A 72,089-nucleotide genomic window follows, 5' to 3' on the forward strand; every position below is an offset into this window, starting at 1 on the left:
CATTGTTGACTAGACACGCTGAATGAAAAAAAAAAAAATCACACAAAAAGCAACCAGTCGTTATAATTAAATTACCACATATAAAACATTACTTTAAACTTTTCGACGATTATTTTAATTTATAAAACAACGTTGAAAAGTTATTCGGCAATTACATTCCTAGTTTTCGATCCTTTAAATCGTAACGCGAGATTTATAGAAGAATCATTATTTAGCACCATACAACTATTATCATGATATTTTACAACTAATTTAACCTTCACTGATCATACCTAGGCACTGCGCTTTCCTCTGTTATCCATCGATTGATGTAGACTACCTGATTTGGATTGATTAGCTACCGAATTCCTCTCACGAATATAACATTAATGTTTTGCAACTGCAGGATTCTGATTACTTGGCAACAATTAACAAATTGTAGTCCTAATGAAATCTAACAAATTGTAATTTTTAAACCATACAATTTGGTAAAATATTTGTATTCGTTGGTTTGCATCCTAACGATGATTTTTATCATAAGACTTGACAGATTACTTGATATAGGCTTTGAACAACCACCCACCTGGGTAGATACCATCGACGCATCATATATTCTACCGACAAACAGCAATACTTAGTATTATTACATAGCGATTTGAAGAGCGAATGAGCCAGATCAGCTACAGGCACAAGCCATACCATCTCATTCAAAAAATCGGCGGCCCATTGACGGTGTAAGCAATGGATCATATTTCTTACAGAACCAATATTTATGGGCGGTGGTGACCACTTCCCATCAAGTAACCCATTTGCCGGTCCATGTATCAATAACAAAAAATTTCCTATTTTCGCGATGTGCATTTTTTTATTCGATCACTGACTGTAGATAATACATCGATAAACAACATAATCTAACCGAAGTAACTTAAATCACGTGAGTTATGAATATCTAAGAAGTTATTTACTAGAAAAATACTTTATTCTAAAAATTAATATTGTACCATCCATAGGATTTCCAGTTAATAATAATTAAGTAAACGGGATCAAGTTCATAAACTTTATTTGAATTGTTAACGTAACAAAACATAAGAAATATGTTTGTTCGTCCTAATACTGCTGAAAACCCCATTTTTATAAAGAATAACAAATTCCTAGTCATTTATAACAATATCGCATTACGATTCAATCTGACACTAATTAAAAATATGTCACAAAAGTCTATTTACATAGGATGAGCTTAAATCCTTGGTTTATGTACTGACTGGTGTTTCTTCAGCAATTTTTTCCTTTTCAAGATCACCAGGTTCTTTGATTGATTCAGTATTCGTAACTGCGACTCCTTTTGGTTCAACGTCAGTTGTAACAACTATATTTTCGCTTTTTGTTTCGTTTTCACTTGAAACAACTTTATTACTCAGCTCATTGTTTTGTAGTTCGATTATTTCTTCTATTAATACTGCCTTTGCTTCATTAATGTCACCGATTGGTTTATCAATATCATCAGTAACAACTTCTAAATCGCAAATATTTATATTAGCCATGTTAATTGCTTGTATGAGACTTTCCATTGTTTTACTATCTATTTTCTCGTCTGTTTCTTGTTCGTTTTCAACTTTAGTTTCCTCAACACTGGGTGAGATTTCCTTTGGCGTATCTTTAACACTTGATTCACTGTCCGCTTCTTTCGCTTTACTACTTTCTTGACTCGCTTTTTGTGCTTGTTTATCCGACTTATTCTTTTTCGATTTTGACTTTTTCGGTTTCTCTGGTATCGGAGATTCTTCTTTAGTGTTATTTTTATTAGTTAGTACGTTCAATTGAGTTTGTAGATGTGCAAGACTCTGTCTTAATTGTGCACAATTCGCTGCCATTGCATCAACCTGGTAGAGCAATAAATTTTATTATTTGATGATGATTTGTGTCCCTACATTGTTTTAACAGAATAGTTAGTTGAGGTTATGACTGTTAAAAGAATGATATTTGGCCATTCTTTTAATAATTCAGAATAAATAACAGTTACTTAATTTTAATTACAAATAATAAACACGGAAATGAGAAATAAAAAATGAATATGAAATTGACTCTCAGTTTGGCTGTAGACGTGGATAGATAATTTCCCACTAACCACTTCATCAGTTTTTGTTTGATACATATTTTCTACATTTTATTACAATAACCTAACCGAGAAACAAATTGCCATCTTGTAACTGGTTGCGAAAAAAAAAACACCTCAGACCTGACAAGACTGTAAAATACTAAAGATAAATCAACATACTATTTAGAGTGAGCATTGTTCACATTATTATATTTTATATAACGAATTTATAATTTAAAAATTCAAATGAAAAATCTTTACTATATCAAGTTTTTTACCTACTAGATAAGGTAAGTCAGTTATATAATCGAGAAAGGGAAATGGACCAAGAATATATCCCTGAAATGCCTCGCATTAAATGGATTCTGGGAATCTCCTTTTGTATTAACACTTTGATTTTGAATCATGCTTATATACAAAATCAGAAGACTTAGAGCGTTATATTAAATGTCTGTTTTTTTGACCAACATTCGTATTGTATACAATCGAAGGCCTTAGATATGTCACAAAATCAAAAATCTAAATATTATATTCTTAAATATAATATTCTTTATTCAAGTAGGCTCATAAAAGCACTTTTGAATCGTCACACTACAATGTTAATATAAATGAAAATCTACTACCGATTCGGAAAGTAGATTTCATAAAAACAAAAGAAATAATTCCTACAAGTCTCTATAATGGACTAAGATTTGATATACTACAAGTTTATGTTTTCGCTAAGAACTCTCCTGACATTCTAACGTCAGATCGCAGTAGAGGAGGGCGGGCAGACCTTGGCGTCGCTGGAGGGCGCGGCGGGCGCGGCGGGCGCGGGGGGCGCGGGCGGCGCGGGCGGCGGCGCGGGCAGCGCGGGCCGCTCGATGTTGTGCTCCTTCAGCGTGCTCAGCAGCACCGTGCGCTCCGCCTGCGGACAGTGTGTCGTATAAGAGGAATCCACATTTAATCTTTTACATAATACTGCATTATTTTCAGTCTGGAAATGGATATGATGTCAATAATGAGGACTTAAAACTTGAGCCAAAATAATTTATCTGTTGTTGCATATTACCTGTAGAGTTCGACACAGACTCTGCATCTGCAAGAGATGTTTTGCTGAGGCGGCGGCTCGCTCCTCGCTAGCCTGCCTCTCTCCACACATGTCCAAGAGAGCAGTTTGTGAGGTCTCCCAACGTTTTTTCCATGAAAGTGATTCTTTTTCTAACTTTTGAATTTTTTTTGACATCTGAAATTGTAACAAATGGGGTGTTTTTGAGTTCTACACTAAAGGCTAGATAAGCATAAGAAAGAATATATGTCACGATCTCTGGTGCTGAAGAAAATAGATGTGATCACTATAGTGTACAATTTTTTATTTAAAGACAACTTCACTAGAAAATAAGAATAACTACAATTTCCAAAAAATACTAAACTAAAATACTTCTTACCTTTTCCATTTGTTCTTTAAAACCACCAAATACTTGATTACTCTTCACCAAAGCATTCTGGAACTCATCATACTTCTCCATGTAAATTGCCAGCTGACCCTTCAACGATGACTCTGTGCCCTGTAGTTCGATGATCTTCGCCCTGTACTGTGCAAGGGTCACCTTCATCTGTTCCATCTCGGCTAGAATACGTTCTCTTTCTGCTTGATGCTCTAGAGAGGCTTTTTGCAATTTCGCATCAGATAATTGAGTTTCTAAGGTCATTTGTTTAGCCATTTTGTCCACCTAAAATATTACAATAATTAAGATACTGTAACTACCTTTACTATATTTATATTTTTACAAGTTTTAGGGAATTGCTGTGTTGGGAAACAGAAAAATTTTGACGGCTCAGATATTTGTAACAGAATGACAAAATTACTTGCCCGGAACACAGGATGCTTGCTAAATAGTGGCCCTAATAATTAGTGTATTATTTACTTTATTTTAATGGTGCATACTGCTGCTAACTGCATATTTAGCCGTATGTAAAAAGATTTAGTTTTAAAGTGTTCCCATTTTTTTCAAATTCAATTTTAATTTATTTTTCTTGACTATTTGTCCAACTTATTAAATTATAGTACAAGGAAGATTTTAATGTTTCTGCAAATCCTCGTAAAAGTTTTGCAAAAATAGCTGATCTGATAGACGCTGTCGGGTCTTATTTATGAAAATTAACTAAAACGTGTTTTTTGTTTAAGTCGATAAGTATTTGGCTTACAGTCCCTATTAGAAAACCCTTATTAACTGCTAATATGGCACAAACGCTTACTGCGCACTTTTACTGAATTTTCTACATGAACTGTCTACAAAGTATGAGATATCTTTAAAAAGTTCTCAAGTCGTTCTCAAGTTTTGGTGTGTCAAAGAGAAATAAGAATTCATCTTTATATATGAAAGTCTTGATTTAATACTTAAATCAAAGAATTCAATAGGTGACTTAATGGAATAGTCTTCTGGATCTGTATATATATCATTCTTAGGGCACTTTCAACTTGGTCTATTAAAAATTATAAAGCTTATGTCAAAAAAACATTGATTAACAAGGCAAATTATTCAATACAAAATTATATTAATTATAAAAAAAATGTAAACTTCATGTTTACACAAACCCTTAATAAAAATGAATGAATCTGTTTTAAATTGAATTGAATAAATATTTTAATAAATATTTAGCTTAATGCACAGGTATAGTTTATTAAAAAAGGAAATTAAATGATATAAATATAATTCATACCCTATAGCACTCAGGAATCATATTGCTTTCTACCAGCTAACATATTAAAATTTGAACTTTAGTACCAGATATTACTCCCCATACATATAATTCAATTTTAACCATTTCTATATTAGTATAGATTCTAGCCACAAGAGGCATATTGCCGAATAAACAACATTTGATATTAAATTGAAGAAAATCTATAACATTAATTGTGCATTTGTGAAAAGTGGCACTTGAATGTCATATCCTAAAATATTGGACTTTTTTTAAATCTAAGTTACCTCGAAATTGTAAGGAAGTTCATTTATTTAAGGAAGAGAAATAGACCAAAAAATTCTTCAATGTGGAGAACATATATAAAAGATCATTTTTATTAACAGTATAACCTCTTAATGAGATAAAGTTTTTTGACTAATGATTCATGTTGCATACAATCAAAGGCCTTAGATAAGTCACAAAATACACCTAAAGCATTCTTCATTCTTTGTCTTATTGGACTTTTCAATTACATATTTAATATCCAATTAGCTGAGTCAATAAAATGCATGTCACCTATAATTATAGAAACACATGCAGTTAATGTTCTAAATCACCCTACTGACATATTTGGTTGGAGTCATGAAATTAATAAAACTGATTACCTGTTGCTCCCTCAACTGATACTGTTGTACAACACTTTTAAACTTCTCCGTCATACTAATATTGTCATCCCTCAATTTAGCATTTTTTTCATTGTTTTGTTGCAATAATGTTGTTATTTCAGAGAGGGTGTTCTGAAACTTGGTTTGTGTTTCCTTACGTCTCTCTTCTTCCTCTCGAATTTTGAGAAGAGATTCTTCCTGCAAGAATTATTAGAAGTATTTATGAAATCCTGTTATTTTGTAATTTTGTTAATTTTTATGGTATATAAATTATACAATAAAATTTTAAATATTTAAAATATTACAATCAATTGCTCAAAATAGTAATGTAAACATTTTAAATTAACCAATAATTATACAAAAAAATATTATTAGTGTTATTAGATATGGAAATAATTCCATAAAAGAAGCCTTTGTTCAGTAAGTACACACTTGTGCTGATGTTTTAGTTGTATAAAGAGTGGATATTTCTATTAAATTTAAAAATATACCTTAATAGCTTTATTCTGTTTCTGCAACTCTCGACACAGATTTTCCAACTTAGATTTAACTAATATTGTTTTATTGTATTCAAGTTGCAATTGCTCCTTCTCTTTGGATAGCAATGCATAGCGTTTATCTGACTGTTTGATGTAGAATTGTAATTTTTTATTGTCTTCGGTCGCTTGTACATATTTTTTACACACCAATGACAGTTTTTCATCAACATTTGGTACTGAGTTAAGTGATTTCATAAATTGTTCAACGTTTTTGTCATCTTTTTTGGAACGATCATCTTTTTTTGATTTCTTTGGTGGATCTTGAATGGCTGGTTTTTGTGTGGGTGGTTTTTCCTGTAAGATTATTAAAAATAATATTGAATTAACTGATTTTTTTTTAAACATTTGTTACATATGAAAGGTATTTAAAAACTAATAAGATTCTACCACAAGAGTTGTAAAGTGTTAATTTCATATATGTTAAGTAAAGACAATTGTGTATTATGAAAATTATATAGTTGTTTACAAAACCATAGCAACAATTTGTATCAAAAAGTGTTATTATTATCACACAAAGTATTCAATAATATGCGGCATCAGGTTCTCGTTAACCATAAAAGAATAAAACGTGCTTCAGAACGAAAATATCGTAAACATTTTAAATTTGGCATAACGCCAATACCTTACAGGTTACCTATCGGTAAATTAATTCAAATATATGAACTCAACACGTATAAAGCGCCCTAGCAACGAATCCTATATACATATAAAACCGCATAAACTATATAAGGAGAGAGAAATACTATTTTCACTGTAGATTTTTTAAAAATCCACCGTCACCTGATATTGTTTTATTTCTATTTATAAAACAAGGTGAATATAACTTAATACTTACTTCTTTATTACTTTCCGGCGAAACACTATCTGAACTTTCTTTTAGTACTTCATTTTGTGTCGCTTCCATTATTAAAAATTATTCTTAAGAATTTTAGCTAGCCAAACAAAACTAAAATAGACGAATGCCAAATGCCAGTCTAAAATATTAGTAGCACTAATAATCACTAGTGCGGGCTGTAAGCTGTTGTTCATAAACTCTATGGTAGCAAAGCACTTGTGTCAATTGTCATAAAAGAAGGTCCACGTTATTGCTTGAGAATAAATATTGTCGAATGTCGATATCGTTTTTACGTAAAGTGATAATATTACAATTACTACTATCATTATTTTAGATATTGTACGATATATAAATAAAAAGAAAGTAAAATTTTAAATGTTAAACAATTATATTCAGGCATATTTAAAAGTTTCGCCAATTACTTAATATAATATTTTATTGCAACTATGACAGGTGCAATTCTTTCTGAGATATATTTTAGCGAAATTAGCCAGCTAATATAAAAAAAGTTTTTTGAAAGTTCGCAATACTATCACATCAACTTGATGGTAAATGTTGTTTGTTTATTTTAATTTGACTTTAACCATAACTTTATTACTCAGTATTACAATGATCGATTACGTCAACGCACAACACTATTTTTTTAAATATAAATAGCGTTAAAAATATTTTACATTTTTTATTAAAGTTTTTGTAATTATAAAATTTATCATTCTGTATATTACAATTAATTTTAGCAAAAAACTTAAAAAAAAGGTTGTTATCAAACAAGGAGTTTAATATTATCTAGACATAATATGTAAATCTTAAAAACTGCTGAAAACTAGTTTTATGTGGAATTAATTTTTAATGTTGCCTAATAAACTCATATCCTACTGTTGAGGAAATTTTATTTCATATTTTATAATTTATTTAAAGTTTTAATTTCTATCTATGTTATTTATTTATCGTTAATTTATGTATTTTTATTTTTCTAAATGCTTATGTATACTTGGAAAACTATAATTTTATTAATTTAAGATTTCAATATAAAGGCAAGTCAATTATATATAAAATAATTTCAGTATAGACAATCGTTATAATAATAATAAAAAATACTAATGAAATAATTTCTAAAAGTATGATGTTTGACTTTTTATTTTGGTACAATCTGTATGAATAAATTTGCAACACAGGAATGTCAAATATATCGCTATCTCTATCTCACACGAATTTAACTTCATTCTATCCAAAAGGAGGAAACCCATTGGAGGTGAGTAATCTTTTTGACTTTAATAAATATATTTAAAATTTTAGTCTTTGAAAAAAACATAAATAAAAAAAAATTGGCGTTATTTTGGTCTCAAGTATAAATAAATAGATCACGAAATATTATATCATTGTTTCTAATTTTCGCCGGCTGCGCTTAGTTCAGTGAGCCGTTATTTTTCAAGATTATAAGGTCAATGTGCTCTGTCTGTCTGAGCCTTGGGATGGGCAGATATTTTTCATATTTGCGTATAAACAGCTAATATGCGGATTCTTGATCGCCTTTAATATTAAAGCCGTTAGATCTGCCGCTTGTCACACGCCGATTCGACCGTTCCTCGACGTATTGAAAGTACAGTTAGTCATATCATAATTGCAGGCTTTCAACCGTTCTTTGTTATGCTTTTTCTGCTTATTGACCAGGATCGAGATATATTTTAATCTTATTTATTTTGGTTTATTGGAATTTGTGTCAACATTATTGTGTATACGTTTTTTTTATTGAAGTATAATTAAATTAAAAACTTTTTAGTTGGTTTGATCTTAGATTTTAATCATAACAAAAAATATCAATTAAAATGATAACTAATAATACCTGTGAAATAAAAATCGAATTGCCTAATGATAAGTAAATCGTGATAAAGTTTGTTTTATTTACCACTAAAAGGGAAATAATGTTATTTTTATATCTTATCTTAAATATTTTTATTGGTATAGAAAAATGACTAATTAAAAATTTAAATATTTAATTAAAGTTACTTTGATTAATATTCCTATAAATTTGCACAAGAAATTATCTTATAATATGCTACAACTAAACAACTTATACAAGCACAAATAAAAATATACTAAAAAAACGACATCAAATTACTATGTTAATTTTGTCAGTGGCATCGAAAGGTGTGCAGTATTTCTGTTCCAACAATTCTGATTAAGTTTGCACTGTTACCAGTGATATTACATAAAAGTTAATTTGCCTTCATATGTATTTATCATCGTTTATAAATCTTCTGTTATGTGTGTTTAACTGAACTTGTACACATATGGGCAGTCTTTGATGGAACTTGTGTGTAGTTGTGTGGTATCCTGGATCTGATAGGTGGTGCTGTGATTGAGATGTAAATTTTTTTTTCTATGATTTTCAGGTAGTTTTGTTTTATTTTATTCTTATTCAATAGGTAACCGGGCAGGCAAATAGGCCATCTGATGGTAAGCGGTCACCAATGACCATAGACATTTTTGCTATATGAAATATTAAACATTCCGTACATCACACCAATACACCACCAACCTCAGGACCTGAGGTTACTTATCTTAGTTTTTAGTAACTATTTTATCATGATTATCTATTTAAATCATACTGTATAGGATTTTATATTTACCTCGGCAACAGGTTGATATCATTTAGTATGCATACTGGTATAATTGCTAGCTTAGATACAATTAGATTCTTGTCCTGCAATATGGGTAATATTCATACGAAGCTAAACCTCGCATGTCTTCAACTTAAATAAAATTTCAAAAAAAAAAAATCTTATTGGATGCATATGTTATAGAAAATAAACTTATGCTCCAAGTTTCATATTTCTCGATTGTTTTGACTGTGTTGATAGTCAATTCAAACTATTATAACTATAAGTATGGGATCAGTAAGTTTCAGTAAAATAAATAAAATTTATGATATGTTCATTATTAGTTTGTGAAGTGTATTTTTAGTTGATATGTATATATAAGTTGCTTTAATTTCTTAACATATTGCTAAATTAACATTTTGTTTATCAGCAATAAGTATTTTTACATTAAAAATAATTTGAATGTTGTAGAAATAAAAATTATATATATGTCTATCGACACATCTACTAATACTAAATCAAAATATAATCAATTCAAGTAGGCTCATACAAGCACTTTTGAATTATCATTTTATAATATTATATTAATTTTAAAGTTACCAGCAATTCGGAATGTAGATTAGATACTAGCAAGTAAATTTAGTAGTTATTCTTTTAAATCAAGTTATATATATATGTAAAGAAAAAATGTATTATTCTTTAATTTGAATTCCGCGCATCAACCGTCATCGAACGCGCAGTGACATGACAACTAAATTATAAAAAATATAATTATGAAAAATATTATCAATCTCGTAATTGTATAAAGTAAAGTATAAAGTATCTTGTGATTTAGGAACAGACATTGTTAATAAATAAACATTAAATGTCGTTTCTCTTTTTACAGAGAAACTCAATTGTGTTTCATTAACTGTGTCGTCCTAATAAAAAGAATACAAGAAAAAATCTTATAAAACGACATTTATTGTAAAAAAATGGAGTCGTTGAAGTTTACATTTGAAATTAAACCATCAATAGACGGAAAGTCAAACTATATCGCCATAACCGCAATTGCCACAAAAGATGGAAAAGTTTTCGTTATGCCTGAAGAATATCAAGCAGTATCACTTCACAAACATATCCAAACCTCGAAAACCTTCTTTACCGTGAAAAATACATTAAAGAAAAGATATCAAACTAGAAGTGTTTGGATAAAAACAACACAGGATATACTACAAACATATTTTGATGAGGATGGAAACATGATGTTTCAGGATCAATTTTTAGAGGAAACTACCCAAGAACAAATGACTATTGGTAGTAAAAGGTGTTCAGAAGATCCCATAGTGAAAATTTTGGAAACATTTGTTAAAAGTCAACAAGACAAAGAAAAACAAAGTATTAAAAATTTAGCTGACAAGTTTGTAATTGGAAAATTTGATGGTAAAAGTTCGAATGCACACCAGTGGATGGAAGTATTTGAAAAAGAATGTACAAGGTTTAGTATCGTAAAAGAAGAAGAAATAATTGAAATCTTCAGATTATTTCTTGAAAAATCATGCACTGATTGGTATTCTTCCATGATGATGAAACTTAGCTTACATTCCGAGTGGTCAAAATGGAAATCATGTTTTTTGGAAACATATGCTAATAGAGGTTGGACTGCTAGTAAGTATGCTTTATCTTACAAGTACCAATCAGGATCTTTACTAGAATATGCAGTAAAGAAAGAAAAACTTTTACTAGAGGTAAGAAAAACAATAGATGAAGGGACTCTTATTGATATCATTGCTGCCGGCTTACCAGATTTTATAACAGACAAAATCAACAAAGACCAAATCGTAGAAACAAAAAATTTGTTTAGTGAACTTGGAAAATTAGAACATTTAGTTTCAAGAAGAAAATTTATCAAGAAGAAAGAAGATACTAAGCCAGAGAAAAAAAAATGTAGCATTTGTGAAAAATTAAATAAAGGCGTACGCTATCATTCAGAAGATTCTTGCTGGTTTAAAACAAATTCAAATACTGAAAAAGATAAAAAGCAAGTAAAGCTCGTTAATAATTCAGAATTGGAATGTGAATTGCAGTGTGAAGATCCAAAAAACTAATAGTACCGCCATTGATCAAAGTGAAATTAGTACTGAATAAAAATGTTGAAGTGTCTGGAATCTATGACTCTGGGTCTAACGTTTCGTTAATAAATTCTAAATTGTTAAAAATAAAAAATAAGGAAACCAGTCATTGCAACAATACTAATTTAAAAACGATTAATGGCGTTAAAAAGGCAAATGGAGTAATAACACTTGATATAGCCATCTTTGAAAGGAAAAAAAAATGAATGTTTTCGTAATAGACAAGGAAAATTTCGATTATGATTTTTTAGTGGGTCTTGATTGTATAAAAGAATTTTACCTAGTTCAAAACGAAAACTTAAAAATTACGCAGAAATTACCTATAAAAAGAAGTGAAATAGTTTCCAAGGAAACAGACAAAATAGATATAGTCTCTAAAGAGATTAAATATGATAATTTAATAAACTTCAATGAAGACATACTTGAAGAAAAGTTCAAAATTTGCATAAATCATTTAGACTTTCAAAAACAGGCCATGATTGATAAATTAATTTCGAAATATAAGTCTGTGTTTGCAAAGGACAAATATGACATAGGACAGGTAACAGGTTATGAAGCACACATTGATCTACTTATAGAAAAATATTGCTCCAAAAGACCATATCGTTGCACAATAGAAGATAAGAAGGAGATTGAAGATCAAATTGCAAAATTATTGGAAAGAAATATAATAGAAGAATCATATAGCCCATTCGCAGCACCAGTCACATTAGCTTATAAAAGAGATGAAAACAAAAGATCAAGATTGTGCATCGACTTTCGAGACTTAAATAAAATTGTTGTGCCTCAATCACAACCATTCCCTCTTATTGACGACCTAATACTAAAGACGAGAGATTGCAAGTTTTTCTCAACGCTGGACCTAAACTCAGCGTTTTGGTCAATTCCTTTACGTATCACAGATAGACACAAAACTGCGTTTGTGACGCAGGAGGGACACTATCAATGGACCTGTTTGCCATTTGGTTTGAAAACCTCCCCAGCTATATTTCAGAGAATAATGTGTAATATAATACGGAAACACAAGCTTGGAGATTTCGCAGTATGTTTCATAGATGATATTTTAATTTTCTCAGAAACTTTCTCGGATCATATCAGATATTTGGAAAAACTCTTTGAAGCAATAAAATGCGAAGGCTTAAAACTAAAATTCTCTAAATGCACATTTGCAGCTGATACAGTTAAATACTTGGGTCACATAATACAAAATAATTCAGTCAGACCACTGAAAGATAACTTAATATCAATAAAAAACTTCCCGACTCCTAAAACTCAAAAGAATGTGAGGCAATTTTTGGGAAAAATAAATTTTTATCATAAATATGTGCCAAATATAGCCATTAAGTTGGAACCATTGCATAACCTTTTGAGAAAAGGACAAACCTTTGACTGGACTGATGCATGTCAGGAGTCATTTAATGAAATGAAACAAATATTATGTTCTCAACCGATATTAACAATCTTTGACCCAAACCTACCTATTCATATATACACAGATGCTAGTATATTAGGAGTAGGAGCAGTACTAAAACAACCACAAAATAACAATGAAGAAAAACCAGTAGCGTACTTTTCGAAAAAATTGACTGAAGTACAGAAAAGGAAGAAAGCCATCTATCTGGAATGTCTAGCAATTAAGGAATGTGTAAAGTATTGGCAACATCTATTGATAGGTCGGAAATTCACTGTATTTTCTGATCACAAACCATTGGAAAATATGAACATAAGATCTAGAACAGACGAAGAATTAGGAGATCTAACATACTACTTATCACAATATGATTTCGAAATTAAATATTCGCCAGGAAGATACAACATTGAAGCTGATTGTCTAAGCAGAAACCCGGTACTTGGGCCAAATGAAAACTCAGAGGAACAGTTAAAAGTAGTTAATATAATAACACTAGAAGATATTCTAAAAGACCAGGTTAATAATGAATATATACGATGCAGAAAAAACAAGTTAATGAAAAAACAAAATGTTTACTACAAAAAAGTAAGGAAGAAAGAAAAAATTATTATATCAGAGGAATTTAGCATAGATTTCATGAAAAGTGTACATACAGATCTGGGGCATATAGGAATTAAACAAATGCAGAGAATGATTAGCTCAGTGTATACAGCAGAAAATATGACTAAAAACATAAAAAAAATCTGTGAAAGTTGTACAGTATGCTTAAAGAATAAATCAAGAGGACAAATTAAATATGGGTTGATGTCCCACTTGGGTCCCGCCACAAAACCTTTTCAGATATGCTCTATTGATACCATTGGAGGTTTCGGAGGTTCCAGATCAACAAAGAAATATTTACATCTTTTATTAGATCATTTCACCAGGTACGCGTATATTCTAACATCAAGTACTCAAAATGCTAATGACTTCATTAAATTAATAAGAAACTGTACAGAAAGTGATGGTATTGAATTAATACTATCAGACCAATACCCAGGTATCAATTCTAAGGAATTTAAAAGATTTTTGGATGAAAAAAATATTCCCATAATTTTTACAGCAGTGAATTCTCCTTTTTCAAATGGCTTAAATGAGAGATTAAACCAGACATTGGTTAATAAAATCCGGTGCAAGATAAATGAACATGACACTAAAATGGCATGGACGACTATAGCCCACAACTGTGTGCAAAAATACAATGAAACGGAGCATACTATTACTGGATATGCTCCTAAATACCTACTTTATGGTACAGATGTTACGATTTTGCCAAATGAGCTGAAACAGAAGAAGACTGACCATGATTTAATCCAGGCTAGGGAAAAAGCTTTAGAAAATACAATCAAATCACATAATTATAACAAGAAAATTTACGATAAAAATAGAAAACATATAGAGTTCAAAGTCGGTGATATTGTTTTTATAGAAAATGGAAATAAACTGAATCGAAAGAAGCTTGATGAATTGAAACTTGGACCGTACAAAATTTTACAAAAAATTTCAAACTCAATTTACAAAATAAATATTGAACATAAGAGATCAGAGTCCACTTTTTTCCACATTTCAAAGCTAACACCAGCTCCTATCTACGATTAAAGACCGTGCATGAAAAAACATTTTCACCTGACTTTCTTTACGGAGGGGGGGAGATGTAAAGAAAAAATGTATTATTCTTTAATTTGAATTCCGCGCATCAACCGTCATCGAACGCGCAGTGACATGACAACTAAATTATAAAAAATATAATTATGAAAAATATTATCAATCTCGTAATTGTATAAAGTAAAGTATAAAGTATCTTGTGATTTAGGAACAGACATTGTTAATAAATAAACATTAAATGTCGTTTCTCTTTTTACAGAGAAACTCAATTGTGTTTCATTAACTGTGTCGTCCTAATAAAAAGAATACAAGAAAAAATCTTATATATATAGAGGTATGATATTAAAATGTATATACCTATACTGCCTGGAAGTTAACAATTACCATTAAATACTTTATAATACCTATATATAGATAATCTTAGTGAGTAATATACCTAATCTGTTATTGATTCTTATCATAGGATTTAATTATATTCATTGAAAAAAATACCAAAATTTTTATTTATATTAATTAGAGAGACTAAAATAGACCATATGATGGTAAGGGATCACACCGTCAGCCTTAGACGCCACTGTAAGAAATATTAACTCTCCCTTATATTGGAAACATGCCTCCTACCTCGGAAACTAATATTTTATATCCCTTGACAAGAATTATAATCGAGACAAGTGGTTGGTAGTGCCCCAGATGGGTTTTTAAAAACCCTACAACAATCTATACTCAGGGTTTACTCAGACATAATAAATTACAGTAATTTTTGGAGATTGCGTATACGGCTAATAGATTTTCTTTTATTGGCTCTATAAACAACAAATGTCCGAGTTTATTAAGATAATATCAAATATTGCTGTACGTGAACAGCTAATTTGATCTAAGGATAGATATTTTTTTTTTCATATTACTAAAATATAGTAAATTTGTTTTTGTATGATGCTATTTATTTATGTGATACATGTTGATTTTTTAATATTTTTGAGAGTATAGTTTAAATTGATTAGTGAACTTCATATTGGTTTATATTTCAAAAGTATTGAACAATTTAAGAATTAGTGTTTAATAATTATTTTTTTACGTTTTGAACGTGTGATTGTATAGTATATGAAAATTGTGTTGTGTTTACTGTAAATAAATGTAAATATAGAACTGTGTACATAAACAAATGTAATTATAGATTTATCTGTTTAGATTCAAGTCTCAAAATCGCAAATATAATGTCAATCATGATTGGTTGATATTATTATTTATTAAATAGCATTCGTTTTAGAAAGGTTTTCAGTGCTATTTTTAAATTAAATGATTTTAAATACGTAATTTAATATAACGTAAAAGATTATTTACGTAAACGAATCAATATATTTGGTGACCATTAATAAGATAATTCTTTTGGACCTAAAAATGCCTCCATATTAAGTATCGCAAGAAGCCAAATAACAAAGTACTTAAGTACACCCACCCACTTAACAAATACCCATAATTTACATTGCTTAAACATTTCGAATCTTATGTAGTATCGTATAATTATACGTATACGGAACACAACGTTCACATATTACCCTTGGTTGCACCATATTCGCCGGCTGGACCACGTATTCTCGCTCGCGGTTGCCTTTGCTGAAACGCGATATATCTATTATACGATTACGCTAATCAGTATCGGGTTACTGTACACACAGATTATTCTGTAGGTACCCATTACATGTTTATATGTATATATATTTCAGACAGGATATATAATTTTATTTAATTACCGTACCTATGTAGCTGTTTGCCGGTTCTCGGTTGTTGGTCCATTCCGAATTAGTTGGTTTGGTAACAAATTTAAAATAATCTTTATTTAAGTAGACCCATAAAATAAATTTTGAATCATCATGTTACAGTATTGAATTAAATGTAAACCACCGGTTCGGAAAGTAGATTCTAACGAGAAGAACCGGCAGGAAACTCAATAATTACTCTTTTCCATCATTCCAATTACAGAGTATATCAATATAGTGCTATTAGATTGATATACTTAGGTATATCTTACCTAGAATTCACCAAATATAAGTCTGCGTTTTTTTATCAATAATATGCCTTATTTATGAATGTTATTTTTGACATCACAATAGTTTTAAATAGGCTTAGTTAAAAATAGCAGCACTTAAAATTCGCTACCTGTTTAAATTATATACTGATATTGATATCAATTTGGTCACGTTCTGATCCACTTATAAAGCAAATTAATAAATATATGAGTTAAATCTTTATGTTCGATGAAATATTCAAGGGATAAGCAGTTCATAAATCCCGTAATTGGTATCTCGTTTGTTAAATTTAATTACGATCGCTTCAGTGCTTTAGACATGAAGTAATATACATACATAGTTACTTTCAAATTTATAAAATAGTTTGATATAGTGTTATATTAAAATCTGTAATTTCAGTAGTTCGGGATGGCAAAATAAAATTATGTTTTACAATGATGTTCCAATCTCTCTATATTTCTTTACAATTCACAACCATACAATTGTTTTTCTTATAACAGCTCAATCATTTTTAAAAAAAGAAGTGTGTATATGTATTTGTGCCAGTCTTAAATAGTGTGCCAAATAAAATAGTATTCATTAAAGTTTTACAAATTATTAAACAATTATAACAATAATTGTACAAGTACATAATAATGTAAAATAAATAGCTTCGATTATAATCATTATATATAATAATGTTATATAATTAATGATGACATCCTATGACGTAACACCGTATTGGAGGCTAGGGTTAGTCTCTAACATATCTTATAAACATTTCAGAGATATTATTGTATTACAGTTGCCTCTTTACAATAAATAGTTTTGAACATGGATTTCAATTGAGGGAAAAGTGGTGGTGTATTCTGTACAAATAAACAATTTGTTTTTCTGTTAAAATAAACAAAAGAAGTTTTCGGGGTCCATTTCTAATTAAAATGTATCCATACGTTCTGAATTTTTTCAGTATTTTTTATGTTTCTCTGTTCGTAGCTATGCGTCCGCGCATTATGAGTTTTATTGAGTTGAAACTACGGTTCTTGTTTGCAAATTGTAATTTCTGACGTGGTACCACTAGCGTACTTCGAGTGGCGTGAGGGTCGTATCGGTTTTAAAGAGGCATGACGACGCTATTATCTATTGATCTATAACAATGTTTCTCTCTAGTTTTATTTGGTTCACTAGTATTTTCATATATTTTATGACAAAATGCTCCGCGTGATTTCAGTTTCCGAACGTTACTGCCCCCGTAATCTTCATTAAATCCCATAAAACATTGTTCATGTAAATAGTCTCTAAATTTAAAGCGGGCGAAAGTATATAACGCATCTAATTATATGAAGATATTATATACAAAACGGGCAGTCTCAAACGTCTCAGTCTTGGTTAAGTATTTTCTACAGTTTAGTAATTTTTTCAAGTTTTTATAGTAGATGTAATCGGACAGACTAATGGACCGCCTGGTTGTAAGTGCTTACCGTCACCCATAGACATTAAAATAAAATAACCGTTCTTGTCTCGCCAATCCGCCACCAACCTTGGGAACTAAGATGTTACTTCCCTATTGTAGTTTCAAATTGGAACACAACGGTTGTTAAGTATTGCTATTTGGTGGTAGAATGTCTGATTAGGGTCTTACCTACCCAGACGGACCTGCACTAAACCCTACCTTGTACTTTTTAAGATTATATGTATCCCATAAAGTACCAACCTTATAGTAATATTTATCTATCGTAAGATTGCACGGAAGAGATTGTTGATTTGGCGACAAGCCTTTTCCATCTTCCTGAACTTTATGTGTAAGATTCAATGTTGAACCACAAAGAGCATTTGAATTATGTTGCAGGGATAGAGAATACATATTAAAATAAAATAAATATATAGTTTATTGAAGTAGGTTTTTACAAGCGATTTTGAATCGTCAGTTTACAGAGTTTTACTAAACGTAAGGTACTAATGGTTCGGAATGTAGATTATAACCGAGAAGAACCGGAAAGAATCTCAATAGTTACACTTTTCCATTTGAAATACAGAGTAAATATCTATTTGTGTTTCTCTATATACGGTCTCTTAACTGCCCGACCTTGTTGAATAATAACATGCCATAAACGTTATTCTGATTATTTTAACATTGCTACGATGTCCGTATAAGAGATGTTTCCGCTTCGCCTGACAGACGAATCGATTACTGTTGTGCAGGGATGTAATCGTATATCGATACCGTGGTTGGAAAAGTTTTAGTTGTCCGATGAGTTGTTTGATTTTATCGATATTCGATTATATTTATCGTTTGTATATTTTAGCTATCATCGTGATAGTAATAACTATGGATATAATTATTTTAAAGATACACAATAAAAAAATGACCTTATTCAAACAGACTTTAGTAGAGTTTTAAAAGTATCCGTATATTTTTTTATGCAGATCCTGCAATATATATATATTTAATTTAACTTATAACTTGTTCGTATATCCTTTGCTAAATAGGTAACATCATATAGAAAAAAAATGTAACAAATTGAATAACATATTCAAATGTCTGATGACAAGTGTATGGACGAATTTGTATTTATTTTCATGGCGGATCTTTTTAGTATTCAGTTAATTCATGTACCATAAGTCAGAACTAAATAACTACCTATAGTAAATACGTAATTACATGAACTATTTACATACACGAGGTATTTTAAAATTTAAATTAATAAACAATTATAATTAACAATGACTTCATTTATAATATATTTTTTTATAATAAAACAAACATTTTTTTCTTATATTTAGAAATTCAGTGAAATCATCACTATACAAGGTATCAAGCCAATGCACTTTGTATGCAATATTTAGCCTACTTGTAACGCAGGAGTGTTCAATTTTGCAACAAGTGAATGCCCGTTGCGGTCAACGGACAAATTTACAATTGAATTTCTATTGTTCTCGCGTTTCGTGATGGAATATCTACTTTCTATATAGTTTGATACTTATCATTATTTTATAAAAAAAAAGTTTTTTTATTTAGGTACGTAGGTCGTCAGTAGGTAGTACGTAAGTCTTGATAATTTACGACTGTTGCAAATATGCAAATGCGTTAAGTTACTGTTATGTCGTTGAACTCCACCAAACGAACTATTTTGATGATTTTTATTTGTGAGTTTGTGTGGGTCTCTGGATTATGTAGCTTGGATTGGACCCAATAGGTCGTGTTTTGATCAGATTCATAATAAAAAAATAATAATTCATATATCACATAAGTATAAGAAGTCTAGATATGCAGGTAGTTATAAAGTATATATTACTAATTTATTCTAAAAAAAAAAAAACAATAAAAGAAACTCAAAAAGGCACAAACGTCAAAATACTGTACAAAATTTAATAATTATATAGCAAAAATTTGTCTTAAATATTGTACGAAAGTCTAGCCTAGACTCGTCTCGATACGCTTATAACTGGATACCGTTTGTTTGCTAGATACTCGTAACTCCAAACGGCGATGTTTGATATTGATGTTTTCCGGTATGAAGGGTCAATGTGATCGGCGAGTCAGTAATTGCGAATGTTACAACTTCGATTTCAAAGATAAGCGTTCATTGTCAATACTAAATTAATATTTCTATTGCAACTATTCATGAGTGTGACCGTTTATTATTAGTGCTTATATCATTACAATCAATGATACCTAAAGGACATAGGGTTATGTTATCAACTTTTTATCACTTTTTATTTGGGGTCGGCGCAGTTCTCTTTTCCATTTCACCCTATCACAAGTAATAATATATCAGTTGGATATGATCGAACGGACTTTTACTCATACTGGCGGCTCGTCTGCGAAACTTGCGCATTTATTCAACAGATTTTTGAAATTTCGAAACCTATGACCTGTTTTTTTTTTTATTTAATTCCATTGTAAGCTGATGACGTCAGTTCGCACGTATTACATTTGTTTTTTTTTTTTTATACAGCTATAATGCCGCTCTCTACCCGGCGAGTAACTTTTTTCCGCTCTCTTAAATTCTCTCTCAAATCTCAAGAATCCTCTTTAATTTTCTGCACATCTACGGCTAGGGCTCTTCAAAATAAGACCATAACCAATCTTGTACGTGCAGCTATCCCATAATAACTGGGACAAAATTGACTTACGCTATTAATATATAAGCTTATCCATTACGCGAATCCTCATTTAAGGCCTTTCTTTTATCTTATTTTTCTATTATATAGATATGTTATAAGACACTAAGTTAGGGGCTATAGCCTGGAGGTAATTAAAAAAATATAAAGATTTTTAGTTCTAGTTTTGACCTGATATGTGACCATCGTTGTTGAGTTTACAATAACTGATATGTACTATTTAAGCTATAAGAAATGATAATTGTAAACTTGTTTGTGGTTCCAATAAATAAAAAAAAGTTTTTGAAACACCAACCGAAGTCAATTTCACTAATTATATTATAGCTTTAATCTATATGATGACCAATGATCTGGTCAGTGACAGCCGATGTCGCTATGAACAACCAATGAGCGTTCAGTTCAAAGTAATATTTTATATTCTATAATGTTTTGTCACCAGAACGTTGTGCAAAATTTCAGCTGAGTGAATCAGTTGAGTGGGGGTGGTTTAAAATTCAGTTGCAAAATTTGACCCACAAATATTAATCGCGGAGTTATTCTGTAAGAACTCGCTTCATATCTCACTCGTCATATAGTTGGTAGTAGGACTTAGTACCAGCCCGTCTGGGTACGTACAACCCACTCATGATATATTCAACTGCCACATAGCAAATACTTGGTATAGTTGTGTTCCGGTTCGAAGACATCTTCATCCCAAGATTAGTAGCGTATTGGTAATGTAAAGAATGGTGATTTTTCTTACAGCGCATGTTAATGGGCACTGGTCACAATTCTGTCCGCCTACCTATCTGAAAAGAAAAAATACCTTAAAACCTTCGCCGTTATAATGATTATATTCAATTTCGCATAACAATATCAGACATTTCCCGATCGTATTCTACGTTGAGTTTCCAGTGTTCCCACAGATCTCTACGGGTGATGTTGGAAGCTTGTAAAAACGTGAATTTCGTGAATTTAGAACGAAGTTAGATCGACACAGCTCAATATAAGATTACTGTACGCTTGATGTATAACGGTGATTTTGTAGATTAAATTTCGATTTCTACGAAATTAATCGACTAAAATCCAATACAGATAGAGTTACAGGAACATGATTGGTCAGACGTGATTCAGTTTTTTTTTTTTTATTATTGCTCAACCTTTATTTGTATTCTCGTCGACTTTCGCGATAACGTAATTTGGCACTTTGATAAGTTACTCTTTTCAACTTAACGCACGTAATAAACAGACGGAATTTATACGGTTTTTATTAGATTTCATATTCGCTGGATATTTTTTTTGGTTTCCCTCGTGAGGTTTTAGTTTAGCGAAAGTTATAAGTATTTATTAACTTGTTGTCGCTCGCGAATTCGCTCGCTTTTTAGAGTTTGGTCGACAGACATTAGGTATAAAAAAGTAGGCGTCTTTTCTTCGAGTTCAAGCTTGAATAATAGCAAATATCATCAAATTCGGTTCGGTGTTTTAGCCGTGAAAGAGCATCAGGCAGATAAACAGACAGATAGAGTTACTTCCGTATTTATAATATTAGTACAAATGTAAAGTCGTAAATTAAAAATAATATACATTATTCAAGTAGTGTGGAATGGTCTCCCGGCGTCTGTGTTATCTGAGCATTTATAGGTAATCAAATCATCTTCTAGGCAAGCGTTTTATCATAGGCTGCATTAGTACTTACCTACCTTCGACTGTGGTCAAGCGTAAACTTACAGTAGTAAAAATAGGGATTTTTGAATCATATTAGAGGATTAATTCCGCAGCTACCGCCTTTTCGGAAACTAGATACAACCGAAAATAAAAAGGAAGGAATGTGACGCGTGCGATTTTTCACAAAATAAATTACATCATAAGCTATATGCAATCAAGCACGGCTCGGTTTCCAGTGATCATAATCATTAATATCACATTACTTCCTCGAACCAACCGAACGCGTCCAAGAAAAAATGACGTTTCACCAAACAAAGAACCAAATAGACACTGATTCATGTTACGGAACAACCGGAAGCTGATGATCCGTGACGTTTAAACTAAGATGATTCGGTTACTTTCAAACGACATGAGTCATCATCTACAACAGGCAATCGTTATCCACAACTGGACGTAGGCCTCTCCCAAGGTGCGCCAAAGCTCCCGATTCTCCTTCTTTATTAAAACGACATGAGTCATATTCTATGCTAAAATGTATACGTGCATAGATTATCTTAATGTCGCAGTCGCAATGACTCAGTTGATAAATCAACTGGAAGAGAAGATCGCGGCTTCAAATACATGCATCAATTTGTATTTAATTTTCGTACGATATTTCTATAAATCCCAGATGATATAACTATGTTCTTATCCAAGTTCAAGGGTATAGGTCAATTTTAATACGATCGTTGCTATGGTATTATGAGCTATAGTTGTTATGAGATAAACAGACAGAATCGCTTTCGGATAACAGTCTCCACTCATTCCGTTCTCGCCGGTGAACACATCGTGAGGATACTTGCATGTGTCGATTGAAATTGTCTTATTAAAATATTCCTAAAGAAAGATATCTTATACTGCCGGATGTGACCATCAATGCGGCTAATTAATTTCTAAGAGCGAAACTGTTTTCACTGAAAGGTTATCGGCTCCGACTGTTCGATAGATAAAAACATCTGGTTACTTAAACCTTATGTTACACAACTGTTGTTTTTTTTGTTGTCTGATATATAATATGTTCCATAAACATTTCATTTGAAACATGATACATATGGTGTTACAATTTATTTTGTTATATTTTATTTTTAATTTCATAAACAACAATTAGTTGTACTTATATTCGTTTACGCTGGGTTATTTCTACACCTTTTAATTCATAAGCTAGAATTAACGCCTTACATTTACTTCTGTTGTAGGGTTTATCGTTAAAGTCGTAATACTATAATTTCGTTTCAATTTCAATTCATTGTCAATATGAATATATATGTATGATTATAAAAATGCGTTATATTTGCATATGTATAATAAAAACAAAGTATTGGTTATGAGTACTAATTTCTTAACAGGAAAACCAATGACGAATGTCTGACAGGAACGGCGACAATAAAAATTGTCGACACGCAAATACAATGAAACATCGGTTTAAAATCGTATTATATGCCTTTATTATATTACGTTATGTGAAATGCTGTGATAGTTTTATATGTTAATTTCTCAATCGAAAAATTGCATTTCAGGTGACTGACGAATTTGTGAAAACAATTTGATTTTTTTAATTCGATTTTATTTAAGTATAAATTAACTGTGCTCGATGGTAAATGTATCGATGATTCAGTGTAATCGATATTTTATTTCAAAACATCGAAATTGATAGTATTCGTTAGTGTTAACTTTGGCCAAAGTCGAATAAACGTAAGTCAGAATAATATTGATTATTCTGTTAATTGTGATTCAAAATCAAAATCTTTGAATCTACATGTAACGGATTAAACTTAGTAACGCTATGACTAATTGTATTGTAGATTCTATCATTGATGACCATCAAGAAACTCAGTACTTTTTACCATAGCGACTATGGTGCTATCAATGTATCTGTATTTTTTTTTCATAATTCCTAGAGTACTACTTGTGTAGCAGTTCTATTTTGTATGTATAATACAATAAAACAATATTATAAATTGTAAAGATTTTTGCAATATAAAATGCATTAAACATCAAGGAACTATTGCACTAATCGCGTAGGCGTGTATCTTTAAACCTCTATTGCTCAATGGTGCCTCCTTGGGGTTATCGTACTCGTTCCTTGCAAAAACTCAACACGTAGTGGGAGGGAGAACAGTACTATTAGCCTTTAAGACTAGTATTGATTTATTTCTGAAATTATACTAACGTCGCTTATAATTTTTTATTTTTTCTTGGAAACTACAAAATTTGCTCGTTGAATCGAAATACCGCTTTTCTGGACGGAAATGAAAACAGCACCTCTGACATCAGAGGAGGCAGTAAGTCGGAGTCTTTTATAGTAGACATGTTAAATATCAATTGGTATATTTTATTAGAGCTCTGTGTATTGGTACGAGTGTTGTATCCTGGTACTTATATTTATTAGTACTTGATTCTATTAAGGAATGTGTACTCGTAACAGGCATAAAATATTATGCTCTTTACAGCACTCTTCTATTCCTATAACTCAATGGGTAATTATGATTGATTATTTATAGAATGAGTCGATAAATTTCAGTGTTCTACGAGTCGTAAAATAGCCTAGACAGAATCTTATTATATTCGACGACACAGGGGTTCAAACTCAAACTCAAATTCCTTTATTCAATATAGAAGCATTATACTTACTTAGTCATATGAATCACTACCACCGTTTCGGAAAAGGAAACACCCTGACCTGAGAAGAATCGGCGAAAGAAACTCAGCGGATCTTTTTTTTTTTTGTCAATCGATATCGCTTCGACAATTTTATCGTCAATGTCGTCGATTACGTTTTTGTGGAAACTAGTAATAATCATATCGTAATATTTTTGATACTAGCTGCTCGTCCCGGTTTTGCAAGGGCAACTTCATACATCGGTGAGCCGTCTCTATAAACGGTTTTAACTTGCGTATTTGATCTAGAATCTAGATGATTGTGAAGGAGTATTAAAATGAATTACGAATTAGCGTATCTTGTTATTTTATTAGAACATAATAAATAATAGATTATGTTATCTTACACTAAGATTCGTTGCAACTTGAAATTAATTCATACTGAACAATATAAAACGCGTTATCGTCATTGTAAAGGAAATGCGCGTTTTATTGTAGCGATAATAATAATGAGCACGTCTTAATTAGAACGTTGAATGAACTATTGTTATGATAATTGTTCTGACGTATGTCCGTGTAGGTTGTCACTTTCGCCATGTGTTTGATTGTCTACTAACGAGAGTGTGGTATCGTCTGCGTTCCATATTTAGGTATGCGAATTTTGATATTCTATTTTATGTATTATTAAGTTTACGAAGATCGTGATTTAACTGATTAATTTATTAAAGCCGTTGATAAAACATTGAAAAACTTGGACTCTTAAACATAGGCCTAAATACCGATATCCATATTTCTTCACATTCACATGGCAAAAATAACGAACTTCCACATAAAATGTTATCCTAAGTTTCAGCCTGTTATGTGATGAATTATAAAAAAAATTAACTAAGCAATTGTTATTATCTTATTAATCGTGGGATAAATGCCGATTTTCATATTTCTTACATCAGAAATTAGGAAACTGCATCTAAACTTTCATCTCCCATTTTAGCATGAAACACAATGATAATGGATATTATAATGTTAAAAAAATACATTAATATATAAAGTATTTATATTATTCAACACAATATTATATAGATGATAAAAAACCGTGGCACTAATACTTGTTGACTTTCAGGCAGGATATGTTATAAATATATGTAGTTATATTTAACTGACATAATCTGTATTTCAAAGATAACCTGACTACTGAGTTTCTTGCCGGTTATTCTCGGCAGGATCTACATTCCGAACATTGTTTTACGTTTAATTCAGATTTATAAAAGGTTCATTTCGATTTTAATGGGACTGAAAATTATCCTATAATAATAATATAATTATTATGGCAAGATCCTAATTGTAGTAGGAGCTACGGGCGCAGTGACGAAGAACTTGAAGCTGTACTGCGAGAAGATACACACTTTAATATCAACATTCTTCAAACACAAGCTTCACTTCACTCATCCACAATAATCAGCAACGTTCTCGGAGACAGTATTTGTCACTCATTCATAACAAGCAAACAATACGTAATATATGTCATAACAGAAATTGACAATCTCGCTTAGATTCTTAATATTAATAGTTTCGTACATTATCATTACCTACGCACAACAATCAAATGCATCCTTTTACTTTATTCAATTAAACAAGGAAAAAAACAAAATACTATTTATGAGTTGCTATGAACTCAACATTGAAGAGTAGTCTGTAATCATTTATTTTTAATTTTGAAATACTCTTAATTATTAATTGTTATTTGGTATTAAGGAAAAAAATAACAAAAAATAAGCACATAAAAGTAAATAGTTTAAATATTATTACTAAATATAAAATAGGTGGGTAAATAAATACTCTTTTTCCTGGAGATCGGGACGGATTTATTAAAACCAACTGAAACGTCGAGAATGTACAGATGTGATGTACTAAATAATAATAATTATTATAGCATATAATAATGTAATTCGCAGAGGTTAACTTAAATGCAGTATTCAACGGCATCACGTAAAAATTCACGACAATATAAGGTACGTATATTCATGTACCTGTAGGTTACATATACTTTGTCAATTAGTAATTGAAGCTTTACAAATAACACTAATCAGTCCGTCTGTAGGGTTTTGTGGTTTGCGTGCACCTGTCGCGATGCACCGATACTAGGAAGCGGGTCCGACCCTTCGGAACGAGGTAATTAAAAATGGAACCAATATGAATCCTTTGTTCGTCATACGTATCATTTACATGCAAAACATGTAGCTATTAAAAAATAATTACCTTATAAGGGTTCGTTTTTTTTATATGTAATCAATTTTCTTTATGTTCCGTATATTTTTGCTTAAATTTAAGTAATTATAATATTTTGTTTTTTATGAATTTGCATTGATATAGAGTAAATTTTGGAATTTAATTTCATTTTTCCATCCGATCTGACATTTATAAACAAGTGTATGGAAATATAAACGAGAGTACGATAATTATGGGATCAATGTTTATTATAATTAAGAAACTTTTGTTTAACAATTTTTAAGTTCGAACAATACCATTGTTATAGAAAAACATCCAGTTATTTGATTATTATTAATAATAATAAAATGAACGGTGTAGTTCTACTTGTACTTAGGTATATGGATATTATTACTAATGCGTACAAGTCCGTCTAGGTTGTGTTGAGGTTCCGGTTTGAGGGGTGAGTGAGACAGTGTTACAGGTACCAGGGACCTCACATCTTTTTCAAGGTTAGCCTCGCATTGGCGATGTAAGGGATTGTTACTATTTCTTACAATGTCTATAGGCAGGTGTGAATACTTACCGACAGATTATTTGCTGGTTTGACTTCCTATACCAAATAAAAAAAAACCGTCCCGTCTTCACACGGGTAAGATAAAGATCTCAGGAACGCTTAGAAAAATATACATACATTTGAGCTAACCTAACCTACACCGTTGGTTGCCTGGAAGAGATCGCTATGTAGCGTGTCGCCAAAATTGTACGCCTCTCTTACTGAGGCTGGATCTATGTTGTATTATTTTTTTTTTCTCTGTGTGGTCTACAATAAAGTATAAAGTGGCGGTAGAATATCTGATGGGTGCACTACCCAGACGGGCTTGCACAATGCCCAACCACCTTAAGCTATATAAACTTAAGATTGACAACGAATAAATTTTCGTCTTGTAAATTGAACATTGCCTAGCGTGTGGTATAATTAATGGTACCGCTGAACTATTGTGGTTAGAGAACAATATGATTAATGCCCGCTGGATTACTGATTCATGAGGTCGTTACTCGAAGTTTAAACCGCAGCCTTGGTAAGCCCAAATTATAATCGATTTCTAAGTTATACGAACTAAAAATAGACGAAACGTTGTTGGAAGTGAAAGCATATTAGTTTCCTTGTTGTTTAATTTTACATTATTTTGTCTAGAAATTTCAGTAGAATTTTTAATGAATTTTACATTATATAGCGACCTGCCATGAACTAATTGACATGCTCGTTGGTCAAGTAGCTTAGAGCTGAAGATGCAGCTTCCGGGCCGATAGAATTGGGTTAATATTGTGCAATTAAATTTCCAGTTCTAGCCCGGAGTGTTACAACCCAGTGCATTGAAAAGTACATAGTCAGTTATCAGATTGCCTTTTCAGTATTAGTTTGAGGGAATAAAGTGTACATTGGTGTTTGCACACAAACACACACACACACACTTATGCAGTATAATATCTCCTGTATATCCCATTATTATTCCTATTTGTCTTGTTTATCTCTTAATACACATATTATGATTGAGGTGTCCGATATAGACCCTACTATAGAGTATTACAGTAGAAAGCTATTAGCTACTATTACTATAGACTAATAATAGACTACTGTAAAATATAGATATCTATAGCCTATTCCAATTAAGAAAGAATAAAGATAAACAAACCTTTGATTAACGTATTCCATGCGATTTGATAATAGCTCAGCTATGTACTATAAAACGTTCTTGAATACTATACACATATACATACATATCGTTTTTTTTAATATGAACGCTATTCCACTTCTACTTGTATCGATTTTGATTTTACTTTCAAAGTTCCCACAACAGCTTCTACGATATTCAAAACGATATTTTTCGCTAGTTCTGTTCTGTAGGTTCATATAAGTTATCGACTAATGATATTGCGATAATTCACTGTTTATTTGTATTTTGCCCTATTGTGGTTGGAATTTTATTTAAGCCACTTTAATTCCTTAGTAATAATAAAAACAGTGTTTTGTTCTTTTTTTTTAATGTAATTTTAAATAAGGACCTCTCGACGAGTATTGGCATCCTCCATCTCACTAAGTAATCAATGGGTCTACAATATTTTATTCTATCTACTTTTTTAAATTTTAACTAAATGAGGTTGCAACTGTTCTTACTGTTTTTTTTTTTTTTTCTATTTTAAAGTGACATTCGTATACGTCAAAAGATTATCTAATTATTAATTGGTGCTAAATTAAGAAGTGAGGAAAACGTATTGTGTATGAAAAGAATTCGTTTGTTTACTAAAATTTCGCAACGTTTAATGTACTCATATTTTAAAACTAGATCTATAACATTACCAAAAAAAGAACGGCCATAAAACCATTTTAGATTAAGTGTGGGCAGTTGATATTTTGGGCATTCTTGCTTTCACTAAATTATTATGAAAGTTGCGAGTAAAAAAAAAACAATAGGTTGTTTATTTTGAAGAGCCTTTTGCAAGCGTGGATTTTCTAAGCTGGCGATTTCACATCCGAGAAAATATCGCTGTATGAGGTTTTATTTGTGTTTATAATTTAACCGTTGCGGTGAAGATGAAGGAAAATATCGTGATGCTTTATTTATCACGACATATAAGTTTATGTTATTTGCCTTACAGACCAAAACATGATTAAGGGACAATTTACTTTTTAAAAATTAAATTTTATCAATTATAATAACGAATTTTCTATTTCAGAATACATCTAAAATGACTTCTACATCTTTTAACGTTGGCCTCGGAGACGGATCTCGTTCGTCCAGCCGAGTGCTTCGCCCCCCTGGTGGCGGTCACACGGACATCTTTGGTGGGGAGCCCGAACCCACCCGAGGCCGCCGTCCCGCTCCTGCCACCGCAGCTAGTCTAATCCAAGGTAATATTTTACATTACACTAGTAAAAACTTTTATCTGAAAGGCACTGTATATTGTACTAAAAATATTAAAAAGTAAATAAAACATGAAAAATATAATATTACATGTGCGCAATGTCCAATTGTATGTTTTCCGCTAATGTAGTTGCAATCATATGCAGTTACTTTATTGCGTAAATGACTATAAGGTTTTATGGGATAATATTGTAATAACATGCAAGTTATCGTGGGCCATAGGCCTCTCTTAAAGTATGCCAAAGCTCCGTTTAACCTTTGCATGAAATGAAATAGAATCACGAAGCCTCCATTGAAAATGTAAATGTTGTGAGGTCTAAAATGGTTCGTAAAGCATAGTGTCGCAAACCTCCTTGTTATAACAACAAAAGTTTACAGAATTAAGTATTCATTTTTCAAACATTTTTTTATCGTGAATTTCAGGTTATGGAGATGAGCCAGCGAAGCCAACAAACGGTGCAGTAACCCCTAGCCAAAACGGTCAAGCGAGCGAACCCCACGAAGCTCCAGCGCCTCCCGCCCCAGTCCCAGAGCCAGCACAAGAAGCCCCCATACCACAAGCTGCCTCGACACCTAATGCTGCCCCAACACCTAATGCTGCCCCAACACCTAATGCTGCCCCCACACCTACAACACCCCCTGAGCCCAAATCTATGAGCCCCAAAGCGGTCACACCCACGGAACCCAGGAACGAGGCACCTAAGCGCGTCCGTGTGCCTCCCGGTGGTTTTTCCTCTGGACTCTGGTAAAACCAGCTCCTGCCTATTGTTAAGAATCTTTGGGACCAGGATTTTATTTAGGGTTGATTGATTATTGGCTATGCATTAATATGTATACAGAAAGATTGGCATATCTCCTGAATACTTTTGCCTGACATTCTATATATATAAAAAAACTTATTAAGTTATTATCTCTCAATGATTTAATTATTTATCTTTTTATAGATTAAACTGTGTATTTGTAATGAGTCCGAATTATATGTCAACCTATGCAAACAAATAGAGATTAATATTTTTACAGATAATCTAGTCTTTGGAATTGATTTATTTTAGAAATGAATCACAATATGAGGCAGATATTAAATTATTTAAGCATAAGTCTTATTTTGTAATTTAAAAAAAAAACGTTCATATCTCTTTGAATTAAATTAGTCTGTAAATTATAGGTATAGATGTATTTATCTGTACACATATTAATGTAGATGAATGTTGCGAACTGGTCCCTCGCTTAGACTCTTAGCTGGGTTCGCTCGATCCAGTCAAAGATGGTACTTGTTTTAATCCCTCGCAAAGGTATTTTATTTACTCAATGTATTTCTTCAGTATATCGGATTATTTACGCATTTTTTTAAATGGAGAATTATATTTTTTAACATACCTGGTACTCTCTCTCACGGTTTGGCTTTTGTGTCAAAGTGGCAACTCTTGCTAGCCAAATATATATAGACTTAGAATCTATGGTCACAAATTGGTAGATTTTAGAATTTCACTAGATAGGCTTTGGAGATTTGATCGTGTCATTTGTGTGGTTGAAATTTTGGCATAATATTCATGACATTTGATATGTTCCTTTTAGTAGTGACGATGTCAGGGGGAGCTTGGCTTGGCTTCAGCCACAGAGCCTTGACACTTGAAATATGAATGGTTGTTTTATTGATGTGATTGTATTGTGCTATTGAATACTCTTTATTGAAAGAGTAGCCTTATTATGTTGGCACTAAAACGATTTGATCGAATATGTTTATGTTGCTAAAAGGAATACGTCTTTATTTGGCTTAAAAATTAAGTTATGTGGCATTTTTATACTGTGTTGGACTCAGACTGACATGTGCCTCAAGTTGTACTTAAAAATGATTAGTAGCAATGTCGCCGTAGCGTTTTTTATTATTAAATATAGGTTTTGTATGCCTCGCTGGCAAATGCGATTATATATATTAATAATGATAATTGTATTTTTATATGAATTAAAATGCAATAAAAATGTATGTGTTGTTTTATTGAAATACTTGACATGGAAAGGAAATTATTGGTTTTTAATAGAAGTTATCAAAAATCCGTTTGTTTTTTTAGCTCTTGGAGGTTGTCAAAAGTGTTTTTATGTACTTTAATTTTTTACTTGCGTGAATTATTGTATACTCTTTGGGCATATCCAATATCCATAGACATTGGTCAATAAAAAATATGACAGCTTAAACCATAGAGAATGGAATCATTGCGTTAATGTCTAAACCACCATAACCAATAATGCACATACGAAATAATTAAAATAAATTCAATAAAATGGTTCTAAATCTAAAATAAATTTTCGAAATCATCTTCAATATATAAGTAGGTAAGTATTTGAAAGACGTTTAAATTAATTCCGATAAGTGTTCATCAAATTTTATGAACTTCATGTACAATCCGTAATCTACATTAATAAAATTGAAGAAAACATACAATTAACATTTCTATATAGTAAATAAAGTAGCTTCACGCCTTTTAAACTACGTAACGGATTTCAATGCGGCTATTATCAATAAAGGAAGAATTTATATGCATAATACATGCATATTAGAGTCCAGAAAATTCGCGAATTTCAACTTAGCTAGTCGGAAAAAACCTTTACCTGATGGGTAAGTGGTCAATTCAGGCCATAGACATTCGCACTAAAAATATTACCTATATATATATTAATGCGCCTAAAACCTTGGGAACTATGAGTCCTTCCAAACCGGAACATAGCAACCAAGTATTACTGTTTAGCGATGGAATGGAATACAAGATGGTGGTACCCAGATCTATAAAACGTCTACTTAACTAGTAGGTACAGCTGTACAAAAGACAGTATTTAATTTAAATTAGTTAATAATATTGTAATATATTATGAATCCTTCGATTAGCTCAAGTATGGACAGCGGAAGTTCCGGCCGGCAGTCGCGCCTGTTGGGAAGGTTGCTCGGTAAACTACGCGGCGAGCATCGATACTCGACTCTCGATAAAAACTTCTCATTTACATCAACTGGGTAATTAATATTTTTGGGTATCATTTATTTATCTAGTAATTAAATTATTTTGCATTCCATACCAATGCTCCGAATTTTTGTTTAGCTCACAACAAATACTTTAATATTATGAGAAATTTAAAAATTAATTAAATAATTCTTGTATTAAATAAATACTTGTAATTAGTATTTAAAACAATATTTTTCGATTTTATAGCATGAGTGAAAGTATAGGTTGTGGGAGCAATGAAGACAATGATACTGCACAACAAGCCGACGTATCCAGCGGTACCATTGACGATGCACAGTTTGCCGCCAATATTGACCTCAGGTTTGTTAATTTATCTGTGGGGCTATTAAGGTTCTAGCACAGCAACTGTTGCTGTCAAATATTTGTTGCGGATCGATATCAAATTAAATCAAAAAAACTATGAATCAGTATTATGGACCTATGCAGTACATTAACAGCCTGTAGATTTCCCAAGCTCCTCTCCCTTTGAGGAGAAGGTTTGGAGCATATTCTACCACGTTGCTCCAATGCGGGTTGGTGGAATGCAGTAGCATAATACTCCATAATACTGGTTTATCGACTGCAACATTTATCAATCCGCAACAAATATTTGATAGCAACAGTGCTATGCTATAACCGTAATATCCCCACTACAACCTCCATATTAATAGTATTGTTACTTGGACAGCATGCAATGATAACAGCGTGTAAACGCCACACTGCTAGACAAAGATATCTCTAGATATTAGTATATATATATATATATATATATATATAGTATATAAGACATAGTTGCCTTTTTTCAGACGCTCGCATGAACACACTAGTGAAATTCGTGAAAATTTAAAATACAATTTCTTTACTCGTTAAAAAATACAAAAACAGCGACATAATTTTATTAACGTAATTATACATACATATATGTATTTAACACGAATAATACTTCAAGGTATGGCGGCCAGTATTTGACTCCAGAACAATTGCCTGAATTTTGCAACCAGCTTCACCATTTGGTTGAAGTTATTAGAAACATACAATCGTATGCTAAAGTCACCGACGAGTATCCAAGGTTGGTAGTGCTTTTTTCATGTAAACCAACTAATATACAAATTTCATTTAACAGTAAGTCTATTGACTTAGCAGTCATTTTAGTAAGTAACATTACTAGATTATTTTATATAATTTTTCCGAAACAAGCAACACAACGATTGCTTAAAAAATGATTGACATATTTTTTAAGTTTTGGGAGTGCAAATCGTTAAGGCACTGTTAATTGTTGGTTTCCTTAGCGAACTCGAGCGTCGTTTAGAGTGTGAAGCTCGCGAAGTGGTTGCGCTCGCTCGTGAAGTGCGCAACGCTCGAGATTCGGCGTCGCGGACGCGCTTGCAGCGACGCGCGTTGCGTTCTCAGCGCGCACAGATGATTGCTCATCTCGCTAAGCTGAGGGAGGCTGGTAAAGACAGTGTGTTATTTTATAGTTATTATGTTTTTTATAAACTATGCAAATTTGATTAATGTTTATAACGTTGTTTCTGTTTATTACAGTACGAAGTTACGTTAAATTAATAATTATATCGCTCTTACTGATTTTGACACGGCGGCTATTCTCAACAGCACACTATTCCTCCACTCTTAGAGTCTGCGGGAACGACAAATTTGACCCGACCGAAAATATTTCAAATGCATAACCAACGGCAGTACGTGCTTTCCGAACTTTATATTGGTATATTGACAATTCGAGTGGCAAACCGTATATCAAGCCGATTAAAAGATTGGATTTTTCTACCGAAAAATTCTTAGTAAGAGTCTGGGGTTTGGAAGTTGGAATTGTGTACACTCCCGTGCCTCGGGAAGCACGTAAGGTCTGAACTATTTCCGGTCGTGTCGGATTTGCCGTCCCATCGGATAATGAGAGTGATTCAGTGAATAGTGTTATCCTGTGTCTGTGCACACACTTGTACACTATAATATGTCCTGCGTAGTTGGCTGGACGCCGTGGCATAATCGGTCAGGACGACATCATTGGTATATTAAAATATATTAGTTATTATCTACGTACGTAATTCACGAGTACTTTTTTTGCATATCACATACTTGAATTTAAATTGAGAAGATAATCTGTATTAGAGGTACGTGAACTTGAGAACTCAATAAGGCTGTCGGATCGCAAACTCTATAAAAGCTGGGAGGCGTTACGTGACAACAATGATTCAGCTGCGTTTGAGCCCTTGCTAGAGGAGATCAAGGTATCCTAAAATCTTTTGAGACTGTATTATGTACGTTTTATTTTTAAAAGCTGATGTAGATTTTGATGATTTATGAATAGAATCTTAACCTTTTTAATACAATTTATAGGTTTATTAATTTAAAGACAAATACATTTTAATCAATATCATAGATAAAAGACTTCGAAGATAATGGACTTTATGATAGTTTGGTTTTGGTAAAATATGAAATGACTATTTATAATATCTTGTTTTAACTTATAATAGAATAAGCAAGCCGCCTTGGACTGTCTCATTCGCCTGATAGAGAATCGACGAAGAAGCATCCCAATAGCCCGCGCGCCGCATCCCCTGCCCCCTCCTCCCGGAGAAGATGAAGGTATGGTATATAGTCTTGTCAAACGGGTAAACAAGTATTACAATGGTTTTGTGGTCACACACGTAGCTTTTTCGTGCCGTGTTTTGTTTGGGTATTAATTCTGTGTACGTAATATACGTCGTAGATCTTGGTTGATTGTAAGTGTTATAAATCTCAAAGTCAAAGTCAAGTCAAAGTCAAAAATCTTTATACATTTTACAGTTGCTTATTGATAGTCAAAAACCTACCACCGGCTCGGAAATAAACATTTCAAACACTAAATAATATGAGGCGACAGAATGATTCCATCTCGATTTCCGCATTTATTATCCAAAAATAAGCCGAAGGTTCCCTTAGTATTGTGTTACTTAATATTCCAGTGCAAATAAAAAATATATCAATCTTTCAGATGTTGTCCATATAGGTGGTATTAGAAAACGGCAAGACACTCGTCGTAACAACAAGAGAAGAAGGAAGGAATCATCACGGGAGCCGAGGTCTATGCCGCTATCTGGAGAGCCTAGTCATCATAGTCCTCAGCAAGTAGGTTATGTTAAATCAGTTGCATCACTGCCCAGAGAGTTTAGGATTCTAAGAAATAATGCATCAAAAATACCATCCAATTATTTTTACTAAAGCACTATGTCATATTTCTGTATTTACACTGGCTTAGTCAGCCTGTTAATCCGTTACTATACTATATATAGAAACAGCTGCTTGTCCCGACTCTGTACGGGTAAAATTCACGTAAAGATAGCCCAATACCCATATCCCTCGTAGTTGATTTTTTAAATATCCCTTTTGAGTGGAGTGGAAGCTTACATTATAAATAAAAATATTAAATAAACCTGTGTCCTGATTTTCATATTTCTACACTCAATATTTTTGTTTTTATAAGAAGATTTATTTTATCTCTAGGTGACGTTGTATATTCAAGGACCAGGGGTAGTGTCAGAGAGCACGTCCCGGTTCCGTGCGGGCAGCGCTGGAGCCGTAACTCTGGGATCACTTGAACTGCCCACACCGGCTAGTGTGCGAGATATACTCTTTTTTACCACTGACTGATTATACCATAATGTGTAATGCGACAGATATTATGAATTTTCTTTCATAATCAGGTAGTTAATTTAGGCTTGGGTAGCTAGATTTACTAAATATTCATGTTTTATAATTAAAAAAGGGGTTCTAGATACTGAACGGAATAGTAGACTTAATATATGATGTGTAACGATAAAAATGAATATGTAAAGCACTAACGAAAAAAAATAGGATCATATTTTTACTGAAAAAATTGACTACCTGTTTAGTTATTATGGAATCATATGTAGTTCAGAATTTTATTACCGTTACTAAATACTCCAATAAATGTTTTAACGATATATTGTGTTAAATTTTCCTATATAATAAGGTAACGACTGCGTAATACCTATATATCTAAACTAAAAATGTTACTTAATTGGCTATTTGTTCTGAAATTTGGTGGACATAAGCAGCAGTATGTCCTGGGACATAAAAAAAATACAGGAGGTACATAGGTACATATTTGTTTCCTCATAAAACCCGTCTTGTCATACAACTTGTCATATTGTGTATGCCCTCTGCTAATATTCTCTTGGTTCATTTTTGTCCTTTAAGGGGTCATAATATAGAAAGTGCCAAGGCGTGTGTATTTAGAAGTAGTTTCACATTTCATTTACTTAATTTTTATAGTGACTACCCATAAATGTCTAACTGTTGTCTAAAGAATCCTCTTACCTTCAATATGTAGTCTTGAATTTGGATCTTATACACTAGGTTGCAGGTAAAGGAAACATACCTACGGTCGTTTTTTTTCTAAGAAGAGAAGACTTTAGATTCTAAATTCCGAATCGATGGTAGCTTTACATATAAACCTGACTGGCTGAATGACGGATTCTAAAGGGCTAATAAAACGTCTTTTCAGATAAAGAAAATTTTGATTTAAGATGACTAATTTTTCTCACGATGTTTTTGCAACTATGTCCTTACTAAAAAAACTACTATAAAAAAAAACATAAAACAACGTGCATTCAATAAACGACCACAGTAAGTAGGATAGTAAGGCTTTATTATTAGAAATATTACATAAAGTAAATCATAATATGTATTATATTATTTTATTAAACATATGTACTCTTGATACGTGATACGGTATTTACGCCTTCTTTTCATCTGCGTTTGCCGACGAAGCTACTGGCTCAGTAAGTTTAGCGACTGCTTCAGACTGGTCGGACTTTGCCTAAATCATAAACACATATTTATTGGGTATATATTATGTATTAAACTTATCTAACACAGGTTATACAGGTTACACAGGTGGTTCTAAGTTCTTGATTTGCGAAACAATAAAACTATTTAAATTAATATTAAGAAAAAAATAATCGGATCGTATCATAAAAATAAAACATTTTAAAAGAGAAGTTATCTTCGACAAAATGCCCATAAGAATTGTGTTCTTATTATTATTTATACCACACAATATCATACAGGGCTTTATTCCCTTACTTTAAAAAGATTGAGAGCCATTGTTTTTAAATTGTTAGAAAACCTATATAAAATGATGATGATTCAACGTAAGATCAGCACGTTAAGTCATGCACCACAACATTACAACATTAACAGCCTGTAAATTTCCCACTGCTGGGCTAAGGCCTCTCATTTTGAGGAGAAGGTTTGGAGCAAATTCCACCACGCTGCTCCAATGCGGCAGAATTTCGTTGAAATTAGACACATGCAGGTTTCCTCACGATGTTTTCCTACACCGCCGAGCACAAAATGATTTATAAATACAAATTAAACATATGAAAATTCAGTGGTGTTTGAACCCGCAATCATTGGTTAAGATGCACGCGTTCTAACCACTGGGCAATCTCGGCTCCTCGGCTGTCATGCACCACATGATTTACTAATAAAATTTCTCAATTATATGGCTTCACAATTCGATCTAAGATGATCATTGGTTATCAACAAAAAAGTTGCTTCAATTTGAACGAAGTCTGTTCAAATTACTCAAATCGCCTTCGATTTAGCCGTTCATCGATCGCGTGAACTCCATATTTGTCCAAAGTAATCTTAAATTACTTTATTTTAGTGTCCTATATATGATGTTTGTCCTTCACAGATTTGGTTATAAGGTTAGAATTTCTCACTCATATATAACGAGAAAACTTAGTTGATCATATTAATATTCCGCGAACTATATCAAATCAATTACAGACTACAATTATCCTCGCAGTTCATGTCATGTTTTAATAACGATTCAATTAAAAATCTTTATTGTACCGAATGTTGCGCAATTAATTGAATTATATTGTACACTTTGAGGCATCGATGATAACACAGACTTATATTTAATCTACTCTTTGAGATTACTGTAACCGGTACAACAAGATTTTTAATCAAAAGCCAAGCAAAAAAATATATGTAACACACAGATAGCATGTATTCTACACAGTAGCTAACGGAGTCGATTCGAGTGTGGAGTGCCAGTACCTTACTTTTTTTTATTTAATTCTTATTGTAAAACTCAATTGGTGCGAGTTTATCAGAAATATCTAGCTATTTTGAATTTTGTTTTGATACGGAGTTTAGAAATAGCATAACTATCACACTTGAAGTAGAAATTTATGACGCCTATGCTGCTCACAGAATTATTTCTCCCTAATCGGATATGGTAGTGGAATTAACCGCCTATTTTTAGATAATGCGTTAACTTGCTACTGATTCTGGACATCACTTACGCAAGAAATGCTTCACTATAATATTTTTTACAAGATTCACATGTTCATTCACACTATAAACTGATCATTATTCTGTAATGATCAGTATATAGTGTGACTAGACCAGACTAAGAACTAAATAGTGATATTTATACAATTTCATTATTACCTCTGGTACGGCATGCGATGAGGCTTCAACAGCGACCGCTGCTGGTACAACCTCGGCTTCTTTCTTCTCTTCATCCGGAACTGGGGCTGAACAGGTGAACTAGAGATTGAACATGGGTTAATATTATAATTTAAAAAAAATGGCCTGTTGTATTTGTTCCACTGTTGAAAAAAGGTCATCATCATTGATATATAAAAAACCTAATAAATATATAAAAAAAATCTTTTTTATCAATGGTCTTCATATGAGAAGTTTTGGAGATTATAAAACCGCATTGCTCTACGGCTAGGTACCTATGTAACAGTTTTCAACCGATGTTTAATGATACAAGCAGTTTTAAATCATAATTATCTAAAGTTACCTAGATAATTAAAATGAAATCTGCAACCAATTCGAAATAAAGATTAACCACAGAAGATCCAGCCAGAAACTTGGTAAACACTTTTAGACCATTTATTAACTCTTGAGTCATTATTAAGTACATAATTAAATTTTGATGAATCTGTCTAACACTCAAAGAGTTATAATTACTTGCATTTTATCAAATACATAAACATTTTATTAGATACGAATGCACAAATTTATCACATTAGTATTTTTTTTTTCTTATATTATAGATGGCAAACGAGCAAAACTAATAATTGAAACAAATATTAAAGGCTCCTTTACCTGTAGCGCCACAAACGCGAACATCGCAACAATCACTAATAGCTTCATGTTTCTCGTAAAAATAATGTATGAATGAAAGACAAAGAACTAGCAAGCCTTATATAAACGCGCAAAGAGGTCCGACTGAATCAAAATAACGGCTGCGTTTTAATCAATAAGCCTCGTGTTTATAAAACAACGTCGAAACAATTAAAATCGTTATCGATCTTTCATTTCATATGCCAATTTAGCCGTATTATATACATGGAAGTTTTAAGTATCAAGACGGATCAAATTTAATTAAGAGATACGAGACTATTAAACGGGATATTGTTTATAGGCATTTATAGGCATTTATAGGCATTAAGTAATCGCCGCCGAGATTAAAAGCAAAACAAAATTTAAAAAATAAATTTAATCATGAATCATTACTATAGAGATATAAGTTTTAAATTTTCAAGCCATGATTAAAGACATCATTATTTCTAATCGAAGTTATGTAATAGGTATCTAGTTTTAGGAATATTTATTTAATAAATATGTATAAAATAACAACAATGTCAAAGCAAAGAGTTATAACTTATTATATTAACAGAAAGTTATCTAAACATAATAAGCTATAATATAATATAATAAAACGTAAGATGTGCGGGGACAATTTCTAACGGCAACATTAACAATTTAATTTCTAGATTATAGTTCTTCGACTTATTATATGTTACGAGAACATAAGTGTTTGATTTTATGTTTTATCAAATTTACTCGCAAGAATGATGTATGTACTGAAAATGTTATTAATTATAATACGCCTGATTTCTAAACGTACACATGTCAACCTTGAGACGTTGGCATTTTTGGCATGTCAGTTCGCCAGCTCAATTTCGTTTGGCAGATGTGAAATTGTGATGGATTGATTGAAAATAATTAAATATAAACAGATACATCTGTATATACGGCCTAGTACTAATTGTAGTACTTCTAGGGAGTTATTTATATTACTTAATAAGTGAAGTTAATTTAAAAAATGGCTTCTAGAGGCGGTATTATGGTGACAGGTACGAATGGAGCTGATTACGAGCACAGGGAAAAAATAGCGGCTCAGTATCAAATAAGGTGAGCTTTGGGATTATTTTTACGTGTGTTGGGCGCTGGCTAACTCTATGTTCAGAGTAAATGTGACACGCGACATTTCGTCAATAGCCGTCAAATTATTTTTAGACAAAAGCTTGGTCGTGGACGGTTTGGCGCCATTCATTCGAATTATATATTATGAAAGTTCGTATTATTTTCCTATTTGTTAGTTAAAAATCCATAAAAACGACTAATTCAATCGGCAAGTGTGATAACCTTATAAGAACATAAAACTTTTACAAAACAGTATTTACCCAGACACAAAAATCATAAATTTATAAAATTATGTTCAATAATTTAAAAAACTATTCAACTATATCTTTCTTCTTAAATGAACAATTTTATAAACTTATTAAGCCATCATAGGTGAGCTAATATCAATATTGTCTTACTATTTCCATAAAGTTCTCATGTTTAAAGCCATAGATAATAACTTACCTTAAAATGGCCTCATTATGCTGTCCCTCTAATAATCCCTAATAGTATTTATATTTAATTGAATAATTTTATTTTTCAGTGCACTAAACAAATCTCGTCTCAAGTACTGTGTGTTTTTTCACCACTTACTGTTCCTGACGATGATGGCAAAACTCTCAGCAGATATTCTGGACAAGCTGGATATATTCATACTCGAAATAGAAGAGCTACAGATACCACAAGTAATTGTGTATTTCACTTTACTTTTATTAATAAAAATTTTAAATAAGTAATAAAGTATCACAAACACATTCATAGAATTATATTTTAAGTAAAACCATGCTAGTAATATTTTTATTAAAATATTTTTTTAAACATGAACTCGATATGGATGCTATTTACTTACTAGCTGAACCTGTGGCATTACCAGTGCAAAATTTATTAAAGTTTACCTATAGCACACAAACCGCACACCTTACTTGTCAACCTCGAGGCTTGAATTAAAAAAGGATCCTTTCCCCAGTATTCATACTATCTCTATGCCAAATTTAATCTTAATTGGTACAGCTGTTAAAGCTTGAAGAGGTAACAGACACGGGTTACTTTTGCTTTTATAATATTGGTATAGATTTAACAGTGAATAAGTCACTCTCATTATACATAGTTATTTACACTATGTAAAGAATCTGTGATGATCATTATATAAACTTATAACAAGCAGTTTCAAAGTCAGTATATCCTTCAGGTGCAGTTATTTGTTTTGTTTACATGTTATTCAGTACTGGTACTTGAGACTTCAAATGTTTGCGATGTTTATATAAAACTTGTGAGAGAAACTTAGAGAATTTATATATAAATACTCTATATATATTATACATACACTGTAACTGAACTCCTAAACCGTTGGAACAATTTCAATGATTTTTTTGGGTATTTGAGTGGATCCCTGAACGGTTTCAATTGTATCGGGTAGGTGTTGCTTTGATTGAGAAGTAAATAAAAAACCTTTTTCATCAAGATTAAGTCAGGACTGACAGTATGCTACATATTTGTCAACAAATGGTTATTGAATAACAATTATGTGTGTGTTTAAACAATCATTATGTATTTTACATATATTGTAATTTTATCATTTGCTCATAAAATAATGTCATTTTCAGCCACTTTGGTGGGAGTATATCTGGTGTCTATCTCTGCTTCTCTCATTTCTGGGACTGTCAGCAATCAAACGAAACAATGTGAAGAACCTCCGTCGGTACATATATGGTATTATGGCTATAGGACTGGGGCCGTTGTTGTATTGTGTGATATACTACTGTGGGGATGTGTACCAGTATCTAACATTAGATGAAGATGAGGACGATGATGAAATACAAATGTGGCAGGTTGGTTCCCATTTATTTTTTTTAAATTGGTAGGTGAACATACAAATAGATGATCTGATGGTGAGGGGTCACAATCGCTAATTATAGACATTGGCTCTGAAAAAAATTAAGATAATAAGGTCTCTAGACCTCTGAATCCAGCTCTGACTAGACAGATTTGACGGGCAGGATCAACGATTTTACGTGTTTTCCGAGGCATGGGAATGTAACATTGTCAACTTTCAGTATCCAGGCCACTAGGTAGAGGTGGCTATTCAAGTAGCTCATTTGCCCGAAAAATAGAAACTCGTTTGGTTTTTTAGTCGATCCTCATTTAATCTATTGTCAAATATTGCATACGTTGTGATGCCAGTGCAATCAGAGACACATCTTAGAGACAAAGACAAGAGAGAGATAACATCTTAGAGACAAAGACAAGAGAGAGATAACATCTTAGAGACAAAGACAAGAGAGAGATAACATCTTAGAGACAAAGACAAGAGAGAGATAACATCTTAGATCCCAAGGTTGGCTATGTTGTGTTGGTCTATGGGTATTAATAGTCCCTTAGAATCCATTTCAATATTACATATATGTCGTTGTGCAACTTTATAGGGGTTGGAGTAGCGTCAAGCGTTATTCCATCTTGAAATAACGTTTGAGTGTGGTATGTGTTCGATTTGTAGTTGCCAAGGAAATAACATTTCCCAGGACATTAGTGGTTGCCATGGAAAGAACGGTTGTAACGATTCTAAGTAAATGGACTGATTCAAAAAAACGAACTCACTGTATTTCTTAATTAATAAATGGTGATTAGAGAATCCACTTTATGACGTCGACGTACACGAGAAAGATTACCAAGCTGGACGCCGTGTTAACGGCTGTCCAATATCCGCTTGCAATATGAATTACACGGTGTCATTTATACTTATAGCCTATTCCAATGGAAGTAGGAAAAAAGATAAACAAACCTTAGTTTTAAGTATTTGATGCGATTTGCTCAATAACTCAGTGCTAATAGTACAATTTTATTTTCCAGGGTTACCCCTACGGACTGCTGTGGTATGCTTTCGTACTTCTCGCGTCGCAAGTGCACTTCTTCCAGCTGTATTTCTCTTACAACTTACTGAAGGCGTGGCGGGCGCGGGGTGCGTACAGGAAAACCGACTAAAAGTTTTCTGTAATAGGGTTCAATTTCCTGTGTGAAAACAGTTTTAGGGTTATGTTTTTTTACTTGTTGTCTATTTATCTCTCATTTCTGTTTCTTTGTTATGAATTTTTATATTGACATTTTTTTTTTTTTAATTAATTTATTGTAGGTATTTAATTTAGACACGGATCAAAGGGTACAGAGGTGACATTTGGCTTAAGTATGTACCATTGAACAGTTTATTTGCAAAAATGAAAAATGATAAAAAATTGCAAATATACTTGCCATTCCTCTCACAAAACTTACATACAATTTGTTATTGCAATATATTGGTTTATACTACCTTGTGACTTTGAGCAAACACTACTGGGTAAGTACCACCCACATTTATTTCACTACCAAGCAGAAGGCTTAGCATTGTTGTATTCCGGTTTGAAGGGAGAGCGAGCCAGGGTCACACAGGCTCAAAGGGACATAACAGCTTGTTCCTTATGTTGGTTGTGCATTGGCGATGTAAGGGATGGTACCACAATGCCAACCTTTAAGCGGTGGTGACTATTTACCATCAGATGGTCCACCATTACCATCAAATGATACAATGAAATAAAATACCTTATAAATTTTCTGTACAATTAATAAATGTTTGGTATGGGCACTATTGCTGTGACTTAATTTAAACTATAACATATAAAAGAACTTGCATTTGCATCTCAGCATATCCATAATTTAAATATGTAAAAAATTAAGTTGCTCGATGAAAATACCTTTAAAAATGTAGTACTTTTAGCGGCCTATATCTATTTAGACTACATAATACTATTGTGTTTTCGTATTGAATAATAATAAATGTCTGTAGACGTTTTTAATACAGAATTTATTACAAATTAACGATTATGCTACTCTTAAATGTACAATTTAAACTTATAGAAATGAAATTTCAAATGAAATTGTAATATCACAATAATTTACTTTCTTTAAAAACTTGATGATATTTAAAAATTGTTACCTAGTTATTTATAGTTTTGGATATATGGAAATACGTTATATTTGTACTGTTTTAATTTATCAAAACATCAATGGAAAGTTATAATGGCAGATATAAACATTTATGATATTACGTAGTACTCTCACTGCCATATGTTCGCGTGAATTTTGTTTGTTAATATAGCTTTTTTTTAAAAGACAGATTATATTAAACGTTGAATTAAAATGACACATTGTAAATATAAATTAGTGTATAACAATATTTTATGTATGTACTTAAAAGAAATTAAATTAAAAAAAATTGTATTTATCAATGTCTATTTTAGATAAAAATATTAGAAACTTTATATATATGAATGTACTGCAAGCAAGTCATAGCTATAGTTACCGAAGTGTACTCAGTGTGTAATATAATAAACATTTGAATCTAGTTTCTATAAATTATTTATGTATAATTCCCCTATCGAAACAATTATTGAAATCTTCATGAATACTTAAGAGTAATCAAATAAAAATAAAACTGGTACTTTTTGTTGTTGTGGTGGATTGGGGATGACTAATGTGATTGGGCGAGATGGCCCAGTGGATAGAACGGGTGCATCTTAAACGATGATTGGGTTCAAACCCAGTCAAGCTCCGCTGAATTTTGATGTGCTTAATTTGTGTTTATAATTCACCTCGTGCTCGACTGTGAAAGAAAACGTCGTGAGGAAACCTGCATGTGTCTAATTTTAATGACTTTCTTTTCGATTAGATACGATTTCCTTCTCCTCAAAGTGAGAGGAGGCCTTAGTCCTGCAGTGGGAATTTTACAGGCTGTTAATTTGGCAATGGGCAATGTCGCAAAGTGACTCATTAACATTGAACAATAAATTACCGTTAGGTATATATCATCAAATCTTTAGTAGTAAAATTGTCTACATTCAGATTTTAGGAATATATGAATTAGTAATCTTTTTTTTATTATGTTGAGGTGGCAAACGAGCAGGAGGCTCACCTGATGGAAAGTGACTACCACCGCTCATGGACATCTGCAACATCGGGGGGCTTGAAGGTGCGTTGCCGGCCTTTCAGGAAGGTGTACGCTCTTTTCTTGAAGGTTCCCAAGTCGTATCGGTTCACGTTTTCGCCGGCGAAAGCTGGTTCCACAGAGTGGTTGTGCGAGGCAGAAAATGTCTTAAAAAAATCTATTGATTTTACTAAAAAAGTGACACAGGGGTATAGTAGTATATTGCTTTTAGAATAATCTGACAAAAAACCAGAATTATTGAATGTATATAAGTATAGTTATTATTTGTTAAAAGATTTTTTTAGAGGTAACTTTGTGATTTTTTTCTATCGTACCAAATTAATTACATCATGTTTTCAAAATAACAAATAACTAGCATGTATCCTGAAGATTATCATATATTTTTTTCATTTGGTTTACTGCATTGGATCATATACTTTTTTGCATTATAAAACTTGCATTTAGCTCATGTAGTCCCCTTAAAAATCGCGCTGTTGTGGATTTTCAGACATCTACGTGGTGCGGTAAGTAGGAAAATTGTCTATCTAAATATCATTGTCTTTGATTAGTATCTATAATGACAGTACGCCAGTATGCTATGTGTGAGTAGCGTCTATGCCGAATAACATCTTTTATTATATTCATCTTTAAACAAGACTTACATCTGGTAATTTTAGAACACTTTTTGGGGTAAATTATTATATTATTCCGTGAAAGAATTTTTAAGTCTGTTTACGACTCGTCTAACAAGACCAGGCTTGTTTCTCGTATTAATAAATATTATAAGTGTCACAATATCTAGGAAAATCTCTTACGTTTTACGAACAATACAATATTATCAATCACATTGAGAAGTAAAGTCAATATTTTTGCTATATAATAAATATAATTCATCAAAATAAAGTGCAGATTGTAGATTGCACAAACTGCTCTTCTGCAGGACTGATTGATTTAATATCGGGTGCATAATCTTAAAGAATACCATGTAAAATACGGTTAATATTCTAGTTAATTTTTCACTGGTAATGCTGCAGGTAGGTGATTCAAACGATATTAATATTTCAGAGAGATCATTGTCCACGTCGTTATATTTTATGCCATAGGTTTAGGGAGAGGGGGCGTTGTAATGGTTCACCTGATCGTAAGTGGTCCCCACTGCCCGTAGACATCAATTTATTTAGATTTTTATAGACCAGATCAGTCACTTCTTCCTATGCGTTTTATTTCAGTTTTAGAAGTATAATATAGGTTCTACATTTCATAATATTTCCTGCGCAGATAATCTTCTAATATTGGAAGATATGGCACATTAACAGACATTTACTGGGCTTTGTGCGAGCCCGTCTGGGTAGGTACCATCAATACCACTCAACATATATTCTATCGCCAAACAGCAATACTTAGTATTGTTGTGTTCCGGTTTGAAGGGTGAGTGAGCCAGTGTAACTACAGGCACAAGGGACATAACATCTTAGCTCCCAAGGTTGGTGGCGTATTGATGTCATGTAAAGAATGGTTATTATTTCTTACAGCGTCAATGTCTATGAGCGGTGGTGACCACTTACTTTCAGTTTCCGCCTACTAGTAGAGTGCCGTAAGACATAAAAATAGTAAAATCTCGGAATCCAGGGCCAGTCAATGAATCTGTGTAACGAGTGTTTTTTTGCATTATTAATGGCTAAATTTAAAAAGTTAAAAAAGAAAAATTGACCGATCTCGATTACAACAATTTTTAACAACAATTTACTGGAAAGTAAGAGGTGGAAGGCGGAATAAAATGTTTATAGGAAAGATTTCAATTTAATTTTAATAAATTATGTTTACATAGTAACTTTAATGTTCATTTCTAAGATTTTCGCAAAAATAACGAAATTAAAAAAAACGTCTCCAATTATTTCATGGATATTGCGATATATATTCACTTTTCTCTTCACTTATCAAAATTAAAATAGTTTTCTTGAAATCAGAGGAAGTTACGGAGCTGATTTGTTGCCTTGATGATTTTGACTTTCTTCTTTCCTTCATTTTATCCGCTTCTTTTTCAGATAAAAAGCACCAACTATACCATTCAAAATAAATTAATTGCATTATCCGTTCGAAGTTTTATTTTAGGTGGACATCATGCCGATGTGGTGTTCTTTTTTTCAATAAGAATTAGTATATAGTTTATTGATATATTTTTATCTGAATACTGAATGCACGCTCCACATCCGCTCTTTCTGCAGAAGCAGCTTTGAGTGTTGATATTCCTTTAGTGACTTTGACAATGTCTCCTAGTCCAGAGTTTATTCAGAAATACATCCGAATTTGTCATAAAATAAGATGCAATAATTACTTATATTATCACGATTCGATGGTTCACCCATTTTGATACGAGGCTATAACAACAAATTTTACTAACTAACTAACCTTTATATCATTAAATTTTGCTTGCTTGCTTGCAGAAATTATTTTATATAGGAGCCCCCAAAACAAAACAGCTCCGTATTGAGCCTAGCAAATTGCCACGTGTACTATTCGGTTAGGGCTCGCGTTAACAACACCCAACAGCTGCTCTAGTCCTCTCCTCTCTCTCTCATCTTTATACCAGCAATCCCTTGAGACCCAAGATCAAGTTGGTGAAAGTTTTCCTTCTTAAAATATAACTTTAAACTAATGTAAGGAAGGGAAACCTTTTTTTTTTTTTAATTTTTTTAACAAATTTCTATGTACTATTAAAAACACATTTCCAAAGTTTTTATAAAGATTCATTGACTGGCCCTGGATTCCGAGGTATAAAGCTTAAAGTGCTCCGCTATACCTATTATATAAAAAAGAAACAACCGAATCGGACATTATTTAACGTTAACGAATTTTAATTAAAATGTTAACTTAAAAAGTCATTAAATTAAAGTAAATATTGCATTGTCGATAGGCCGCGGACAGTACATTGAATTATCGCCTCTATATGAAGCGATAAAAAAGCTATTACATTTCGTTCACGTTATCTGTTATCTTTAAACAAAGTATTATTTTAGAAAAGTTTTAAATAATATTCGATTATCTTTGCGATTAGTTAGATTGACGTTCGAAAGACGTCAATGTTCATGTTTGTTTGAGATACGTATTCAATCAGTATAGATTTAAAATATAAATAATATACGCATTCACACTGAAGAGAATCAATAAGTTTGTTTATTGAAAAGATTTTCATCTCAACAAAAACTAAATAATATAATTGACTGCCACTTTAGCCAGAAAGATAAAATTAAAAAAACAAAATAGCAATCATAAATAATTCATTTTTTTTACGAATGTATGTAATTTTATTGATGAAAAAGAGTAAGACTATTGAGAGTTTAATATGTTCTTAAATATAGTTAAATCGAACTCATTATTCCCAAACGGTGCTATTTTTAAATTACATTTAATCTTCTAGTGTAAGGCGTACTTGATTTCGATCCAAATCAAAATCAAAATCCTTAACATAAATCCTTGCTCGGCTGTGGTACATCTCTATTCTACTGTCTTTTATCTATACTATCTATACTAATATTATAAATGTGAAAGTAACTCTATCTGTCTGTCGCTCTTTCACGGCCAAACCAATGAACCTAATTTGACGAAATTTGGTATGAAGCAAACTTGAACTCCAAGGAAGGACATAGGCTACTTTTTTGCCTAGCATATGACAACCAACCCCTAAACCGCGAGCGAAGTCGCGGGCGTCAACTAGTATTTAATAAATAACTCGTTAATTTTTTGAACGTGTAAAGTCCTGTCGGAACGCTAGTCTTATATATTATTTCGTGTAAATATTATCGCTTAGTATACAGATAACAATATTTCATGATTATCTAAAGATGCACAGATTAAAATAATACTTCAATTTTTGTGAGCCATTAAAGTATGCTTTTTATCAGATAATATTAATACAGATAGTGGGATGGTGGTAAAATGTTTTAAAAGTAGTTCTAAATAGTTTTATATTTATTTGTAATAATTTGTGAGTATTAGACGAACACTTCAGCCTGAGATATTCTGACTTAAAGCGGCGAAATGGCTTCATTTGAGTTACATGTCTTTTTTTCGGTATTTGTCACCGGAAAAACTTGAGGAAAAATTTCTATTAGAAATAAATATGTGTAGATCTCGCAGAATTTGTTATTACAATACACAATAGTTTTTTAATAAGATTAGAATATTAAAGTAACACAGTACTGAGGGAACCTTCCACTTAAGCGATGCGTGCGATCTATTTATCGGTAACGCTCAATTGAGCAATATCAATGATGTAATCCACATCATTGTGGTGGATATCTTCATGCATAAGCAATCTGGTGTTTGCAAAACATTTTTAGTATTTGCAATATTATTGCATAAAAAAAAAATTGGGAGTCCGTAAAAGTCCCACTATTGGGCTACGACTTCCGCGTCTTTCGAGGAGGTTTGTAGCTAATTTGGCAGCTTTTTATCCGACATTTTCAGATTTCTTCACAATATTCCCCTCTATCGGCGGAGATGAGATGAATTAAATTTAAAAAATAATTTTGTTTTTCATTAGGTTACTTACATACATGTGAAATTCGTCAAATGCGTTATGAAATTCGATACTATTCCTGCTTGCAAGTACAGATTTTTTATCTGTAGTAATTAAAAGAAAGCATCTCATTTGAACTATCTTGGTCCCTAGCCCTTTTACCGCCAAGCACGATGTAATTACATATGTAGGTATAAAACAAAGTCGCTTACCGCTGTCTGTCCCTGTGCATGCTTTGATCTTTAAAATTACACAACGGATTTTGATGCGGTTTTTTTAATAGATATATTGATTCAAGAGGAAGGTTTATATGTATAATACATGCACAATATAGTAGAGAAACACTGATTAATTTAGAGGTTTCTAAAGTGATGTCGTAAATAAATGAAAAATAAATGGATTATTTTCGATTTTAAGCAATACAGCATTAATCCTTATCTAATTATGTACCGTAAATACGCTGTACATTTAATATAGATCAATATGGCTCTTTATATCATGTAATTTAAATGAATATTTTCGAAGATATTACAGATTTAAAATGCAGGGACATAGTGGTTTGTATTATACATTCTGTAGTATATTTATTATCGGCATTGTACCCGTGCGAAGCCGGGGCGGGTCGCTAGTTAATTATAAACACAACTTAAGCGCGTGGCTAAAAATATACTTTTGTATATCTTTTCTATTACTTTTTATTCTTACATGAAAACTTGGTAGTTTATAATTAAAAATCTTACGCTCAGCGGAAGTACTCAGGAAGCACTGCTACATGTATGTCCTGTGTAAGGCTCTTTATTTGCTCAGCCGTGCCTAGCAATAGCAATTGTTGCACATCCTGTAAACCGTACTATAACAATCAATATAAAATACTATCTCCTTAGTGGCGGAACCCTAAATGTCGTTCCAAAAGCGAAATAAAAATGGCGTTTACGTCTGATATGAAAACCTTTTTCTAGAGCCAGATAATATTGATTAGAGATTAATCGATTGTTATTTAATTTGGGTTTTACCAGATTAAGCCATAGCGCTCAATATTAGTAATCAATATCAAACTCTAACTGACCGCAGATCATGTTCAGGAGTCGTTAGGTACACGATATTGGCTATAATAATTGTAACATTTAAAAAAGTAAGTCTTTATAATCGATTAACAACAAATACTTACTAAAACTATTAAAATAATTATTTTGCTTTTATAATATTTTATTTTAAGCTATACTCACTGTCTAATTAATTTTTTACTAGAAATAAAAAAATAATAATAAGGAGGCTTGAAAAATTGGCGGAAATTGGTCAGATGGTACGATATTCGATTCGATGGGAGATAAATAAAAATTGAAGTATATTCGAAGTGAGTTTAAAGAGATATTCTATTAAAAACATTAGATGTATTATAATACCTCAAATCAATAACAAAATATTTACATTCTAGATGTAATTATTTATTAAAATAATATATATTATGTTTACTTACATCGAAATATTCTGCACAGAAGCAACTATTTGTAATATTCGATATATCATTATCAAATGTATTATATGTGCCACAGATTACAATACAGGCAAGTGACGTCACCTACCCCATTGCAGCACCATATTGTCAAAGTAGCGTTTAATTTAAAAAACGAATTAATTAAACAAGACGTTTTCAATTTATTTAGATATATTTTTATTATACGAAATTATAATATGAATTGACTTTACTAATAAATAATGATTCTGTAGAAGCCTTGCATATAAAGTTACTGAAAAAAGGAATTTATTTGACTCAGGTTTTATTTCTCGTTTTTATAGCAAACTCTGAACCATTTCTTGGTACGCGTACAAACCAATCAAAATAAGTTTTATTCCTATAAAATATTATATATATGTATATATGAATATTTTAAAATAAAATTTCAAATACGTTAATATATTATGTACCCTAATGTATATGTTCATATATGTATTAAAAATAATGCCTGCACAACCACCAAGTAAATCAGTATTTTTCCATAATTGATTTATTAAATAATAATCAACAAAATCTCAATCCCAAAAAAATCTTTAATTCAATTTTTCTTCAATCTTTTTTGGTGTTTTTTATCGGTATTTGCTTTTAGCAAAACAGGTACAGCTCTCACCACAGTTACTTACCAAATTTAGCACGAGAGAGTCCAATAAGAGATTAAACGAATAAGAGAAGAATATGAATTTGATGAGACAAGTCTTAATAACTGAATTTGTTTCACAGCACATCGGTTATAATCATTTGACGACGAAGTTATATGGAGATGTAACCCTTTCAATGCCAGTGTTGTTAATATTATTTTTAACAATTAACATACGTAATTAATACAGGAGTATATTGGACACTTTTAATGGTCGAAGAACCATCCAAAGATTTAAAGAGAAGTTCCTAATTTTACATTTTTTATTTTGTTTTGTCAGTCTTCATCGGCGATTTGCACTTCATCATCAGATTCATCAGCTGTGGGTGGACTGCCAGCGTCCGCTGTTTCAGGTGTCGTGCGTCTCCATTTCGCTCGTCGATTTTGAAACCACGTTTTTACCTAAAAATATATATATTTTTTAATTTATAATAGTCGACCAACTAATGGGCCGCCTAATATGATGAAAGATGTTCAAAAAAGCGACTTGTGTCGCTTTATATTAGCCATTGGAACTGAGATGCTAGATCCCTTGTGTCTGTCATACTGGCTCATTCACCATTTAAACTAAAACACACAAATACTAAGTATTGCTGTTTGACTATTAAATATGTGATGTGTAGGTGGTACCTACCCAGGTGGGCTTGCACAAAGCCTTGCCACTAATGGTTACTAATTATATTGAATAATATATGGTATATAAAAAAACATAGTTGTTATTGCAACTTTGGAAGTAAAATTAAGTCTTTTCGGTAGAATCTACTTTCTGAGTCCAGTTGTAGTCTTTTTTAATTAATGTAATTTTACAACGATTTAATTGTAATATCGTCACTGTATTGGTTGTGTTGTTAGAAATACTAATGAAACAGATCTGACAGATCGTTAACTGGAATCCTGATTCAGCAAATTCAAGTGATACCTGATTTCGAGGAATTACTAAAATATTGTTTTTTTAATTTTACCAAAACCAAAACAAACATTATTTTTTATCTTTGTCTGTCTGTTTATTCGTAATGTTTATCTTGTTTACCTATTATTTACTATAGTTTTACAAAAAATTCAAAATTCAATTTCAAATATCTTTATTCAGCATGAAGAAAATCATTCTCTTATTGACTGGCAAAATTCTACTACTGGTTCGAAAAGAAACAACTCAGACCTGAGAAGAACCGGCGACAGCTACTCAGCAACGTATAACAAGTCTTTCTCTCATCAAAATCGCTAGAGTCTATTAACATTTATAACACGTAAGAAACAATGTGGGTAAAACTGCAGAACACGACCGGTATTTATGAATTATTGGGTTAATGTATAATACAATCAATGCTAACCTGTCGATCACTAAGTCTTAATGAAGCAGCTAGCGCTCTACGCTCGTCAGGACTAAGATATTTGCTGGCGCTAAAACGACGCTCCAAGGCGCCGGTTTGAGCTGAACTAAATCTCACTTGTCCGCCTTTTCTTCGGCCCCCTACGCCCCACCAGGGACTACAACATGAAGGTGGAACTGTAACAAAAATTTATATGAACATATTGTTTTTTTTTTATTTCGTGTTTAGTTTTATATTTGAGACTATTTATTTATTATATTCGAGCTCAAGAATACCTTGATTATTTTTAAATAAGTAGGGATGATCGAAGATTACACCATAATTAAAAAAATCGATGCCTCGGGTATTATGTTAAAAACATTTATGTCTATAATAAGATGTTGTATTTGATTTTACAATAAGATTTCTCAAACATATTTTTAACTCATCAAATTTTAATCTTATGTTAAAAACATTTATCGATAGGGCTTGATTCACAATACTGGAATAAATACATAATTATAAAAGCGTTGAGTTAGTATTCGTCATTTTCATACGTGATAATTTAATTGCAGGTCCACTATACCTATTTAATTTTTAAAATTTAAAATTTCCCGGGAGAAATTACATTAAATAATCATAATTTCTATCAAAAATGAAATGAAACGACAGATGATTTTGGTGGTGAACGTTATGCGGACAAACGGTTCTTTAAAAACTCGCACTACATTCTAAGTACGTTACTAAATAGAAGATACTATTTCGATTCAGCTTATTTATTGAAGTAAACCTTTTAGGTTTACTAGTCTGAACTACCGGGTATGGTATGGTATATGTACCGGTTATGGTAGCTTCAACTAATGGGTCGGTAGTTGAAGCTACCATAAAGGATGACCTGGCAACTTGGGTAAGCAGAGCCTGACCGTAAGTTTAGGGGGCCCTGGGCTAACACTACTTAGGGGCCCACCTAAGACATATCTGAACGTAGACTTGAATTAAATTAATTGGATGGGATTTGGCAGGACCCGCAGGGCTGCAAACCATATGATCTGTTTAATTTAGTAAAGTTATGGATTCTTTCGCATTATCATCTATTTTTGACTTTGACTTGACTAAGCTGGGGCTCCATTGAATCCACGGGGCCTTGGGCTGAAGCTCAGAAAGCCATATGGTAGATCCGGTCCTGTGTGTAAGGAGTCAGTCTAGTTCAGGTCAAGCCGGAAAACCTCAATTTCGATGAAGTAAGTTTCAACTAAATCCGATTAACGATTTGTGTTAACTATTCATAAAGATAACAAAAACATTATTAGACATATTACAATATATCTTTAAAGTTATCCATAATGTTTAGGATAAGCCTTTAAACCCCAGCCTAGTATCATCAACGTGCGATCATTTCCAAAAATAATTATATACAAAGTATTTTCTTTCCGCGATATAGTATCTTCATAATCAATTCAGGTTTTCCCACAGTCTTATCAGTGGCTGTTTATTAAGAGAGAATATATATTTAATTAATCTAATTGTAATTATTTTATGAGAGAATCATTTATTATTGGAAACGTATATGTGACAGCCCTAACCTCGGCAAAGCAGTACCCAATTAACAATACACAATAAATATTGATAATACGAATGAAACAGTACATTTTTAAAACGTAATAAGGTAATTTTATACATAATGTGCCTTTGGCACAACGTAATACGGGCGATTCGTGATCGTAATTGGTATTTTTTTAATCGTTTTTGTACATTTAGATTGCCCTAATTATAAAATACGATAACTATCAGTATTTGATTGATGATACAATCGATTGATAATGTTACTTGTGTTTTTTATTAATTCTATATCTTAGATTCATTGAATCGTGTTTTAAAATTATATTTTCCCCGAATAAAATTGAATTCCGAACATTTATAGAGACCCGATAATCTGTCCAAAGCAGATGACACGTTTTTTGATATGATTGTGTAAATAACGCTTGTGATTACATAAGGACTGTGATTCATTAATTAAAATTCATTAATATCACGTAATTGTTGTTGTATAACTTGAAGATTAATGGAATCAAATAAAACACCGTTTGAAATACAATTCTTGTACATCACTGTCTAACAAAAAAGTGTTTTTTGACAGCATTATTACTGTTAGCTGTACGGTGCGTTAGCGGGTGTATTCATTAGGAAATTTAAGCCATCTCATGCTCAGAACTAACCCCATTTAATCAAGTGGGGAAGCGCTTGTGCTTAGTACTCAGTTTTTGCCGTTAAATTCTTATCCAGTCCGTCAATAGGCGGTGTCCTTGTTTTCAATGGCGGAAACAATGATGATGAACGAAATAGACTTTAGCGGGCTTGCAAATCGGCTTGATGGTAAGTGGTAAGTCACCATCACCCACAGACGTTGATCATATAAGAAATGTTTACTATTTCTTATATCGGTAATGGACCACCATTAACGATATTATTTTATGTTTTATGGTATTTGTTGAATTTAAGTGGGCTTGATTCTTCTTTAATTAACTTGACAAGAAATAATTTAATGAAGACGATTTAAACAGTGTGTTATCACTGATACATAGTTGATTTGCTGTGATAAACGGGGATGCTAGATTCTCGCTCTGTATGATAAATATGATAAGTATGCTGGATATTGATTACCCAATGAAAAAAAACAAATCTTATTGTAGACTAACTGTGCCGTGACTTCGTGCGCGTTCGAATTAAAAAAAAAAATGTTTGCAGCCTAAGTACTCCTTATTACATCAGCTTTCTGCCAGTGAAAGTCCCATCAAAATCGGTCCAGCCGTTCCAGAGATTAGCGTGAACAAACACAGACAGATAGACGGACAAAAATTGTAAAAAAAATTATTTTGGTATATGTACCGTTTTTACTAAATGTATACATATATGCATTTAGTAAAAAGCGGTTATTTTAATATTACAAACAGACACTCCAATTTTATTATATGTAGTATAGATTCAAAGCTCCAAAATATTTCTCATTTTTCTTTTACAAGTAAGCTCCACCGAATACGAGGTGAGGAATATTAAACAACTAACTTAGCCTACTCGATTAGGTTACTTTAAGGTAACATTTTTAAGACATGTCTGATCATATTTTCAAAAAAATCTACCGAGAAAATTCATCAAGGAACTCAGTAATTACTTATTCCGATCAATTCATTTCAACAAATATTAACTATACGCTTTTTTATTATCTGTATAATCTTGTATACGAGTACAACACGAGTTTTCGCTCGCGTATTGGAGGTTGATCGTCAGGTGATAGTTATAAAAATGTCATCCCTTGGAGTTCAAGCTTTATAACAAATTTCATCAAATTCGTTTTCGTGGTTTGGCCGTAAAATCAGACAGATACACAGACAGTCAGAGTTATTTTCGCATTTATAATTTTAGTATATATAATGAGTTTGGCATTCATTCTAGCTAAGAAAATACTTTGTAATGCGTTTTATAAAAATTACGCTTACAATATCAAGACAGTCTTAATCCTATCAACGGAATAAGAATATTAATTGTATATTAACATATTTAATTAGTCCTGTCTCTTAACAACGACATCTATCTATCTATCTGTCTATCTATCTATATAATTTAAGACAATCATTTAATTAATGTAATTAAATGGATATAACAGTAAATGATATTTATAAAAGTTAATTTGTACGCGCAGGTGTGATCCTGACATACATCTGTATTTACTTATCGTCGAATTCTTTGCGATTTATAATAATTTATGAGCTGTCAAAGCAAAACTGATACCTATGATTTAGATGATTGATAGTTCATGAAACAATAATCCCACCGGATATGTAAAGACGATTATGAAAACATCAAACAAATCATTTTATCTTACTATGATAAATTATACTTTAAATATTTAATGACATGATGTTTTAATGACAACATTCTATTTTTTTTAAATATATATAGTATTCAATTATAAATAATATATTAATGCTAATTTTTAAGTATAGATTAAATAATACCCGTGGCTTACCTATTAAAGATATACTGTACTCAATAAAAAAGATGGCAAAAAATATTACATATAATATATTCTCTCAGACACAGATTAAAAAAATATATAACACATCTTATATATTAATAGCGTAAGACGATTTTTGTGCCAGTGATTATGGGACGATAGCTGAACGTAGTAAGATGTATAGAAAATTAAAGAGGGTTTTGATTTCAGCTTAGTAAACTTTTTGTATTTATGTATTTGCTATATTTATTGAGTTGTATTCGATATTATTTCATAATGTAAGTTTTTACTGCACCACCATATTGCCGTCTTCCATACACATTATCCTTCTAACCCAAAGGTTGTCTGGAAGAAATGCCTTATAAGCCATAAGACCGCCTTTTGCTTGGCCAATTTTCTTTTAAAGAAAATATATTTTGTATATTTATGTATATTTGGTGTGCAATAAAGAGTTAAATAAAATAAATAAATAAAATAAACTGTTACGATTTAACGAAGACGAATTTTAGAGAGCTGAAAAAAGTTACTGGAAGTGTAGAGAACGGGGAGCTGTATAAGAAAAAACAAATGTAAAACCTGCGAACAGACGTCGTCAGTTTCGAATGAAATTAAATCAAATCAAAACCTGTCATAGGTTTCGAAATTTGAAAAATATGTTGAATAAACGCGAAGTTTAGCGGGCGACCCACTGGTAAAAATAAATTATAGTATTAGTCGATTTTCATTAGTAGGAAAGAGTAAGTGAGAATAATTAGGACATTAATAAATTTGTATTCAAATGCGTGCTACTGTAATATTAAGTCTCGGTTGAGTTTTATTTGCCGAAACTACCTTCCTCCTGTTAATAACGAAGTGCTTAGAAAGGCCGCCTCATAGATTTTCTTCGATTCTATGATCAGGAATAAGAGCACTAAAGTAAGATATTTAAGTTACTTTTTTTATAAAATGAAATCGTACTGTTCCAGAAATGACATGGATATCTATTAGTTAATTGGACTAAAACGATTTGTATTGATCTGAACTTTAATCCCTTATCGATAAACAGAACGTACTAAGCCGAAATGCTCGCTAGCTTATCTTTACATAGTATAAAACAAAGTCGCTTTCTATGTCCCTTTGTATGCTTAAATCTTTAAAACTGCGCTACGGATTTTGATGCGGTTTTTTTTTAATAGATAGAGTGATTCGAGAGGAAGGTTTTTGTATATTATACATAGACAATATAGTTAAGTAACACTGATAATTTTAAAAGTTTCTAATGTGATGTCGTAAATTTATAAATTTTTTGCGCTTACATTGTAAACGCTGGCTGAACCCTACTAGATAGATCAAAATAATATACTACAGAATTGTACACCTCAAAAATGTCTACAAAAAAGTCCGCGATGGTATGTGTATATCTGTTAGTGATAATCTACAATAAAAAAAAATTGACATTTATTTTTTACCACAAATATTGGCTAATTTTCGAAGCGATTTTAAGCAGTACAGCATTAATACTTATCCAATTAAGTACATTGTGCATTTAAAATAGATCAATATGGCCGTTTACATAATGTAATTTAAATGAATATTTTTGAAGACAATACAGATTTAAAACGCGGCTTGTACTGTCTAACGACTGAAAAACTGTAAGCGGTGTAAGCCATTCTGTAGTATAGTACGAGTATATTCTGTAGTATATTTAGTATCAGCATTGCACCCGTCCGAAGCCGGGGCGGGTCGCTAAAATTTTAGATTTACATTTTTACCTGCGACTTCTCTTGTATAAAACTGGTGTAACATTTAATGATATGATAAAAATATCAATTATATATTAATAATAAGAATCGGTTTGATATTTTAGTCGTAGATACGAAAGATATAAACAGGGTCGCCTGAGACAGAGACAAATATATCTTCGAATTAAAATTATGTGTTTTATTGACAAATCTCTTCGCTTCAAACTGCTTCTATTTTAATATTTCCGAATATTTGAAAATATAGTTTATCTATATCTGTATATATATAAAATCTTCTGTACGTATTTATATGACAGAACTCCTAAACGTTTGGGCCGATTTCGGAGGTTTTTAGATTGGTTGTTGCTGCAATCGGGAAGAAAATCAAATTGTTATTTAACCCGGAAGAAGACGGGACGATCAACTAGTTACATGTGTATATATAAAGCTACTTGATTTAGAAGATAAGTAAAAATATTAGTTGTTGACAAAATTACTTATCGCGTTTTAATCGGGAAATAATCATTTATTGACTGTTGACATAAAAAACACGGTAACTGGCAATAAGCCGATCTAATTAATTACAAAACGAATAAATCCAATTATATAATAATACATATAATGTAATATGTAATAAGAATAAATGTACAAGAGTGATTAAATATACTCATATTAGTGACTTTATTTTTTATTGAAAGTAGTTCTGACTGTCTATCTGTCTGTCTGTTGTTCTTTCAGGACCAAAGCATTGCACGAATTTGATGAAATTTGGTATGAAGGAAGCTTGAACTCGAAGAGACGACATTGTCTACATGCCTAACAGCTAACTACCATCGTTTAAAACGCGAGCAAAGTTGCGGGCAACAACTAACAGTTTATAAAGAGATATAACTGATATTAATCTTTTACTTTATAGTAATTCTTATAGTTTGATAATTTTGTACATATTTTTAAATATAGTTTAAATATGTTAATTATAGAAGTCTTCTTCAAAGGAGAGACGTCTTTGTGCAGTACTACTAGACCGCTTTAGAGGCCAATGTCGGAGAGATATTTCCATTCAGGCACTTAGAAAAAGATAATTTTGAAAATTATAACAGCGAAATCCTTGGTAGCTAATATTTTTGTAATAGTTAAATAAAGATTATTAATATATTATATAAGTAAGTGATTTAATAAATACATAATTCTTTTGTTTCTTAACTGTATCCGTTAGTCGTACTGGTTCATTCACCATCCAAACGGGATCACAATAATACTAAGTATCGTGGTTAGGGACGAGGAACATAGCGTCTTAGTAACCAACGTTGGCGGTGCATTGGCGAAGTAAGGAATAGTTTACATTTCTTACAGCACCAATTTCACTTAACGTCAGGTGGCAAATTTGCCCGCCCGCCTACCGATTTTATGTACAAAATAACCTTTCGTCTATTGTTTACAATTAGTAATTGTTATTATAAGCTATTTACTCTTTTATACATAGGTGTATTTATATAATTGTTTTGTTCGTTACATTGCATATGAACTAGTAACAGTAATTATAAATGTTCATTTTATAAAATATTAACCCGAAATAGAAAACAGTAATATTATACGGAACTATATTATTTATCTGCGGCTTCTCTCATATGGAACTGGGGTATCATTTTGTGATATGATAAAAATATAAATATGTATAACCTATTTTTTATAATATAATCTGGTTTGATATTATTATAGAAACGAAATAGATAGATAGGGTTGTCGGAGACAGATATTAGTATAGATTCGAATCATTTAAGATTATTCACTTTTTTTTTAAATGCATACAAAACTATCTAAACTGATAAATGACAACGGACGGCGATTTTCACTTATTTTTTTTAACTCGCTTACGTCATTTCGAACCTAATTATAAGTATTTCGATGCTAGATGGCGATAAGTTATATATATTTTTTATTTTATTGCCTATGAAACGTTCCTTATGATGCTACGATAGGGTATGATCTTATCTTGAAATATTTAGTTCTGTGTAATTGTTTTTAATTAATTAGATTTACTTGTATCAATTAACTATTAAATAGTAATTTCATGTCATTTTAGGTGATATTAAAAGTTGAGAAATTCATGTTAAAATACAATATAAAAATCTACTAAATTCAACTGTAATTGAGAATATTTTGAAGTCCTTTTAAATTTAATTATCTATTTCAATTATATATGAACTGAAAATCGCTGGTATAAATCAAGACGCAACTATATTTAAGTATAATTATAATTTAGTAACTTCCTCTCGAATCACTCTGCTCATTGTTGAAAACCGCATTAAAGTCCGTTACGTAGTCAAAAAGATCTAAGAGTACGATAATTTATTACGTTTTTTTTTTAATTAGTATTATTTATCAGTTACAACCAATTTGTTTTCATTGTAAGTAATACTAATTATATTGGACACGAATTTACAATTATACTACGATAAACTAGCACTTTAAAATTATAAAGTGTTTATAATTTTTGTCAGTTATCATGTTATGATCGTAAATAGACAGCGTTTTTTATTTGTACAGCGATATAGCGATTACTTTGAATGGTTCACTTATCGTATTAGTAATACTTAGATATTTACTTCCAAAATCGTTTAAATGGGTTTTCATTTTGATAAGATATTGGTAATTGGATATTTTTTTATATTCATTGTAAGACAATATTGTTAATAGCAGTCAGTATGTATTGTAAACAAAATCTATACGTTCTTTATTCAAGAGAGCTCCTAGAAGCACTTCGATATCGTCATTTAACAAGATGAAATTCTACTTACTTACTTTCAACCGGGAAGAACCGGGAGCAAACTCAGTAATTTATTTTTTCTATCAATTGAATGACATCGGTATTTTAATCGAATATAAGTAAATTTTTATTTACAAATCATCTCTGCTCTTTCATCTTTGTTTGTGTAATTCACTTTTTTTTTAACGTGAGCATTAAATCGTTTATAATTTATTTAAATTTATAACAAATCTATTAGGCTGAAGACACTTTATCTACGGAATCAATTATTTCTTCCCTAGGAATATTTCTAGAATAAAATCTCACTTATATAGAAACGATCCTAAGGAAGAATTAATTGATTCTGCGGAGACATGGACTTGGTGTTACAAATTGGCGTTTATTTCTAAAACATATAATATAATACGTCCTAATACCTCCACTGATGACAGGAGAGCTGGTTAATAGTCCAGGGAATCGGATTTGCGATTCAACAACACACTGTTAGCGTTCTTTTAATTTTTCGCGGCCATGATTTGAAATTTTGAACAGTAGGTTTTTTGTTTTAACGCTTACTTCTCCAAGTCTTAAGTAAATAATGTATTCATGTTTTGCTTATGCAATATTTGGTTTTTATTTTTGTTAAATAGGTTGTCGGGGTGGGAAATGGCCGCCTGATGGTTATTAAGCACGCCCGTAGACACTGTAAGCAGTTTATTTGTTCGATATATTGGCTCATTTCGGTTCGGTACCGTTTCAGATTTGGTGCGCTTTTTTTTAATATAAGTTATTGCATCTTTGATATTTACGTTATACTTATTATAATAGAGGTATTTTTATAATGAGTATAGCAGATGTAAGGGACCACGCATCCAACGTGCGCACCGCGCTTGCATCTGCTCTTGGAGCTTCATTGAGAGCGTGCCATTCATTCAAAGTTTAATTTAAAATTGAATTTCATTTGTAATCTAATCTAATTAGCTTGGTCTATAAAAGCCCTGTAATGACTAATGATTACAAGGGAAGTCGCTTTATGTACATTCCGATGATTTCCAATTCATTGAAACTTATAAGTTAATATTTTTATCGTAAGCAATAAAAATATAATAACAAATAGACATTATTTCTTAAGGAATTACTAATAAAAGGTGCCTGCATGAATAAAGTATATTGTGATTTAATTTGAGTAGTTACATTTTCTACTTATTAAATAAATGAGTATGTAAATTATGGACAAGACCGCTGTAAGTGCTAATATACGCTATAAATGCTAACAAATTACGTAGACAAAATCTAAATCAATAGATATACAAGCACCTTTGAATCATTCTACATGGTAAAATAAAATAAAAGTTACCACCAGCTCTGGCTTATGACAAAATTAAAAAATAAACTCATCCATAATAGGACCGTGTTCAGCAGTAATGTACCAGCCCATAGAAGCACTAACAGAATGAATTAAGATTTAAAAGGGAAAACCAATATCATGAAATGTATTTAAAAAAAAATCATACATATTTTTACATAAATAAATATTGGACGACATCACATACATTACTCTGATCCTAATGTAAGTAGCTAAAGCACTTGTGATATGGAACATCAGAAGTAACGACGGTACCACAAACACTCAGTCCCAAGGCAACATAGAAAACTAATGAACTTTTTCTACATTGACTCGGCCGGGAATCGCACCCGGGACCTCGGAGTTGCGTACCCATGAAAACCGGTGTACACACTACTCGACTACGGAAGTCGTCTATTCATCGTTTACATAAATATATAATTTTACAGGGTTATTTTACTATAAAAATAGTTCCTTTTTTTAAACTTATTGATGCTGGGGTTGATACATTTATGCACAACACGGTCCAGTTTATATACAAATGATATTTTATTCATTAAATTTAATCATTTAACGAATTAAATCAAAAACGTTTTAAAAGCAATTAATTATTTCAAGATAAAGATTCCATGTACGTACAGATGATAACAAACGATTATTAATTCACAAGCAGGAAAAGAATATTAGGGTTTTCTTTCATATTGATTTAATGTGTCATATTTTTTTATTTTGATGTCATATATTATATACCTACAAATTATATTATATATCATAAATTATATAACTGTGCTACTTTCAGTTATATAAGTTATTATATTGATAGGATGTTTTAAAATCATATCCGTTCCAGATTAAATACGGGCGATATTTAAATAAAAATAAATATATACACTCTTAGTTAGAATATTTATATATATTAAAAAAAAGTGAAACATTACTTTGTTTACATATCAAGTTATTTCCATTAAAATTATATCGAAGATTCTTGAAAATAAATTATTCCCGTTCATTTAAGATTATCATTAAAACATAAGTAAGAAACATCCTTTAAATAAGTAGGTAATACCCTCCCGTTACTCCAGTGTGAGTTGATGAGACTCCAGGGAGACCGGCTCACCACTGCCTCTAGACATTGGTACTTAAGGGAATATTTATATTAATCATTCCTCATAATCCCAATCGCAGCATCAACCTGAGGAGCTAAGGCGTTATATCCCTTGTGCTGTAGTTACACTGGTACACTCACCCATTAAACCGTAATACAACCACGCTAAGTATTCATGTTTGAATATATTGTAATGAGTGGGTGGTATCTACCCAGACGGGGTTGCAAAACGCAAGTGTAACAGTTTCATCTAATTCGTGCAACTTTTTCGATGTTTTTCTTCACCGGTGAGCACGCGTTGAATTATAAAAACAAATTAAGAATTTAAATCCGCGATTATTGCTGAAGATTCACGCGTATCCGCCAGAGCATCTTGTCTCTTAACTAGGATCATTAAACATTTGTGCATTCGTCAATAAATAACAAATGTAGGCTAAAATAATTGTTACAATTTGTACTGACCTCTGTCGAATGCATATGGTTGTCGTAAACTATACGGACTCGATACGAATCTGTTGACGGCCAGCTGGTTCCGTAATATCTGTTCCGACTTCAACATGTGATCACTGTAGAAGCTCATTGGGTGTCTCGTGTCAATAGGGTATCCAGCTTTCATTCTATACGTCGGCCAAGGGAGATTAGCCTTTATCGGTGTCGGGTACAGAGGATATGTGTTCCGTCTTTGTTCTAAATTCACTTTCATTTTCGTCAATTCGAGTTCTCTCTGAACTTCGGTTATAACGTTGAATTTTGCTTGCCGCTCGTCATGTTTGCTCTGACTTTTTGTTTCTTCTTTATCACTACACCTCAGAGGTTCCTTTCGCTCATTGTTCAAGTGTTTTTGAGGTTTCCTCGTGTCATTTAAAATGTCATCGATTAAAAACGACTTTTTCTGACGGCACGCGCACATATCAACGGTATACTCGGTACTGCCCAAAACATTATCAGTATAGAAAGAAGCGCTGTAATTGATAGCTACTTGTTTAATGGATATAGCTAATCTATTCGTTACTGATAGTTGATGGCGTTGCGATTTACAAAATATCTGTAAGCAAATGTATGTCTTCTAGTGACGCAGTCAGGGTTGATTTCTGCATGGACGTAATTATTAGCATAACGTTAAGTTCTGTGACTTGGGGTATTTATTGTTCGGGCTTTTAAGGTTGTATTGACAGGTAAAGATTAGGTCATTAGGCGTTGAAGTGTTGTAATGCACAGGGTATACTTGGATTATTGAAGGCTGTCACTCGTGTTGTAAGTATTAGGGCGTACGAGGCACTTACTCGTGTTATCTCGAATGATAGATAGAATTGGTATTATGAGTAATATTTTCGGCCGTTATGGCTCTTAGGTAGAACGCGTCAATTTCAATCGGACTTCCAAGTAGGCGTCTGATTTTTTTATCTCTTAAATTAATTTACTTTTTTTTTTATAATTAATTTCGTGTTCAGTAGGAAAGCATTACTTCAAGTGGCACGAGTCGGATACAAACAAACTACAATCAACAAACCCGCACTGGAGCAGCGTGGTGGAATACGGTCCTGACCTTTCACAAGAGAGGCGCTTGCTCTGTAGTTAGTCTTATATTTATTGTCTTTTACTTTCCTTTTTTTTCGTTATTACTTATGCAGTATTTTATAAGTAATTTATATAAAAATATACTATTAAAATACCGACTGAGTTCATTTTGATAGAACCTTCAGACTTTTTCAAATTCCAGATGACGTTCTTTTATATTTGAGAAAAACATTATTCGAAGGATTTTCTTATATATTCAGGGAGTGAGTTTATAAAAAGTTCTCGAAAGTAATATTTAAAAATACAGTCACAAGTATTTCTTCTTCTTTTACTTCGTTTACGTAACCTTTGATCTTGAAGTGATAATGAAGTAGAGTTATTCGATCATAGTTCATCATCGCACAGGATCTCTAAACGTAAAAAGTGATATGCGACATCTATATCAATACTATGAAGGCGATAGTAAGTCTGTCTGTATGTGTGTTGTTCACGATCAAATAACTGAATTGAATCTGATGAGATTTCGTCCGAAGCAGGGACACATATCAACATAGCGTACCACCGTAAGTCAGTTTATGAAAATTCATGAGTTGGTTGCGGAATAACTTCTAAAAGAATAGGACTGCCCTTCGTAGTGGATACTCTTCTGTTACGCCAGGGAGAGCCTGACCTGTCAGCTGCAATCCTGGTACAATTATGTAATGGTCCGCTCACCACAGATCTAATTTGGTTCGTCCATCGCATAGGCGTCCAAACGCGACGTATAATGCCTTCAACTCTACATTGAAAGACAAAGCGTTCTATGGAGTCAGCGTTTCTTCTTGAGACGTGGCTGAAAATTTTAAAATATGCTGACTATAACTGACAACGCTGAGTGATGCCGAGTTGTTTGAGTGTGGAGTTATTTGTTCTGAATTCAGTCGTTGACATACGGAGTATTCCAGCTTCGCAACTCCAGAGCATCGCATACTCATTTAAACATGACGTGATGATGCTGAAAGCATTGATCTGTATGGGCATTTTTTTTTTAATAAATGTCTCTAATACATTTTTCTATTAATTTGATTTTGGTTATTTTTGATATGATGTTAAAAACCATAGTCTTTAAGTTCTCTCCAAGTAATTTAGTTTATTGATTATGTACATGCAAATCAACATAGGCCATAAGACCTTAGGGCGTATTATAACTTATGTGATGATTTACACAGTTTTTTTTTATTTTTATGTTATAGGTAACAAACGGGCAGGAGGCTCACCTGATGGAAAGGGACTACCACCGGCCATGGACATCTGTAATACCAGGGTTACAGATGCGTTGCCGGCTTTTAAGAAAGGAAGGTTTCTCCTCTTGAAGGAGGTTTAGAGCTTATATTAAGCTTCATAACGAGTTAGTGAATACTCATCAATACGGGTCGGTATAATATAAATCGAAGGTCTTATATAGATATATAAGACATAATTTGATTCGACCCTTGATTTCCATAACCACAAGATGAATTATTAATAACAGACACACACTAAGCACTCACAGTGATCGCATGGATTTGTACCTGTGGTTTTCGGTTGAAATCCAATCGTTCTATCCACTGGGCCACCCCGGCTCAGTACATGATATTCAATATATAAACGTCTGGTTATATTTTTATGAAAACATTGAATAATGTAAAAGCATAAAGAGTTAAACGTTGCTTAAATGGTAACATTTTAATAAATTGTTTTTGTACGCAATAACAACGTCATGAATGCGGAATCCGTCTGCCTTGGCGAGGATTTGGTTTATCCACAGATAACATATGAATAGAGCACGCCGGAAAAATTATTCGATTTTTTATAAACTACATAAATTAAATATTTTTTCTTTATACGTCTAAATTTTTAATATTTAACTTGTTTCATTGTCACCATACAACTGACGACTATTTTACTGTTATTGTAGCCTTATGGAAATTTCTCCCACACCCACACAGACACAGACACACCTACATAGTTCCGGCCGGTATTAATGTGATTGCGAGGTTTGAACACGATTGTACATCGTTATTTGCCTTAAATTTTGTGCGTCTGTTATAATCAGTCACTAAAGGTCGGTCCTTATTCTAGTGACCAATACATTACAACGATTGCTACGCAAACTAAGTGCCTTTTTACATGAATACGTTATAAAGTATTAATGCTATAAATATTAATGCGCAAGTTAAAAGGCACTGACAGTCTCAAATATATTTCATGATTTTATGAATTAAAATTTATTAAATATTGTTTTTTTTTTTTAAATGAAAGTATTTTTAAAAATTCATGATACATGGCCACATATGTACACACACACACACACACACACACATCAGCCCGCATTCGTCCACTGCTGGACATAGGCCTCTCCAAATGCACGCCACTGTGGTCTTTCTTTGGCAACTCGCATCCAGCTCCTGCCAAATATATATCTACTGATGAAGGTTGTTGTGCACTTTTAAAGGTGTAACATTCCGACCTAAATTGTTAAAGTTGTGGAACATTTACATATGATATAATATTTGTGTGTTGTGATATGAATGGTTGAAGTTCAACCATTACTTTTATTGCCTTGAGGGTATTCGTGAAATATATGAAAATTTCTTAATTTGAAAAAAAAATCATTATTCTATATTTATTTCAGTTTTTTTTTCTAAATTATAACTCTGATGTTTCTAAAAAACAAAACAAAATAAACGGAGAAGAAAAGGTTGTGAAGCGTTTTGTCTTTGTCTATTGTGTAAAGATTATATTTTATTATAATTTTATTAAATTCTAATGCAACCTCTGAAACATAATTATAATTACCCTGTGTACCCTCTAGTAGTATCTCTCAAACGGATTCCTCTCGAAAAACAAAAGGGGTGAACTTGCAACCAACCTACCCTGTAATTAATGGCAGGAGTTTTTCTACCTTTTGTTACGGAAGGGCGGCTAATTGTCTCTAATTAATTGGGGCTGCGTATTTTTAACCCCCCGTCTTTATTCCCTTTGTCTATATACAGTTAGTGACTTCGGATATATATGATAATTATTTCACGCGAATGTTATCCATATAACGTTTAGTTAAGGGTGATTTTCCCGTGATGTGAAATTAAGATATTTTTCGTGGTTATTAGTTGTTTTTCTTCAAACAAGGGTCGAAATGGTAGAGTTAGCTCCAATTCATGATTTAGGAGGCCTAATTGGACTTTTATTGTTTTGTTTGAATGTTTGTTTGTTTTTGATGGATTCAAAGTGTTTTATTGATAGCTTTCATTGTAAATCTTGAGAAATCGTGGTTCTTATGAAACGGATATCCAGTTTAAAGGCTTAGATTTTTATTATTTTTTAATTTAACGGTACATTACTTGTTCCAAATTTGACTATCTGTAATTTTAAATTATTTGCTAGAATTATATGAAGGAGGTTTAATTTTATTTTTGTAATAACACAATTCGTTAATTGCAAATTGAAATTCACAGCACAAGAATCCACCAAAGAATGACATAGAAATCTAATTTAATTATAACGAACCGATCGAAGTTTTAGATTAATTTTAGTTTGTGAGATAATGCGATCACAGCATTAGCACAAGGAACAAACACGAGCTAATTACACAATTAAAGAGCTCAGAAAGCGTTCAAACTGTCTCTATTCAGAATTTTTAAAATAATGTAAAATTATGTATGTATGTATGTGTGCACATTTTGGAAATGAAAGGATTGCCTTGTCGTAAACGATTACAAAATAAGTAAAATGAAAACCTATCGTTTCTTTCCGGTGCTTCAGAGGTCAGGTTATTTTTTTACGTTTTGATTACTTTTACTTAAGTAATTTGAATAAATTAGTTAAAATTTGAATTGAAACTATAATAACGAATATAACCATAATATGTTTATATTATAGTGATAAAATTATTAATTCAATTTTGTATATCTATCCTTGTTTCTATAAAGTGTCCGTTAAGTGCCTTTTGAGATTCTTGCCGGTTCTTGTCGGTAGAATCTATATTCCTAACCGGTGGTAGCTTTATCTACGTTTCATACAATTATGTATAATTGCGATTCGATAGTGCTTGTAAAAGCCTATTTGAAAAAGTATATTTTTGATATTAATGTTTATTTAGCAATAATTACACTAAGATTGACATTATTTTATTTATTTTGATAAAAAATATTATCTGTAAATATATGCTTTTATTCATATGGACATATTAAATAAATTATTTAATATATTTAAGTCTATTCATAGGAGATTATAGAGCACATTATCTAACTCTATGAACGGAACGTGTATGGGCTGAATGTCATTCAACCGATGATTGAACGTCGCCGCTTAAAGTAAAAAGACTAGGATATTTATTGAATAGCTAATTAAACTACTTATCTGACACATATATCCTAATCAAACAAGTAAAAAATTGTAGTCTTTGAACCCGCGATCTACGGATAAGATTGAAGTGTTCCAGTATTTGAGTCATCGCGGCCCCTTAATTTTGACATTATATTAAATTATAGATAATTCTGAATTTATTATTATCAATCTGTTATCTCCATAAATTATAGCCAAAATACCGATGTGACGAAATAGGGTATTGTTCATTGAAAACAAATAGACGATAATCTCGTTCATCAGTTCCGAATGACATCGTCGAATGAGAAAAGTCTCGGAAGAAAAATAAATCGATTACTTTCACTTGATACATAACATTAGCGTACATAAACAATTAAGAAATAGAAATAAAAAAAGATAAAACAAACAAATTCACTTATAAAATTCCAAATCCATTGCGTATTTTTAACGGTGTTGTCCCATTTGTATGATTTGCAAAGAGCAATGGATTGGTAACAATTTATTGTTACAATTGAGTTACAATGCGGTGAACAGCGGGTGAGTCGATATAATGGGCGATTACTTAAGAGTCGGCTGACAGCCCTAAGGGATTATAGTGATTGAAAGTTTGTTGTATCGATAACGATATTAAAATTAATTAAATTATTATTTAAGATAATATTTATGTCAGGTAATATTTAATAATGATCTCCTTAATACGGTCCGTATTCATGTAATCATTATTAAATATTACGCGGCAAACATTTGTGAAATCGAGCAGTGGTTCATTAATCAGAATAACCTTCTTTATTTCATTAAATTCGGTACAAATCTTTTTTATTCCATTTTTATTACTTTGACATTGATTTTTTCTATTGATACGATAATAGGATAAAACTATATATTAGTTTCCAGTGCCGGTCACATTAAAACTTGCTTCGCGTCGGTCCATCAGCAGGACTTGGTTTTCGTGCCAGTCATACTGCCTCGTAGATACTGTACCTACTAATGACCATCTTCGATAAATTTATATATAATTTAATAAATTAAAGTATTAAACTTTTA

At 31.9% G+C, this 72,089-nt stretch overlaps 5 protein-coding genes across 6 annotated transcripts; 3 read left to right on the forward strand and 2 right to left on the reverse strand.

Annotated features, from left to right (window-relative positions):
• Positions 1–1,022: 1,022 nt before the first annotated feature.
• LOC113391440 (gamma-taxilin) lies at positions 1,023–6,981 on the reverse strand. Its single transcript, XM_026627403.2, has 7 exons — positions 6,778–6,981; positions 5,895–6,236; positions 5,404–5,601; positions 3,502–3,786; positions 3,126–3,299; positions 2,850–2,981; positions 1,023–1,859 (listed from the first exon to the last, which is right to left on the reverse strand). The coding sequence occupies exons 1-7, from the start codon at positions 6,844–6,846 to the stop codon at positions 1,230–1,232; spliced, it is 1,830 nt and encodes a 609-aa protein (XP_026483188.2). The 5' UTR covers positions 6,847–6,981; the 3' UTR covers positions 1,023–1,229.
• Positions 6,982–29,898: 22,917 nt separating this feature from the next.
• LOC113391437 (WAS/WASL-interacting protein family member 3) lies at positions 29,899–32,071 on the forward strand. 2 transcript variants are annotated; one of them, XM_064217969.1, is made up of 3 exons: positions 29,899–30,074; positions 30,511–30,678; positions 30,715–32,071. In XM_064217969.1, the coding sequence occupies exons 1-3, from the start codon at positions 29,912–29,914 to the stop codon at positions 30,834–30,836; spliced, it is 453 nt and encodes a 150-aa protein (XP_064074039.1). In that variant the 5' UTR covers positions 29,899–29,911; the 3' UTR covers positions 30,837–32,071. The 2 variants fall into 2 exon arrangements, with proteins under 2 accessions (XP_064074039.1, XP_026483185.2); XM_026627400.2 differs by having other exon boundaries at positions 30,511–32,071.
• An 898-nt stretch (positions 32,072–32,969) lies between these two features.
• LOC113391445 (uncharacterized) lies at positions 32,970–36,755 on the forward strand. The gene is made up of 8 exons (XM_026627407.2): positions 32,970–33,091; positions 33,288–33,401; positions 34,030–34,149; positions 34,370–34,533; positions 35,208–35,326; positions 35,573–35,684; positions 36,073–36,206; positions 36,582–36,755. The coding sequence occupies exons 1-8, from the start codon at positions 32,976–32,978 to the stop codon at positions 36,726–36,728; spliced, it is 1,026 nt and encodes a 341-aa protein (XP_026483192.2). The 5' UTR covers positions 32,970–32,975; the 3' UTR covers positions 36,729–36,755.
• Positions 36,756–41,066: 4,311 nt separating this feature from the next.
• Positions 41,067–44,533, forward strand: LOC113391443 (protein jagunal). Its single transcript, XM_026627405.2, has 4 exons — positions 41,067–41,330; positions 41,866–42,007; positions 42,926–43,150; positions 44,169–44,533. Exons 1-4 carry the CDS (start codon positions 41,242–41,244, stop codon positions 44,298–44,300), a joined length of 588 nt encoding a protein of 195 aa, XP_026483190.1. The 5' UTR covers positions 41,067–41,241; the 3' UTR covers positions 44,301–44,533.
• Positions 44,534–53,193: 8,660 nt separating this feature from the next.
• On the reverse strand, positions 53,194–66,120 carry LOC113391436 (hematopoietically-expressed homeobox protein hhex-like). The gene is made up of 3 exons (XM_026627398.2): positions 65,646–66,120; positions 54,276–54,451; positions 53,194–53,346 (listed from the first exon to the last, which is right to left on the reverse strand). Exons 1-3 carry the CDS (start codon positions 66,091–66,093, stop codon positions 53,221–53,223), a joined length of 750 nt encoding a protein of 249 aa, XP_026483183.2. The 5' UTR covers positions 66,094–66,120; the 3' UTR covers positions 53,194–53,220.
• Between the last annotated feature and the right edge of the window lie 5,969 nt (positions 66,121–72,089).

This window comes from Vanessa tameamea, chromosome 20, assembly GCF_037043105.1.
Source record: "Vanessa tameamea isolate UH-Manoa-2023 chromosome 20, ilVanTame1 primary haplotype, whole genome shotgun sequence".
Classification (NCBI taxonomy): Eukaryota; Metazoa; Arthropoda; class Insecta; order Lepidoptera; family Nymphalidae; genus Vanessa; species Vanessa tameamea.

Excerpts from the sequence above, each read along its gene's own strand:
- LOC113391436 (XM_026627398.2), bottom strand. The coding sequence starts at position 66,093 with ATGTGCGCGTGCCGTCAGAAAAAGTCGTTTTTAATCGATGACATTTTA. Across the intron at positions 54,452-65,645 it reads ACCATATGCATTCGACAGAG|TTCCACCTTCATGTTGTAGT; the intron begins GTCAGTACAAAT and ends TTTTTGTTACAG. Across the intron at positions 53,347-54,275 it reads TAAGACTTAGTGATCGACAG|GTAAAAACGTGGTTTCAAAA; the intron begins GTTAGCATTGAT and ends ATATATTTTTAG.
- LOC113391445 (XM_026627407.2), top strand. The coding sequence starts at position 32,976 with ATGGACAGCGGAAGTTCCGGCCGGCAGTCGCGCCTGTTGGGAAGGTTG. Across the intron at positions 33,402-34,029 it reads GCCGCCAATATTGACCTCAG|GTATGGCGGCCAGTATTTGA; the intron begins GTTTGTTAATTT and ends TAATACTTCAAG. Across the intron at positions 34,150-34,369 it reads GTCACCGACGAGTATCCAAG|CGAACTCGAGCGTCGTTTAG; the intron begins GTTGGTAGTGCT and ends TGGTTTCCTTAG.
- LOC113391437 (XM_026627400.2), top strand. The coding sequence starts at position 29,912 with ATGACTTCTACATCTTTTAACGTTGGCCTCGGAGACGGATCTCGTTCG. Across the intron at positions 30,075-30,510 it reads CGCAGCTAGTCTAATCCAAG|GTTATGGAGATGAGCCAGCG; the intron begins GTAATATTTTAC and ends CGTGAATTTCAG.
- LOC113391443 (XM_026627405.2), top strand. The coding sequence starts at position 41,242 with ATGGCTTCTAGAGGCGGTATTATGGTGACAGGTACGAATGGAGCTGAT. Across the intron at positions 41,331-41,865 it reads GCGGCTCAGTATCAAATAAG|TGCACTAAACAAATCTCGTC; the intron begins GTGAGCTTTGGG and ends TTTATTTTTCAG. Across the intron at positions 42,008-42,925 it reads AAGAGCTACAGATACCACAA|CCACTTTGGTGGGAGTATAT; the intron begins GTAATTGTGTAT and ends TGTCATTTTCAG.
- LOC113391440 (XM_026627403.2), bottom strand. The coding sequence starts at position 6,846 with ATGGAAGCGACACAAAATGAAGTACTAAAAGAAAGTTCAGATAGTGTT. Across the intron at positions 5,602-5,894 it reads AACAGAATAAAGCTATTAAG|GAAGAATCTCTTCTCAAAAT; the intron begins GTATATTTTTAA and ends TAATTCTTGCAG. Across the intron at positions 1,860-2,849 it reads CGCCCTCCAGCGACGCCAAG|GTTGATGCAATGGCAGCGAA; the intron begins GTCTGCCCGCCC and ends TTGCTCTACCAG.